The sequence below is a fragment of the Chaetodon trifascialis genome, chromosome 16 (assembly GCF_039877785.1).
Source record: "Chaetodon trifascialis isolate fChaTrf1 chromosome 16, fChaTrf1.hap1, whole genome shotgun sequence".
Taxonomy (NCBI): Eukaryota; Metazoa; Chordata; class Actinopteri; order Chaetodontiformes; family Chaetodontidae; genus Chaetodon; species Chaetodon trifascialis.
In genome coordinates this window covers 12743493-12815581 of record NC_092071.1, presented here as the reverse complement: position 1 = coordinate 12815581, position 72089 = coordinate 12743493, and positions in this window count along the sequence as shown.

Below are 72089 nucleotides of genomic sequence, written 5' to 3'. Positions count from 1 at the left end.
TAGTCAGAGGTGTTTGTTTAAGTACTGAAGTGCAACTACGACGCCTGCACACAGACTGTTAACTTGTGACTTGCTTGCATCACAAATAAAGAAACTGTCAGAGGAGTGACAGTCGAATGAAAGGATGTTTTGCTGCCATTTCATTTTTACTTGTTAGCAATAGCTAGCTACAGTATAGACTGGAGAGTTAATAACTCAAGTGAGCTGAAGCCAGCAAGCAAGACTAGCTATGTGTATGCAGCACAGGCCCTTCTTTCTCCACATCAGTGTCTAAGACTGTCATCGAAAGGTATTTGCCACCCTTGGCCAGACATGCGTTGAATTGTGCCACAGCACATTGGAACAATGTTTGGATCTGAGGTCATTATTTGCACAATAGCCACGCTGGATCCCCAGTGGCGCTGCGTGTAAAGAACTTAAAGAAGTGTGCAGAAAAGACAAATTCCTGAGCTGCATTTATGACAAAACATGGAGGCAACAGCTTTGAACTTTTAGGGGTGCTGCAGGGGCGTTCTGACAGTTCTTGCCAATGTTTAGACATGGAAAGCACTTGCCCAGGGCTTGCCTTGGATCATTTCTGATGATAATAAAATACATTCATTTTCAGTAACTTGTAGGTGACTTTATTTACTTATTCTGAAGTGCCTAATTTTTCTGCGGTTGATTTCTTATGTTTTAAAAATCTAACTTAGATGAGACAGAAGAAGCGGCATCGTTTCATTCTTTTTGTTTGTGTTTGCTGCTGCTTCTTTGGCGACTACTCAATTATCTCTCAGTAATTGCTGGTGCTATATTTTATATATGTCATGCGCTGCTAATTTGGATTGTACAGTTATCAGTGTCTTATGTACTGCTTGAGACTTTTTCTGAATTGAAACATGAGCACCATATTTACGTAACCTTAACAAAGTGTTGCAAGTGCCTGAACATAAGCACATATTGTAATAATGCTGTAGTCAGTGCGAATGGATATTGTATTGCAAAACCTCATATTTTCTCCAGAAGCAAATTAAATACTTTGTCAGTGAGCATTTTACTGATATGTTCAATATTAGCATTGTTTGGGACTTGCCAGATACCTTGAAGTGATAATCACAAAGATTTCTGGCATGGTTGACTAGTTGACAGCTGTCATTTCGTTGGTAAATGTGGTTTAATAGTAAAGGTTGCATAATTCTGCAGGCAGCAAAACAAGCTATTGTTGGCAATAATTGGCCTTTTTCAATCATTCAGTGAGCAACTGTGATCTGATTTTCTGCTGCACATGGCATGAATGTGCAAACAGCAGAGAAAGTTACCTTGCTAAGAAGTTGGAGTGCAAAGCTCACTGACAAACGCATCGCAGTTCCTGTGCTGCTTGATAATAAAAGTCAGCTCATGTTTTGCCAGTTAAATGTTTTTAAAGTGAAGCTGCCGCAGAAGGAAATGTTCAGTTTGAAGAAGAAGAAGAAGAAGAAGAATTGGAAGGACAATCCCCTTTATTGGTCACACAACACATCCACATGCACACACATGCCATGCACTGGTGAAATTTTTCCTCCGCCGTTAACCCATCCTGCTCGTCCTTCCTCCGCGGCAGACCAGGAGCGGTGGACTGCTATCCGACCGGCAACCGGGGACCCAGTTCTCTTTCGTCACCATTGGTCAGGTGGTGATCTTTTTGCATGTTTTTAGTGGGGGTATTTTATGGAGGATACCCCAGGTGAGCACGGGGAGAACATGCAAACTCCACACAGAAAGGCCCTTTTTCCTCGAGCAGCAGGCACTGAAGGCATGGTGGAGGACATGGCAACAGCGCCCACAGCGGGATTCAAACCAGGACCTTAATACAGCAGTGTCGAGACAAACACCAAGTTCGCATTGCTGTTTTTTCAATGGTGGCCAAAAGGCTCAATCACCATTGCATTACCTAATTGAGTGATAGACAGTGATTTAACAGACACTTAATTAAAGGGGCCAAATTATGCTTTTTGGGTTCCCTTTCCTTTATTGCTTATATACAGTAGATTGTTTTTTGTGTGTGTAAAATGTCTGCAAAACTCAGTTTCCAGGCCAAAAGGACGAAGTCTCTCCTACAGAAAACACCGCTCCTGAACTGCCTGAAATGCCTTGTCAGTAGTCAAGCCTTTTCTTCCATTACTTGTCTACATCACTATGTAACACAGCACCACCTCCAGCACAGTGACCATCTTCCGCCTAGATGATGTCCCATCCACACCGCCTGCCATTGTTATATGAAGATGCAGAAGGCAATGAGCAAAGCAAGCAATTTCTCCGTTGTTGACTGCAAGAAGGAACACAAAAGTCTTCATTTACACCATCCGAGAATAGATGTAGAGGATTAACTTTCTTTTTGATGGAAATGTCCCCACACAGACTTGAAAACTCTCATCTGTGCTAACCATTTTACTTCAGACTTCTTTGAGGCTCAGTACAAAGGTAAGAGCTAAGCAGAGGAACTGCTCTGTTGGCTCCAAGAACCAACACAAACGTCTTCATCTACTCCCACCATCTGAGGATGTAAAGACACAGTGGATTAACTTTATCTTTGGTGGAAATGTGACAGAAATGTTCCCACAAAAACTAGACAAACACATTTGTGCATTTTAAAGTTATTCCACTGGACTGCTTTGTCAACATGGCCCAGAAATGCTACAAGCTCAAGGATGGATCAATACCGGCTGTCTCCAAACCTGGAAGCTGTAAGTTTTGCCATGTTTTATGTTCTTTTGCTGTTTATTTGGTTAGCCTGCTTAACTTTGAGCTAGCATGTTGCATGGCTAACTCCCACAGACTGGGAGCGATGTTAGGCTACTTTTGTAAATAGTATTACTTTTGAGGGACAGTTAAGAGAAACTGTGTGAACATTAAGCCTCATTAAGGCCAACTAATTAACACAAGTAGTTGGTTTGATACTGGAACAGTTGTTCATGTTATTTTTTGCGTGTTTTTACTGTAGCACTGGCTCAGTGAGCCTTAGCTAATGTGGCAGCTCCCACAGACTGGGAACGCTGTTGTAGAGATGTAGAGAAACTGTGTGAACATCTCATTTGAAGCCTAAAATGAATAAAAATGTGTTTTTTGAAATAAATCCATGTCAACCTATTGTAGCAGACACCTAAAATTGAAGTACAAACGTGAAACAGAGCATAATATGGCCTCTTTAAATGAAAATCTTCAAGATTATGACTTTAATTAACATTTCCTCATTATGTTAATAGAAGACACAATCCAAGCAGCATTACTTTCTCTCCAAAGTGTATTATTACGTAATTTGTTGTGTATAAACATCATTTTCTAATCAATCCTGAAAGTCTAAACAATATTTAAAGGAATTTTACTGTACTTTTTTCCAATCACCTTGACACGGTCCTTTAGCTACAGTGAAACATGTGGGACAGAAGTATTTTACAGATATAAACAAAGATCAAAGTGTTGAAAGGATTAAAAAAACATGATGTACTGCAACAACAATGCTGCCATTACTGTGAATAAATGTGTCATGACCAGAATGTGATTGGACACGCATGACCATGAACTACATCAACAATGCAGGCTGTGGTGCGTGCGTGCTACCGTTCAATTTGATCCAACTACTGTCAGGTAGATGTTTTTTTTGTTTTTGTTTTTTGTACAGTATGATTGCTACGTAAATACAACACACAATTATCTGTGATTAGAGATGCTCTTTGTATGTTTCACCAAATACATAAGCAGAGACAAACATGCCACTTACTTGCAGCTGATCATCCTGCATTGCTTTTTCTGCCTGTCATCAGTGCTGTTAAGTGCTTACAGAAGCGTAAATTCATTGTTTTTCACAGTTGCATATTTTATGATAGTGTTCATGTGACATTTTACTGAAAAACAACCCCAAAAAATAACTGTCAGCCACACACAACAGCTTGCTTTTTTTTTTTTTTTCCACTTCTGACCATAAACATGTCCATGAGGTTTAGCGGTCTGATACAGATCCAAAACCAGCTCTTGGCCCTGTGAAGCCCTTTCAAAGCTCATTGGATACACAAACATGCACATGGTTCACGCTAAAAACCAATCTGTTTTTCCTAGTTGATGGAGAGTTTACATTTTTTCAGACACTTTGAGGTTTTCACTGGACAATGAGTAGTTTTGGAAAGTTTACGGAACGGTTTGACAAAGCTTTCCATCTGTCCTGCCAGACCCTGCATTAACGTGTTTATCAAACATCTGTGTGATGGCTGGGCATCAGATAAGGGAATCAGAAACAGTGTGGCTCCACTAACATGTTGGTACAACACAGTTTTAAGTCAGCAACCTTTGACATACAAGTAATCTCCTTGCTGGATCCTTCAACTTTACCGTCTCATCAAATCGCTTCTATTTTTTTTGGGCTGAGGTGTCGGTGAGCATGTCTACACCCAAATATACAATAAACCTTGGGTTTATGACGGAGGGCCAGATGATGATGGGCTTGAAGGGTTCCTGGGTGCTGACAAACCTTCTGGTCATCAGGCTCACTGAGTTTACAGGCCATCCCTGTACTATTAACACACACGCGTTCGTGCACACAGGCGCAGAGGGGGAGAAAACATCAAAATTTGTTTAGTGAGGAGCAGCTGCTGCTTTAATACAGCACAAGAATGAAAAAGACTTTGCTGGTAGCTGCAGTGCACACAAAAAGCTTTGGAACAGACTAAATGCCCTCAAATACCACACAATACTATTCAGAGCTTAGATTCAAGGACACAGTCATATTTCAATAAGAGTCTGAAGTTTATGTGTTAATTCTGAGCTTGATATGCATGAATACACTATTAAGTGGCATTTATTGTGGTCTGCCACAGGGTCAAATAGTTCACAAATTTGTGAAAAATTGTGAATTTTCCGATCCAAGTAACACTTTGGAGTTTTATTAATAAAGCAAGACCCCCCTCCCTTGTGTATTATTGCTCAGCCTCCTTTTGGAGTGTCATAATTAGCGAGGTTTGCAGTGTTTGACCCTGTAAGCAAAGGCAAATTCAGCCATTGGTAATCATAAACGAGCATGAAATCCGAGGTTGTTTACCTTTACTCTTCTTCAGGGAAGTGTATTATAGCTAGAATACCTGCGATTCAAAATCTAGTGTCTCAATTTACAAAAAAACTGATATCCTCTTTCTGCAAGTGCCTAACAGCAATTGCAAAGAAACACGTGGCCTATTAATAGCCTAGCATACTGCACGAAGGTGGAATACCATCTATTTTTGAAATGTTCTTTTGAACATTTTGTTCACAGAATTCTCAGACTATCTTTAGTCTCTTTGTCTGTTTGTGATTCATTTTGATATGGATGAGTTTAGGTCAATTTAAAACATAAACTACTTAGAAGATAATGTACTGCAACAGACTAGGGAAGAACATTGAGGTCTCTTTATTTTTGAATGTTGTGCATTTCAAAAGACTTGTATTATTCCAACTATGCAGGGCTGCAGTAAATCTATGTTGTTCTTTTGTTGGGGTGCACTAGACTAAAAAAAGGGCAAAAGGTTTAAAATAGCTCAAATTTGATGAGATGCAGTGTGGACAACCTGTTAAAATGCAAAGGTGAACCAATGTAAAGGGGTCTCAAAACAATCTGTATTCCCGCCTTTTTCATTGCAGGCTTTCACAACTCTCCTCAGTCACTGCAATGCCCCTTAACAGTAATGCCGGTGAACATGTTGTCAGGCAGCTAAGCCTCTGTGTCATTTCAGCTACGTATTGCAGCCTTTGTTTGAGCTTGAGTACCTGTGGATTGAAGATAGTTTGGAGGATGGGATTCTTATTCTGCTTTTATTTGGAAGGAGAGAGTGGAAATTGTATTGAAGAGTCTGAGGAACAGGCAGTAAGTGCACTCTTATTTTTCTCATAGCATAGGTTGCCCATAGTGAGTGTTGTAAAATCAAATCAGGATTTTCTTGTACAGTAGTATCCAACAGTGTGCCCAAATCCCCAAATGTCTTATCAGCTCAGTGATAACATTTTGAAACTTGGCTGTCAATGGAACTGAGTTTCATGACATCTGAAGTTGAGCTAGGAGAACAGATAATCTATCTTCCCATTACCATGGTATTTATTATCCAAAACTAATTCTGTTTTGGCTTGAAGTGAATTTCTGGGTGCAGAGGCAATGGTAGAACATTTTCAACTACAGTAATTTAATTATTTAAAAAGAAGGCGATGGGAAAATTTAGTGCAGTGATGGTTTCATGTGTGGAGGAACATAATAGCTAGGTTTTGGATTTTTCTGCATGACATAATAAAGTTATTTTAGATCCAATGCCAATGTTTTATAACATCTGTGCATGGCGACGATGGTGCGGTTGAATCTAGGGAAAGATAGTGGTAATGGTGAATACATTATGGTTAACTAAAGGTTAGGTACACTCTCAGGGTGAACTTAGGGTATGGTTAGGGTTTACAGAGTAGGGATTCCTGGTTCAACTTTACGTATGTAATGACCCAAAAAAATCAAGTCATACCAAGTCCAAAAATTCAACAATTCAAACTTGAGGTAGAAGCAGAACAAAAGGATGAGCCAGACAAAAACCAAAAACATCAGGTAAAAGACAAAAATGCGAACAAGCAACAACAGGAATAACATGGGCTGGCTCTCTAGTCTGCTGGAGGACATCTAACAAACTGGTAGTGGATCACTATAAATACTGGGGAACTAATAGGATCAATGAACTTAACTGCATTTCCCACTGTATTTTGTTGTAGCCTTCTAATGCATTTCTGTATGCTTACTTCCTGTCTTTGTTCTGTTTGCTATCATCATCGTGATCATCGTGATAGCAAACAGAACAAAGACAGGAAGTAAGCATACAGAAATGCATTAGAAGGCTACAACAAAATACAGTGGGAAATGCAGTTAAGTTCATGCTTGATGTCACAACTTACTTTAAAGGTCCATGAAGGAGACAACTAATCTGAGGAGGTCCAGTATAAAGAACTTTACTGTAAGAGCAGTGCATTTCAGGTTGTGGCCTTCATCATGGTATGGTTTGTGTTAGGTTGTGTAAGCATTTATGGTTATGGTTAGGTAGGCATCATTGTTAAATTTCATAAAAAGCAGAATGTTAATTGTAGGTCTGGTGCAAATCTGGACTGCAGCATGAAAGCTGAATGCACTCCACAACCCCGAAGTCCACACCGCACTGCACACAGAGTACAATTCCTGGCACTGAATGGTGGCACTGGAGATAAATTGTGACGCATAACTTATCCAATATGGACACACGTCGTATGGATACTGGGCTGAGAGGAACCTACCACAGAAAACCTGTCTCAGGGATAGGTGCTAGAGAACCACTGCATTTATAGAGATCATAGGTAAGGTGTTGCAAATGATAAGTTTCCCAAATATGATGTAGTTAATAATTCATAGACCATTGAATTGTCATTTGACATTATTGCATAACTTTATTGGTGTGTAGAACAAAATACTTTTCCTTTTTATGCTTTGTCTTCTTTGATCACCACTACAAGTCCTAAAGGACCGTATTGCTTGAGGCAGGCTGAGGGGAAATATGCCTTCCCTCTGCGAGAAAAAGGTCTCATTACTTTTCTACAGCTGTGACTTCTCAGTAAGAGCTGTGGCACCGTGTTGCTTCTTACCTTTACAGCCAGTCTTAATCACAGCAAACGATGGAAAACAAAGATGTAAGCACTTATTAGAACAATTCTGTGTGCATTTTACACTCCTACTAACAATACTGCACTCACAGCTGCTACTGATGCTACACCTATGGCCACCAACACACCAAATACTATTTTTTCTATTATTGTAGCCTCCACATACTGCAAATACCTCAGCAACAGCCACTACAACGACCAATGAACCAACAGCTTTTTATGTTATTTAGAATTTACACACCAGCCAAGTACACACATTTTACATTGACAGTAAACAAAAAGAATAAATTAAGAGCATTTTCTAAATTAAATGATATCTAATGATACTGATTCAGGAAAAATGCATGTGTTTGTGTGCCGTGTATTTTTAACCTGTTTCGGGTTATTAGATACCCAGTTGGTTCAGCTAAGTAACAGGATAGTGATGGTATTGATCCCAGTAATGGTGTACACTCGGAATAAAGTTATACAGTATGCTGTGAAATAACAACAGAAAGTCATGAGGTCCAAATCATACAGCATACTGTTTGTTACATGGTCGAGCTTTGGGGACTGGGATCCAAAAATAGATAAGATCATCATACCCCAGGATGGATGAAAGAAACAAAGAAATGAGATTCAAACAGAATAATGAGGTGGTAGAGTGGTTTGAACTGGAAACCAAAAAAAAAAAAAAAAAAAAAAGCAGAGATAGGAAGAGTGTGTTATACAAAGTAATGTCTGCTTCAGCGTTTAATGGCACAGTGAACAGAGATGTAATTGATTACTGTTATTGGTGGACAGGCAGTTACTGTAGCACAGATAAAGGCAGGCATAATACACTGCTCTGCAATATATGGTTAGACTGATGGGAACAGACTGATAGAAAACTCAGGAGTAACGGAAGAGAAAAGAGAGAAAGGAATGGGAGATTATAGTCTAAAATGAGTATTGAGACAAAGGCGAAGAGACAGAGACAGAGGAGAGCGATGAAGAGGTTCTAATAATATAATGGTGTGTTCATATATCAGTGTTGTCCTTTGGAGGGAGGTTTGATCTTTCCTCACATGCCTTCAGCCCACTCTGTTATCCATATTTCCTTCAACAGCGCACTCTCATCTTATGCCGTTTATTATCAATATCCACCTACTCCACCCATATGACACCCATTCATCTCTCCTCACCTATTCTTACCCTCTTCGCCCCATTTCACTCGTTGGCTCTCAGCGATCACCTGTTCCCACCCCTCCTAAATCAGATCTCCCTCATCTATCAAACCCCCTCTTCACTATCTTCACCCCTTTTAGTCTTCCTCATCCATTCTCCACTTTTCTGCCAAGGCCCTCCGTCTTGGGCTGAGCAGAAGAGATCAGAACAACGCTGTTGCTGCTGCTGTGGTCACTGCCTAATGACAAGAGGCTGTGAACAAGCCAAAAACCCATTAAGGGTACAGAAAGGAAGAGAGGATGATACTGCTTATAGGAGATATGCGTGTCCGTTCATACAGACTGAAATGGACACTTGTGCACGTGTACAAACCTTCTCTGCTATGCTCGTGGGGACAGGGGCAAGTATGCATGCGGCCACATGCACAAGGCCAGACAAACCTAGACAGAGGCACGCGCATAGAAGAGATACTGCAATATTTAATGTTCCTGTGTGACTCATGTCTCCTAAAAGCCCATGCCTTGACTATAAATTTTTCGACTTTTGCAGCTCTCCCTTTGGTTAGTGGTCACCTGGGAGCAAACGTGCATGCATGCACACACACACACACACACACACACACACACACACACACACACACACACACACACACGCTCACACTGCCTCATAAAGCTTTACTGTTATTATGATGGAAATCACACAAGCATGTGGAGTCATAGCAGTGGCTGAATTAGGATCTGTATTGTTGCAGCTCTGACTGCACTGACTTCTTACTTTTGTGTCCTCTTATTGTGGTGCATACTCTAACTTTAATGCATTCCATATGCATACTGCTAAATTCAAGGTTTTTGCCAGAAGTGGTTTTGCTTGATGCTTGGATGTCGATAGAAATCAAGACGACCTTGTATGTTACATAAACAAAACTGACTGGTGAGCTCCGTGTGACAGTGCTTATCCAGCTTTTGTCATAATATTCTACTTACAAACTGGTGTTAGTACAGATGAATAGACTTGAAAGGTCCTCCAAATCTACAGTGCCAAAGTAACACATCCTCATTGTTCGACAGTACTACAGGATGCCATCTCGGCCTCTGTATAACCACTTTAGGCATGCAACCCGTATTTGAAGTGTGACACTGAACATTTACATAAAGCAGAAGTTTTCATTGCCAAACCAAAGAATTCTACCTGACCTTGTAGAAATATTTAGTATTTACCACACAAAGCTGTAAGATTTTATACATTAAATTGTCAGATTAAACTACTATAAGGATATAGTATTCCTACAATGATTCTGCTATAACTTGCGATCCTATAGTTATCACAGAAACTGTGCTCACGCTTTCATATGAAGCAGACTGTTGTTAAGCTTGGTGGGAAAATGGTCACAACCTGTGCTGACTCATTCAGGCTGACATCAAATGTGCTTATGTCTTATCAGTGCAACAGAGTACATGTTAGCTGCTAGAGCCATGTTTACATGGCACAGTACATTTCAGCTCAACTTGACTTGCTTTTGCTACCAGGTTTCCTGCATTTTCCACTGCTGCTGGAACCCCCTCAACATAGACAGGATTCTTCAGCTGATTGTCATTGCGACGCCCACTGAAAATGCTCATCTTCAACATGACTGAAACACAAAGGAACAATGGAGGTATCCTTTCATCAGCAACCAAACAGATCAACGTCTGCACTTCACACTTGACCATGCCGTGGTTTTGTTGGCGGCCATTTTTTTAAAATCCAGGTCCAGTGAATAAAAAGAAAAATGTGGTTGGTGTACACGATGTCAGTGTTGCTGAAGTCACAATTCTCTGCAGTGTTGTCACTCTACTGTTTATTATCAGCTCAGCTAGCTTGGAACCTTGACTGAGGTGATACCAAATTACGTTTCAGGTAACAGGATTTCAGGATGCACCATTGTACCAAGATTGCATATCAGTTTGCATCCAACTAAACTAAACTAAACTTTCTCCTCACCCTCACCTACAGTGACCACTCCAAACACAAAAGGCCCTCTGAAAAGACAGTATTTGGTATTATTAAGACAGTATTTGGTTTATCTGTTCTTGGCTGCTGTAGAAACATGGTGGTGCAACATGGCAGACTCTTTCAGAGGTCATTCTCAAGTAACAAAAACACAATGATTCTTATTTTCAGGTGATTATACACCAGTGAAAACATAACTATGGATTTTATATTCCATTTTTGCCAAAAGATCCATTCAACATTATGAATTCCCTTATTGCTATGTGCAACTAAAACCTGGTCAACTTCAGATTACAATGCATGTAGGTTACATGAAAGTGTCACTGCTGCATAATGACAGAGCTCACAGCAGCCATCTGCTGCATAAACAGCTCCATTTAGACACACCTTAATGCCAGCCGTAGTCCAGCTGAGGTTTTATGGAACTAAGCAGTTTACAGGTGATGTTGATAGCCATTAATCGAAGCTCCCTGATGCCACGAATAAAGCAATAAACAGAATCTTCCAGCCCACTTGTGGTGAGCCACCCACCAATTAAGCAGTCTGTCAGCAAAAAAGTCTGCCTTCAAGTCTAGAAAATGCAGACATTCAGTGTGTGGTTTGACTGAGCAGGAGTTTACTTTTAATTTGGGAGAAAGAAAAGATGATGCCAGTGGTGAAAAAATGATACCCAGTGCTGCTGGTTTTTGTTGACTTATGTCCTAAAAACAAAAGTGAATGGAGGGAATGTGGTAAGATACCAAAGAGGCAGATTTAGTGTAGACTAATTTACACATTAACGGCTTACCAGAGTTATAAGTATAATCTTACGTAGGTAAAACTGGGATACTTGAATACAAACACAAAAATCCACGCAACAGCAGTTCCAGTGATGGTGCATGCGTAAAGAAAGAACAAACAGACAAATGGAAGGAGGAGCCACCAGAGCCTGGGCTGGCAGCTCATCACTTCACACACCTGGCTGCCATCCCAGCCTGTTAGAGGCACTACCAAAGACCCGCCACAATCAAATTACTAGGAACACACAGCAAGGTAACACAATCAGTCCCCCAGTGACTTCTACACCCTGTTTTCTGGAGATTCGAGCTGAGACAGACCCCCACCCCCACCACTGCACAGCTTGTGACAGAAGCTGAGCAAAACCTTCTTTCTGTTGCCATCCTCACAACTAGCCTTCTTTAATCTGCACACATTGGACCCTCCAGATGATCCACTCATTTGGTAAATGGAAATTAATTCGCTGGAATAGAATGAGAGTTTTCTTGTCACTGTAGTGCAGCCCATCTGTAGATTTGAAATAGTACAAGTTGTTTCAGCTCCAAGGTAACTTTAAGTGGTACTAATGAGAGAAAATATTGGGGGCAGTGATCAAAACAGTTAATACTGAGACACTCTCAGTGAGAAATCAAATAAGGACATGTTTTTTTTCCCCAATGTTTTGTTAACTGGTCTGGTATGATATTAGCACCCATGTGAATTATGATGAAACATTTACCTTTAGGTGCTGCCACTCCCTTTGATGATAAGTCACCTCAATGGATTGAATGAACAAGTATATTGAGTACCATGGTTGAACTGAAGACAAGCTCATATTGTAGTGACAGAGGTCTTTTTAGGCACCTCAGCAGCACAAACATGACAAGGTTTTTAAGTCAAGATCATAGAGCTCAGATTTTCTCATTTAGCACTTGGCAGTGATAAACAGGCAGTCATTTTCTCCACACCACACCGCTGGAATAATAATTGTACTCATTAAATTAAATACTCTTCTTTTTCAGATGGATTTGTAATAAAAAAAAAAAAAAAAGACAACTAATTTGTGACAAGCACAGTTTGCATTATCTGTTCTAGAGCATATCTAGGTATATAAGTTACATGTGTAATTTATACACATACAATTCGAATGCAAAGCCTTGGTTTGCCTAAATAGCTGAAACAGAAGAGAGAAAAATACAGGAAACCCAGAAAAGTAATCACTTGTGCAGATTGTTTTCTGGACATCTTAAGGGTAATGGTAAGAATTCTAATTAGATTTACCTTAACGATAAGGTCGGGATTAAGGTTCAGGACGTGAAGTGTGGGCACTGTAATTACCAATGTGCCTGTAAAATTAATGCTTGCCAATACAGTACCTTGACACATTTAAAAAGTGTTTATATAATGTGTATATGTGCATGTGTGCGTGTGTGTGTAGAATGAATTGCATTTTATAAATCACAGTGCCAGTCCAGCCTTTCTATACTGAGTGTGCTGAGCTTGTGTGCGTGTGTGTATGTGCAGCAGTTCCCAGCTGTCTTTTTGTGCAGGATTGACTCCATTGTGTGGTACTTTCCCAGCCATGCTTGAGGTAGCCTGAGCTAAGCTGGCTTGGTGTAAATTGATAGGAGAGCGGAAGAGAGGTTTACTAAATTTGTACAAGTAAACACTGCAATAATTTTCATGTATCACTTCAAACCAAAATGAACTGGGACTGCTGAAGATCATTAGGCTCTGCTCAGTCGTAGCTTGTGGATTGTGACAGCACATTCAACAAAACAAGCAGCGCAGAGATTGGTAAATACACAACCCAATGCTCCTGAGCACGGGATATGAAACCTATTTGGCTCAGAGTTTGGGGTATTTAATCGGCTTTCAGAACTTTTGCTACCTTACCCTCCTCTTGACTGACATTTTTTCCCCCAAAATTGCATATTGGTTATGCCGGTGGATGCTTGTTGACATACAAAATCTGTTGACATTAAGGGGCCGAAAGGAGACAGGAGGCATTGCAGAATGTGAAGCATGTGCGATGGTTTGGAGCGCTTGCTCTCTCTTAGTTGATACACCTGAAATGAGAGGTGGTTCATAATGTACGGGTGTGTTAATGCTGCACATTCATCCTTCACTTGCACTTTGTCAAGATGAACTATCACACTCAAATCTTCCTAGAAGACCTTAAAATATCGCTAATTATTGGAGCAATGTCCAGAAAACCTAATTTTTCATCAAAATCAAGTTCAATTCATTATCAGTCAAAACGTCACAGTCCCATAATTGAGATTAGACACTGACAAATATGGAATAATAAGAAACACACAATTGTGGTGACCTACAAGTTGAATACAACGTACATTATTCAGTGCTAAGGTATCAGATTTCAGCCTCTGTGCACATGTGCTTACACTGTCTTTCACTCATACACATTCTCTCTCTCTCTCTCTCTCTCTCTCTCTCTCTTTCTCACACACACACACACACACACACACACACACACACACACACACACACACACACACACACACACACACACACACACACACACATATCCATAGAGGTCAAAAGAGAAACACCAGCAGATCCGCTCAAAGAGAGCCTCAGGATGTGTTTTAGCTGACTGGAGCACTTATGGCTCATCATCAACTCTTGACTCCTCTGATCAACTTAAGAGAGAACTAAACACTATCTGCCAGCACAGTCTATTAATAGCAGGGACCAAGTTTAATTACAGAAAGTGTGGATGCAAAGGTGTAACTGCAAAAAGTGTGCAATATCGACAACTAATAAAAAAGAAACGTGACCACAGGTGATCCATTGGCTCCTTTAAATGACACATTAAATTTTTCTGGACCTCTGTTGTGCTGCATTAAGAGAGTGCAGCCTGTATGTGGACATGCAAGGTTTCATTGTTTTGGTGGTATCTGCAATATCCTAGAAATGGATGAATTCGTAACAAAGCACCTGAGTTTCAGATGGACAACTGGAACAAAAGTAAGGTCACCCACTAAATGTCTGAGTGGAATCTGGCATCGTTGCTCAAACCCAGACTTTTTACCCCCTCATCGTACCTGAGAGCCCTTGTTTAATAATTAATAACGCAGACATTTTCTCTTAGGATGAGTATTGTTAGTCTGACACTCAACCTGAATTAGCATTGCACTCTGCTTCATTATTCAGTGTGAAATGTTTGTAATGATGCCAAAGCAGAGGGCATTGTGTTCAAATTGAATTCAGTCCAGACCGGATTGGCCCTACCTAATTACAGATTCTTCGTCACTCTGTCCGTTGCTGATAAAAATCTGATTTCTAATCCCCAGCATGACTGATTATCATGTCTAAAAGGAGCCCAACCGCGAAAAGTCGAGAAAAATCAAATTCAATTAACATGAATTAGCCCAAACTGGGGAAAAAGTAAGTTAAAGTACTTAACGCTGTTAAGTACCCAGTTTATGTAAACCGTACACAATCATCAGCAAAGACTCTCCTTGTGGTTTTATCATATTCCAGTTGTCCATGTTATGAAGCTCTGCCCTGTACTCTAATTGAAATGCATGACTTAAGCATGCGTGCTGCCTCAGTCTAGCTTTGTTTGATCAAAGAATATCACTTTAATTATGCTTCATGTCATGTTGCCTGGGATGGAGAAGTCCTTGTTGTTTCTTTTGATGTAAAGAAACCAGGAGTGACACATCACTTGTTTACTGGATTTCACCTCCTTTGACCAAGTGCAGCTCAACTAACGCGAATCATATCAGGAAATCCTCAATTAACAGTGCAGTAATCCCCCTCTGAACACATTCATGCACAAACCATACCCAGCCTGTTGGAACGATATTTGGAATGATTCAGAATCACTCTGGCGATCCAATTTCGGAGAAACAAATGAAAAGGGTGGGATGGAGCCAGATAAAGTTGAATTCTTCCTTTTTATTAGTTTTATCTCAAGTGTAATAATGCATTCAGGGCCAAGTGGAGGCCGGCTGGGGGGGAAATTAGGAGCATCTGTCAAAGAGATCCACGTACAAAAATAGAGCCCTGAAGCCGACACACATCACACACACTTGGAGGACTTAATGGGCGTGCCAAAGTAAAACTCCACGCTGAGGTAGAAACTAGTATCCTTAATAAGTCACCATAACTGTTGAATGATGAATCTGCTTGTGTGTGTGCGTGTGTTTGAGTGTTGGTCCCTACTCACAGGCAGTATGGCATTTTTAAATTAGTTTAATCAGCGAGTACTTCACAACCTCAGGCATGCATTACAATGTCTCATCTACATACTGTTCTGGACATAAATTAATTTCAGCGCCTGGTAAACCATCACTTTTACACTCATAATTGGCACCCACATGAGCATTCTGACACACCTGCTGATGCACATGTGCATAAACAGGCCCACATACAGGGGATTCATAGAAAGACTTGAACCAAAAAAGCAAATATGTCGCCACATTATGTTTTGTCTCTCTCTCACAAATACGCAACTGTATGCACACGCACATGCTCCTACTTACACTCACGCCAAGACACACAAACTCAAGACATTACATAGAGTCAGGGAGGGATGGTGTTATAAATTACAAAATGCAACTCCTGCTTATCTCAACATTGATTAAAAGGGAAAACTGGCCCTGAATACCATCTAGAGCTCAAAATGGTTAGAAATGAATAAATCATAGCTCTTATCCCAAACAGCAGAAGGAGAAAATGAGCAATATCCTAGAAAGCTTTAATTTTTTTTCCCAGCATAAATATGAAGGGTTGTTTAGTGAATTCTAAGCAGATGCTTACCTGATTGGAATTTGATGCGCAGCAGCAAAGGTGGAGTTACGGGGAATCCAGTGAGAGGGGCACACATTAAAATACTGCCTCAACCACGAAGAGTGATTTGAAAATACTGTAGACAGTACATCTAAAAATAACTTGGCTGTGTAATTTGGCACATATTGTAGGATCAAAGCCCACATGAAGAAAAAGAGTGGAGGTAATGTTTGTTGCATGCATAAATATCGCACGTTTCAAGGTTTTCCGTGTTTTGCTCGTGCTCAAACTGATTAATAATGAGAGACCAGATACATTTTCCTCAAGGACTTTTTGTCAAGTTGATGCTATAGATATATCACAGTATTTTGAAATAGCAGGCTGCATATTTTGAAGAAGGCTAATTGAAATAGTTAATCAGCCCAGAATATAGATTGGTTTATTTTTATCTCAGTCATTTGCAGACATGAATTGAACAAATGGCTCTTTCTGTTTCTCTAAATGATGGAATGAATCGGCCTATTTAAAATGTAGGTTATAGCCATTGCTCTGATTAATGAATTCAAGAGAAAAAAAAAAAAAAACATAAATGCATGTACTCATCTCAAACCCACAGCTGAATCCCTTCCCCCTCCTGTTTCCTCCACATCGCCCCCTGGAAGCTCAGAGCTTTACCTTCTCAAATCTGAGGAGCTCGAATAAACAAGCACATCGCACAGCTTCACACTGGCTTACTTTGATTGCCATTTGTATTAGTTGTGCAGGGCATCTAATCTTTTGCACTGCTGCTCCTTTATCTCTCATGTCTGTACAATGAGCATGACCAACAAAGAGGAGTGATTGAATAAAGTGAGAAAAGAGGACGTACAGAGTCCTCTAATACAGATTCTGCTTAGCAATAATAAATAGATTATGTTTTATGATCAATATGGGGGAAGACTTTTTATGAGCAACATTTTCGCACTAAAAACGTCTGAAATCTAGCCAACCTTGGTTTTATTGTGAAGGTTTCAGCATCAACACATCCCAAACGGGACAATTGATCAGCTCTCATTTTTTCAGCACAAAAAATTCTCAATGACAGATGGTACAAAGAGACGACTGCAAAGCAGTTCTCAAAAAGCACAGCTGTTGTTTGATAAAATAAAGTGTCTTAGGTCTATGTCACGGCCGGTGAAAACGGGCAACACGGGAAGGACCCAAACAATCAGTTCAGTTCAGCAATATAATGGGGAAGTTGAAACTTACAACAAGGCAGGCAAGGGTCCAGGAAAGCAGTCCAGACAGCAGAGTTTACCAAAAGCATCAGGCAGAAAGTCGGGTAGGTTGCAGGTAACAGTTTTCCAGGAAAAAGGAAAAAAGGTAACACGTACAGAAGCTCAAAGGCAAGACGCAAAAACACAAAGACAACTTTGATCTGGTGAGGAGTGAGTGGAAAGGAGCTGGATAAGCACTGAAGGACAGTGGGAGCAGGTCAGCAGGTGGACGGGGAAGCTTCTGCCGTGTAGACTGAGTGTCTGGCTTGTGATGGTCGACCATGCGCCGGTACATCCTTTGTTCACATGAGGTGATTTTGTGCAATGACAAAAATGGTGCTGGTGCTAACCTTGCTAACAGGGTGCTTTGCACATTTACAAATAAATGCGCAGTTACTCTTCCACTTTTATCAAGGAAGAGAGGCGTCACGATATGCTACGATGGTCTTGCCGTGCTTTTGACACTACTTCAGTTTTCATATGCACAGAGATTTTTAAAAAAGCATGGGACTGGAGGTAAAAGGGTTACTGCAGGACAGGAGGGAGGGGCTGGATGTGGGAGTAACATGACTGGGAGGGGAGGAAAAAGTCAGGCGGAATCAGGTGGACACAAAGAGAATAGCAATGAATGGGTTTGGGAGTGGGACTGTGGCTGCAGGGAGCGACAGAGATGCAGGATGTGACTGGAATTTTGAGGGGACAACCTATATACACCCATATAATTATCACCTTCCAGCGAAAAGACGAGTCAAAGATTTAATGATGGCAAAAGTTTTTATTTTACCCAGTGTCACTCCTTTAAATGTCACACCGGGGAAATGATTATGCTGCTTGCACATTTCCCCCCAAAATATTCTCTAAATCCCCAGTATTTCCACTTTAAACCTAAAAGACAGAGAAACAGCTGGTGAGCCAGTGTTTTCACATGACTGTGCAAGATATTACCTGTGGCATTTCATGTGCACAAATATTTTGTTACTACAAAATTCCCTTTATTTTTCACGATCGTCGGTGCCAGACTCCACTCCATAGGATACAAAGGTAGCAATTTCCTTTCATCACCAGAATATGATCCAGAACGACTCCTCCTATTGCACACTGTGTTCTGCAGCTGCTGGAGGTTTTGCAATCCATTCTCTATGGCAACCCATCCATTTCTCAATCTGGTCAAAACTTCTTTCTCTCCCCTCCAGCTGGAATGTAATTTCCTTTGAGTCAAGACTGCAGTCCTCCATTTAGTTTTTATTCTTACTTTTTTTTTTTTTGTAGAAAGAGGATTTTGTCATTGTTGCAGAAGGCATTAGTTTGTCCTTTGAGTAAGAGCCTTAATAGTAGAGTTTTTAGGAACCTCACAATTTAATGAAACCTTGACAGTGCAGTTTTTAAAACAAAACCTATCGTCGATGGTACCTTTAAAGTGTAATCAACTGATTGTGCTATGGCGTTAAAGTGTATTCATTTTGCCAACTGTCGCAAAAGAAAAAGAAATCAGAAATGCTTTGCAGGAAGTAGAAACAGTGCTCAGACAGTACCTAAAGCCAAAGTGATTTGAATGAATGAAAATGAATCTGCAAAGTGCTGCTAGTTAGTTACCAAAACTTGGTAACTGCCACAAGCTGAACACCACTGTTAACCCCAGCAGGTAAGCGGTACATTTAAAATCAACATATCATTTTTACTTGTACTACGTGAGTGTTTCTCAATGGGGTCATGGTGTGCACTGATTAACTTCAGCGGTTTACACTGTGACAAACACAACCTCACGTGAATTTGTGCCAAATTGAATGTGATTGTGAAATTTAAAAGAAAACTGAAGAGCTGTTCTGATTTTCGCAAAAAAAAAAAAAAAAAAAAAATGCACAGCATTGAAGGCGTTTTGTGAAATAATTTTATGAAGCCATTTGCGACAGCCAGGAGCCTGGCTGGGAATGGGCCATTTAAATCACAGCTGTCTTCACACTGCATGCTCACAAGCTATTAACATGTGAGTTGCTTTGGTTTTTCTCTTAAAAAGAACAGTTAGTCATCTAAGAACAGTTCCTTACTTCATTTGTGGCATTCAGTTGGCTCATTGGGCATTGATGCACTATTAGGTCGATTTTTCTCTACTAGTACAGTGACGTCTTCATTCAATCTGCACATCCTCCAGCACAGGAACTGCCACAGAGGCCAAAGAGTCTGCAGGATTTAGTTCCAGCCGATGTCTACGCTGTGTGCTTCACTGTCTGATCGCATGTTTTCAACCAGAGAGCTGCAGCTACAAGTCTTTGGATGATTAGCAAATCAGAGAACACTCTCCCTAAGCTCTTTTAAGAGGTGTTCAGACAGCACACCAAGTGAATTTTAGAGGCAATGTGATTGCACACAAGGTCAATTGAAAAATGTGAGTGCACACAAGCAGAAAGGGAAGAAAGAAGAAAAAAAACAAAAAAGCCTGGAGAAAATTGATTTTAAAAGGAGCTGCGGTTCCCGGTGAGTTTTAAAATCAGTCCGAGCTGTACATAACAACCACATGCACACTTGAGTCTGTGCTAGCCAGCTGTCAGCCAGTCTGTACTGTCACATCCACCGTGGCTAATAAACAGAGATTACATTCATGTGAACAAAGTGCATAAATCTGTTTTAGTAGCTGCCTTTTGTCCCTCTATTTGTCTGACAGTTCATTTGCAGTCCAAAGATACGAGAGCATCTTTCCATGAAAATAAACACAAAGGTGTTTCCTGTGTGAGCTCCTGTGATTGATATCACAGGTGGTATCAGTTTAACGCAGCAGTTCATAAGTCTGGAGGACAAGGACATCAGGGATGTCTAGACCTGCTTCTTCTCTGCCTCCAACTCCAACTGTCTTTAACATTTAGCTGTGTGTATGGTTGTGAATATGCTTTTGTGCAGCTATGTGCGTGTGTATACAGATGTGAAGGCTTAGCAGGGTACTGACCACCCAGCGCTTGACTGGCATGTTTGTTGCGCAGCGGGTAGCGCGGGCTTGTCTCCAGAGGCATCATTACACAACCTTGTTCCTTTTTCATACTTTCTAAGATCACTCGCTACCTTCAGCTGCTTTATTTTTTTGATGGTTAAGGACATTATGTGAGAACAGAAAAGCCTAATGGCGACTTTCATCTGCGGTTTTTAGCTCACGTGTCAGGATGACCTGCAGGAACACGTTCATTATTACTGTTCATTAGGTTTTCTAACAACAAAAAGGTAAATAATGTACAAAAATGTGCATGAAATCTTTTTTTTTTTTTTTTCATTTAGACAGATAATGGTTAAAGTGAACATCATAGTAATTCTCATTCATTAGTTTCACTTGTGGTTGGGCCTAAAAGTCTGCCAATGGTGTATGTCCCACTGTGCGTGTGTGTGTGTCCTCGTGAGTGCGTGTGTGTGCGCGCTGTAAACCCTTGAGCCGTGAGAGCTTATAGCTTTGAGGGCCCAGCCCCTCCAATTATAACACACAAGGCAGAATTCTCTTTACTTCTCTCCGCAGGGATCCGAGAGAGAAGGCTTGTCTAGTTTCTCACTCTACCCAGAGTAATAATTACCTGAGATAATTACTTTCCTCTCTCAAGCAATTAATGCCAATTCCAGGGGCAATGGTTTGGGACTCAGGCAGGGACTGAGGTTATGCACAGGCTTAGAAATTAACAGCAGGGAGGCTTTTATTTTTTCTTACTGTCTTTATTAAACACTTTGAGACATGAAACCATGAGACATATGAGCCATGGCGTGCTGTAGTGAAGTGTAAAACAGACGAAAACATGGCAGGGAGAGGTAAATCCAAACAGAATGAAGGTAATTGGAACAGATGTCAGTGTAAGGGAGTTTGCTTTTCACCCTCTTTGAATATTGAATATCCGCTCCTATCCAGTTATCCATTCATTCCTGAGTCAAAGAACACCTGTATGTTCATGAGAAAGGTAAAAACACACCATAGCACTCACACACCTCCACAGGTATACAAAAAAAACCCCATCCATCTCCAATGATCATGCTTTCTGTGAATGACTAAAACAACCCTTGAGACAGTGCCACGTGGAGCAGCATTCAAGTGAGTGGGATCAGGATCAAAACCATACATGGCTGTGTGCACACGTGTGAATAAGCGAAGCTGATAGCCGTCACATGCAGCTGCCACCCTGGGCTGAGTGCTCATACGCCGGTGCCAGTGACTCATCATGGGGTATGCAAAACATTGCGAGAGGGTGACCCACACACACAACCATCCATTCTTTCTCTTAGAATTATGCAGCTCCAGAGACAGAAAGACACACAGCAGGGAAAGATGAACACTCATCCCATTGTACGGCATCCGATCTCACCCACTGATTAGTTATTCTCATGCTGCATTTTTATTCCCTTATGGGTTGTTAACAATGAGCAGGTATATGAGCAAAGCCATGTTTTGCCAGCTCTGCATAATCAATTGTGTTATGTTGCCTTTTGAAAGTGTGCACATGGCTTCCAGAGCAGGACCATGTGCACTGAGGAGTCTTTTGAGAGCATCATGCTATAACGCAGCACAAATAAGTAAAGACGGTTTCCCAAAGGACAGACACAATGCATATTTCTTGCCTTTTTATTTTCTACTTCAGCTGTATGTTTTACATTTATTCCATCGTCTGGGCACATCTAGAAATGGGGATTCACGTAAAGGTCACAATACATAAAGGTAGTTTTATTTACCCTGTTTGTTTCTTAATGTCACTTCTGATGATTAGGATATTTTTGTACGGTAAACTAGACCTTCATGACAGCAACGACTGTAAGATTTACAGAATATTAAGGAGCAGCCAAAGCGGTCTTTGTGCTCACCATACAAATACTGACCACTGACAAGCCACTGCATTCCCGTTCATTTGAAAATGACATTACCCCGGACAGAAAATTACATTCCTACAAATAACTGTCAGATTTCATTGAATCTCAAGAAACTCTATGTATGCAATGAAATGCACACTGATATAGATCACTCCTTAATCAGATCAGTAACCAACTAATCAACTCATACTGCCTTGAAAGTTCAACGCACTGCAGCTTATGAAAAAACAGAGAGAACCAATACAGAAATGCTGTATTTGGTTGTTTCCTCTCTCTCTCTTTTTAAAGGCTGCACATGTTGTCAAGCTGGTGAAGGTGTTTTTCTTCATTCGCTCGTGTTTGTATTTGCAATTCTCTCATGTTGCAGTGCACTGAGCTCTCAGGGCCACCGTATCATAGTCTTTAATGGCATAGTCCACAGCAATAATGCTCAAAGAGGGCGAACAGTAGGCAGTTTGATTGTAGTGACCCCTTTCCTGTTTTGCAACCATTAGGCCAAATTGTCCCTTGTAGATAGAGACATATCGAGATGTAATGGGAAATTGACTGAAGCATTTTCTGCTACCCAGAGGATATTTGTCCACTTTGGTCCTCACGTAACCTTGCGCCAAAAAACTCACTTGTCGATTAGACACAGTATAAAGTGTTAAGATACGTAACATGACCTTGACTCTGGTTTAATTAATGCTCCCAAAAGGAACAAGCATCCTGTCACCCTGAGGTCAAACTTTACAAATTCAGCCTCTCCTACCAGCATCTTTCTATCAGCCTGCTCATACCACACAATGCATGAGCAGGCAGGACAGTTCTGTCAGTTTTTAGGAGCTGCTCATAGCTTGTTGCTTACATATTTAAAGGACAGTACATTAAATATTGCTTAAATCGAGCTTTTCTGAGCTCATTAGGCTATTGTTGACTGAAGCACAGTGACTTGAGAATATGATAAAACTGAATGTTTATCTTTTGCTTTGGGTGAAAAATGCATTTTGATGGTTTTTACAATATTAGTGCCTACAATACAATATTGCCCCTCACCACTAAGCAATGAGCATAAGGCAAGAAGGGCCCAAAAATTGTTTACTCATTATTCTTAACTGGCCATATTATGAAATGCAATAGTGAATCAATAACTAATTATTTTACATATACAAGCAATTTTTAATCCACATATATTACACCTTTCAATGGTTTGTACTAAAATAATAAAAATGTATATACATATTAACAAATCATTATCTGTATCTTTGAATTTCTTGTGTTTGTACCTGTGATTTATGGGCACTGTTGTGTTTTCATTTGTCCAGTCGCCACTGTGATCAGCTGAACTCAGCAAACACGAAAACATGAAAATACTAGAAAAAAGGTTTCAACAGCACCATAAATAACTCAAGCTTCCAAACTTCCAGAGTTAATCAAGACCTCTCTGACACTTCAAATGTATTAAATGCCTGTTATAGAGCTACAAAAGTATCAGCTAACTGTGTCTCACAGAGTGGCGAGCCAGTGTCCGGTGTAATACATGCAATATTCATTCCTTTACCTCACACTCAGGTGTAATCAAAGTACTTTACAGCCGTAGTTGAAAAGAAAGACATGAAGCAAAAAGGAGGAAACCAAAAATAACAGGAGACAGTCTTTCATTTTAATACAGCGTGAGACACAAAAACACCTTCTGTGAGGAATCTACAAAGTACGAAAAGAGCATCATTATATTCATGTATGGCAGAGACAGAAAGAGAGACATGGGAAGTAAATGGGAGAGACAGCATCATAGAGGACGGTGGCATTTCAAATGTATAGCTGTTGTTTTGGTTGTTTGTATCCCATTACCATGGGAAACAAAATGACTCCATTGTGTCATCAATAGTGAGTAAATGACAGTGAGAGAAGGAGCGTCACCTTTAGAGTGAGCAACAAACAATACCTGTAATGGCTCATTGTGTCCATGATAAACACAATGAGCCCATCTTTTTTGGCTGTTTTTGGCTGCCAGGAACAGATAATGTGCTGGTTAAATATTCATCTAATTACTACAGATGAAGGGCCTTTCTTTTGCCGTGAGGTGACATTTCAAATGCCATTCCATAAATCCTCAAGTCTAACCTACTCCTTAACCCAGCTCTTATTTCAGGTTCAAATAGATCAGGTGAAAATTTAATGATCTGCAAAGTAAAGCCAGTGCAACAGCGAGGAGTAACATGCAAAGACTGGGAAAAAGATTTTAAAATGGAGCAGATGAGAAGTAGTTAGGATATAGCAAGTGTGAAAATGTTCAGAAAAGGATGAAAGTATGGCTGTATATGCTGTAGCAGCAGAATGACATGATGTCCTTCCACAGTTGCGGGAGTTTCTGATACATGTAAATGTAAGCTGTGTGCAACAAAGGTGAAGAATTATGAAATATCAATTAAAAAACAAACACAGCACACTTTTAGGTGATTTATGCTCCTGATTGTCAAGAGAAGCTGCTTTTAATTGAGCTTTTATGCCAAAATCTGCTTTATTTTCTTATGAACTATGACGAGAATAAGTGAATTTGAATCAGGTGAGGATCTACTGATCATTCCCCCCGATTGTCTTTCACACGAACGATGTGGTTTCTCAGTACAATGCATAATGAATCTCAAGCCAAGTCAAACGTAGCTTAAACTTATTGTTAGCTTTCCAGTCAATAAGTTAGTTAAGACACATAAGTGTACCTTTCTTTGTGGGTTTTACTGTGATGGATGACGCATGATGTTGTGGTGGTCGTGTCAAATTTACTTTGGAGTGTTTTTGAAGAACATTTCTGAAATTCACATTGCTCTGGTTCCCATTACATTACAGCATGAATCATCATATAGATAAACAGGAGACTAAATCAGGACGGCTTAGAAAAGGCTTTCCCAGGTGAAAAAATATGAGACTTAAATTATACTTTTAGAATATACTAAGTACACTTTGTGCTATTTTTGTCACCTTCAGGTATACTTAAGTGTACTCAAGTAGTCCTTGAGTGCCACTTGAGTGGTGCTTGCATGTACTTGAAGCACAAATATGCTAAATCTCCTTCCAGCTTGAGTAAAAATACGCACTTGTTACAACCTTTGTGTACTGTGTACTGAAAGACACCAGTGATTCATGATTTATGAGCACACAAAACACAACTGCAGTATAATTATATTATTTCACCAATGACTTGGAAATACACTTAAATAAATGGAAATTAAAGAGAAATTAAAGTACTTTGATTAAACATGCTAAACGTGTATCACAAAGGACATGAAAGTAAGCATACTTTTGAAAATAATTATTAAAAGTACACTTAAGTACAATTTATAACACACAATAAACTACACTTTTTTATCAGTATTTGAAATACCATTTTAAATATTGCAGAAGCAGTATGCGTATTTTTTAACACATTTAAGTAAAAAATAATGACATCTATTTAGAAGAACATTTTTTAAAGATATATATCATACTTGTAATGGCTTTTCTATAATTAAATTCTATTTCTAATACACTAAAGTATACTACTTTTTGACCTGACTTTACTGTGGAACAAAAGTGTACAATGGACCTTTTTAGAGGAAAAGGAACACAACATATCGTGTAAGATCAATTTGGGTGAGTAACCAGTTGTAAGTCGGCTTGACAGGTTATTTAAACTTGCTAACTGGTTAACTTTGTTTATTCGTACCTGACGTGGACCTTTTGTGGCCACTGGAACTGGGATTGTTGACTCTCAGAAAGCTGAACGTACTATGACATTATGTATAGCGCTGCAAGATCTCTTCAGTCGTGGTGGTGATAAAGAATATAGCTTGAAGTACTTATTGCTCTATTGTGTCTTTTACACACTACCCTCAAAACCCTGACAAAATGCCAACTTGTTTCTCTTTATTTAGTACAAATATAGTGTGCGATACAGTATATTTCATCCTTTATGGTACAATAAACTTCTTTATAGTGAAACTACACAGTTGCCAGTAGTCAGCAGACAAATACTTAATTTATAAAGAAGATCTAATAATGTGCTGCTTTTATGGAGTATAACTGCAAAACTGTATGTTTTTCTCATTCCCACAAACAACAACAACTTTAATGAGATTGAGGGACAGAGGATGAAAGATAAAAGATGAAAACTGCATGTGAGAATGACCGGAGACGTTTCTGCTTTCTGTTTTCATCATTTCAGTGGCAGGCCTGTCAGATCATTATTTGCGTTAGGTCACTCATTTAGCAGCAAGTGGGTTGTTATCAGCACTGCACCACCCAGTGGCTCAGAGTGGCCTCGGGCTTACAGCATGAAGCAGTCTCGTTATCCATTTCTGCTGTGTGATCACGGCGTTTTCTGTCAAGTAAACAACAACCATACTGGGAACCAAAATCACTTTGAAAAACTCGAGATTACTATGAAAATTCAGTAAGTTTCTCATTTACATTCAGCTCAGGTTCTGAGCTTCTGCAGTGTCTTTTAGACCCTGACATTTCTCTCAATGAATCACCGTGATTTTAAGTCCTGTGGTGTTGTTTCCGTTAGCTCGGTTCATCTGCATACGGTTAATAAATTGCCATCTTCACTGCACCCTGACTTTATGAAAGATTTGACATTCAGATAGGGTTCTTTCTCTTTAAAGAATATAGATGATCATTGGATTATTATTTTTCACCAGTCAGCACACGTGCATAAAAATAGTTTAAATGCCTCAAAGCACTTTTAAATTAGTCAGATGTAACAACACATACTATATGCTTGATAAAAAAAACCCAACACAAATACACACAGACACGTGCACCAACATGAACAGTTGTGCATCATTTTCAAATCAGCTCAGTGGCTTTAAGATTTGGATAATTCATCCCTTTCTCCAAAGCCCCATCTCTTTTCTTCTCTTTCTTTTCATAGGCGGAAAGTCATCTGGCACGCTAAAGTCATCTGTAACAGAGACTGATGGCTAACAATTGATGTGCCAATCCCGTCTAGACAGCAGCACTTCATCCAATTATGTTGTGAATACAAACATGATCGCAACAACAATAGCAGGATTACCAATGCCGTAAAGAGGAGAGGAAGACGTGGAGGAAGACAAGACGATGAAGATGAAATTAACAAAGGGAGATAGATGCCGACAAAACCGGACTGCGGAAGACACGATGCTATCAATAGTGGGAGATATGGATTTTATGTAGAGGCCAGAATAAATACAAATAAATGTGGCCGTGCCGTCGTGGTGCCATTGAGTGGGCATCAGTGAAGCGAAGGCTTGTGATCGAGTTCATGTGTGTAGCAAAGAAAATGTCAATATGAAGACGATAACACACAGTCTGTTGGTGTTGCACAACACAGGGAGGACTAGCAGAAGCCTGAGACTGAATTTTTTGTTTACTCAGAACTTCTAAAAGTAAACTTGGATCAACAGCATGATCATCTTTTGTCGTGTTAGCTTTGGCTATACCAGAGGCTTATCTCACCATTTTGCTTTGTGTCAAACTTTAAAAGAAGTCCTTATAGTGTTACATGAAAGGGATAAGATGCGAAAGTACAACAGCATGCTAAAGCGTAGCCTTCTTAAGGTTCTTTATGCTGTTTGTGATCGAACAGAGCGCTTTTAATTTAAATGAAAGTCGAACATATCAGTGCCTCCCAACAGCACATGAATGCATCATAACAGTCATGGTGAAAAAAACAAAAGATTTTTTTTTTTTTTTTTTTCTCATTCATGCTCTCATGAAAATACTGTACTGTACACAGCAGTCCTGAATTAGGTTATATTTCCAAGATATCTTCCCATTCATTTAATAATCCATGCCCTTTAGGATTTGCAGTAGAAATAATAAAATATTGATTTTTCATTTGACATTCTGTGATGCAATTAAAGCCGACCCCGGACCAAAATGTAAGAATGCTTGCCTGTGATGTCTAATGGTTGTGTGGAGATTTTATTTGGTGTGTGTGTGTGTGTGGGGGGGGCTAATAAAAGCTGACGTAATGTCTGATGACCAGCTCAACAAACAGACATCCCGCCAGACAGTTAAAGATGATATGTGGATAGATCAACCTCCTTTAAGAGGTTTGCATTGGCTCAAACCAGTCTGTAATTCTATTGCTCAGATGTTTGAATGTCAGGAGGAGCAGTGTGTGTGTGCTGGCACTTTTTTTATGTGTGTCTTCATTTTCTCCATGCTCTGCCTTATTTACTTATTCTTTCTGATGTATAGACTATCAACTCTGTCTAGCCTCGCTCGTTGTGTCAGCAGGTGTTGGCCACTTCTTCTCCTCATCCTTCCAGTGTTCCCGTTGGTATCACTTTGTGATCTACAGTACAGTATTAGCTTCCTTTCTTAATCTTTCCCTCAGTGAGTTGATGCGACCTCCTCCTCCTCCACACTTCAGTTCTGTTGATATTTCTGCAGTCTGCAGATGCGTTTGTTGATAAAGGTCAGTATGTTCTTAATGCTGTTCTGTTTTATCTGGAGCAGAAACCTAAAAATACAAAGCGCCCAACCTTTTATTTTTGAACTTGGCCTTTATTTTATCTGTGTCTGTGGTGACTTGTTTTTCAGTGGGTAATGTCTGTTCCTTAAGCACATTGGGTCTGTGTTCGCAAAGTCTTGGATACTTTAAATCTGATCATGCTGATTCTCAAACCTTACGTTAAGCTGGTTTCTATGGCTGTGAAATTAACAAGATCAGGGTTTTTTTTTTTTGCTGAGTACTGCCATTGACAGGGTGCAAGCACATGAACGCAAGTGGAAGACTACTGCAGCTTCGCTCTTCTGATGTGATACTATTTTGTCTCGATAACACTGAATTAACTGAATTTTGAGCTTCAGTCTAATTTTGACTTTGTGTTCTTTTGTTCTACCAGGTGTCAAAGTCTGGATGGGCTGAAATGTTCCATTGTTAATGCCACACTAAGTGTGACTGCATCACTTCTGCAGCTACAGCCACAAGACTCACAATCTGACAGGAGGGATCACGTCTATAAGTTTCTGGCTTTGTCACGCACCAGGACAGATCCTGAACAGTGGGTGTCAGTGGGAGCTGCAGCCGAGTCATAGATTCAGAGTATGTGGGATCATCAAGTTACCCTTTAGCGTATGTATGAGATGCACCAGGCTTTCAACTAATTCTAATGTAAACCTAAGCATGGATCAATATCAGACGCTCAAGCAAGGTGACGTAGTATAAAGAGCAAGAAAATCCCAAATCTAAACCTAACCAAACTTCCAACGTTTAACAGAATTGCCTATGTGTTATAAAGGTTTTCTGGCATGAAACTCATCCATGGCATTGCCACTAGGCATTGAATTTAGTTGAAAGCCCAGTGCACAAGGTAGCCTTGAGACGCAAAGAGACGTGACAAAGTGGCGGTATTTAATGCTCTCAGAATGAGAACGGGTTAGGATCACTAATAATTACCCTACTCTGCAACCTTGTAGTAAAGCAAAGATCATATAGCTAACATTAAGGATCATTGACCCGTTCTCACTGCCGGTTGTCAAAGGCCGGCAACATTTTGTGACAACCCTCTGCATCTCATACAATATGAGACGTTGGCATTTGACAACCTGGAAATGAGACCAATCTGTACTTATATGAGAATAAACGTAACAAATCAGCTGTGGAGTTTAAGATTCTGTTTAGATTTACTCACCAAAATACACTGTGTTTATCTCCTCCTCTTCCCTGTCTTTGTTGCCATATTGTTGCATTTTTTGGTGCATTATCCTCACTTGTAGGTCAGTGGCATCATGTCAGACTAATAGGAATGTGTATTATGTCACCTTCACAGAGAAAAGTATGATCTGCACAGGCTCTCTGCAACATTGAAATACTATACTGTGTCTAAACTTCATGACATTTAATGTGTCTTTCTATTTTATATGAATTTTCGTACCTTTGACACTAGAATTTGTGATGTCATCAATGAATGAAGACCCAAGAGAATCATCTTTGTCATGTAGAAACTGCTTTTTCTGGCTAATTGTGTAGTTTGAGCATATTTAGGACTTAAAAAGACCCAATATGAGCAATGTTTCTTTGTGATACAGTGCCTCCTTAAAGTCAGAAAGAGCCTAATGCATTTTGGTGTGTTCACACATGGTGCCAGTTATTATTATTATAAAACAGTAACAAGAGTAGTTCATTAACAAAGTCATGAACAAGATTTCATAAAGATGGAAGTCCCCCAAATTATGAAAATTACAGTAGAAAAAGGAGGAAAGTATTTATTTATTTTTCAGTCTTGTTAATAATGCAAGGTGTTGGTAAGGAGTCTCATCCTGGTTTGATGAGTTACACACATACTAAAGCAATGTGTGATTAAAATGAATGGTACACATCTAAAAAATGATAATTATTTCAGAATGTCCAGCCTCACAGTGTTCACATGGTTTCATCTTTTCTTAAATAATTGGTAGTAATTCACGATATTAATTAGGTGAAGTTTAGTAGTCGTGTGCGGAATTTGGTAAAAAAAAAAAAAAAAAGTCAGAGGACATCTACAAATTTTCGAGCACAATATCACGCTTTGCAGTGTTGATGACAAAGACTCAACTGAGCTCTGTGGTGATGTTAATATAATCTGATTTTGACATATCACTTGTCATTAACCAACTGCTGCATATTTTTCAGTAAAAAAAAAAAAAAAAAAAAAAAAAAAGGGCCTGCTGCTGCACAAGGGTAAAGGCATTAGAATTTCGGAGAGATCAGCATGCCAATAAAGTCTTTCTGCATTTTAATTAGGGCTGGATCATTAATGAGTCATCTGAAACTGCGCACTCTGAATGAACAACTCCTTTTTAAAATGTGGCATTGGCTGCCTCTGAGGCCAGTGTGCTAATAGAAAAGTTAATTACATCAGAGGCATTCATGTTAATGTATGTACTTTGACAGAAGCGATATAATAAAAGGTTAGAGGAGTGTGTTCCAGTCCCTTGATACCAGACACATATAATTGCTTTGTCTGGGGTCCCCCAGTCAGTCATCCTGACAATGTTGTAAAATACAGTTAATCATGAATGGCTTGTTAAGCTTTGTTAAAGCAGAAAGTGCAGTTTTGATAGACTTCATATGATGATTTGATGAGAATATTATATCTATTTGTGGATATATGTACAGAGAGGCTTGAAGCTATGACTTACAGCCATAAAACATAAAGACTGGCACAAAGAGACAAGACATAGATCAAGGAGTGATAATAGTGTCTCCCCACCTGCTACACTGAAGGGACTTAAAGCCTATAGGTGGATGGTGAAATGAGCTGATGCAGGTTGCTATATATTGTGTAATCATTGATTCTTACAGCTGTCAGGATTGGATGTTGTTTGGAGTCTGTACTGTAACAGATGGGATGTTGGCATAATTGGAGATGATTGGCAGCTTTTTTTTTATTTATTTGCAAAACACCACCCATTTGGTATTGCAACAACATCAATAATGCAAAGTTCCACTCAGAAAAAAAAAATTATATAATCTAGATGCTGGAATTAGAGAGAAAGAGAAAAGTATTCCAGCTGCAACTATATCACCAAGTTTGTCACAGCATACTGGAAGAAAATGAGACAGATATCGGTGTTTGTGGGAAATAACTAAGTAAATATGGCAAGTATAAAACCACCATCTTTTTCTGTCAACTCCACAACCCTCTAGTTTCAAAAATCTATGATCTGACCATTTTCAAAAAGCCCTTCACAATATAACTTTCTCAATAGCCATTATACTGTAACAAATCTACCATTCATAAGGCATTTGGGTCCAATAGAAAATCTCAAAGATGCATAGCCTTTTGTGAGGATTCCAAAACTCAAACCCTTAAAAATGTGAAAACAAAATGTAACTTGGTCTAATATATCATCTTGACTTGTACTTCAGCCTTTAAATAACCGACTTTCCTTGAAGAATGGTCTAATATTCTACTGCACACAGTTCTGAACTTGTATTAAAGAAACTGATTGTGAGGAGGACTGGAGGTGTTGTGAAGACAGCCCTTAAACTTATTAAATGCTATATATAAAGTAAGTGATGTGCCTTGGAAGATTCTCATGGTTCATATAATACTGGGGAAAATTCATGTGTTTCTCATGCAGCATCATTTAGGTCAAGTTTTTTGTAAGAAATGTGAATATTTTGAACTAAAGGCAGAACAGAATCATTTAACCTGCATCAGGATTATTGGTAATTTTCATCAGAACATCTACCGAGACATGTGGATTTCCACAGCTGAATTAATCTCACCTTTATACAGAGTTCTTTCTTGTATTTTAAGAGGGTTTTTAGACTTGACACGATTATTTGACTTGGTTTTAAGTCTCTTGAGGTTACAGAAGGTGTGAAGTCAAATTAAGATTAAAAATTGCTTTCTTTCAGAAACTGGAATATTCGGTTTTCAACTCTGTCAGTGTGTTTTTGTTTGCCTGAAGAATGTAAAATATTGGCCTTAGTTGTTCAGCGGTTTGTGGTTTGTTTCCAAAAGAAACATGTTGATATGAAATATGTGTAAATAGCGTTCAAAAACAAAGATGAAAGAACACCAACGGCAAGACGAGGGATTGTGCATCTGCAGGCGGAGCAGGGAGAAGGCCCTGACCGCTGCCCTACCACCCAGAGATGATCTGGGATTAAAGGGTGAACTTCAAGGAGGGCTGGCTTCCAGCTGAGGATCCGGACGCTGGCCTAAAGACACTGGTCATGCCATAGGTGTGACAAGGAGCGATGCCCATGGGCCTCAAGTCAACCCGTGCATACTCTGGAGGTTTTACATGGTAGATGGTTTGGGCAAATACCCAAGCTAAAATAATGTTCCAGTAATTCAATAATATATGAAACCTGGAAGCAGCCTTTCATTTCGCTGAGCATCCACACTGGTGTATATCTCTAATAACCCCAAGCTTAAGTGCGACTGGTCGGTTGGTAGACGGTTGATATGTTATGTGTGGTTGGTCGGGTGTTACTGGCTATTTGCTAATGTATTACGTGTGGTACCAAAACTGTGGAGGAGGAGTACGCTGGCAAGAGTGTTTCAGCACCTTGGAGTGAGACATAAAACAGACTGGGTTTGATGGTTTTGGCACCTTAGAGGGAGACAAACAGAGAGAGACACTAAATACTTGTACTGTTAATAATCTGAGGGGGCACAGACAGACAGAAAGACTGGATATGAATGTTTCAGCACCTTGGAGAGAGACAGTACAAGCACCAGATAGCACTAAACTGTTCTGACCTAATTAAGCATGACTGGTGTTGCAAAATCATGCAGAACTAGTTGTTTTGTGTGATTTTTACTATTTGCTCTCCACCATTGTATCTAAGAGAATGGCTAACTTTAACCCCAAAGACTATGATTAATGAGATCAGATTTAAATGCATCCATCCATGCTGGTCTTCATGTTCATATATTGCGAACACTGATTACGTTGAATGACATGTCTTAAATTAGCTTAAGGTTCAGTGTCAGAGCATCCACTGTTTCATTTTATGAACAATGCAAGCCTATGGGAGCAAGACACCAAACGTGAAGCTGGCTGGACACCAGTGCCCCAATGTCAACACACCAGCAGAGCTCACAGTAATGACAGTGTGCAGCACTGCGCTGTATGACATCTACCTGCTTAAAGGAACAATGTTCAACTGTTTTCTAAGCCTTTATGTTAGTGTGTGCAGCTCTGTCAATGATATTAGACTGGGCCGTAGTCGCAGCTGAAAGCCTTCACTGTTGAGCAGAGAGATAGACAGGAGGACAGATGGGCGGCTACAGTGGACAGACAGAGGGACATAAACCAGATTAATCATCTCATCATGTGTGATTAATTTGGAACTGGGCTCCATTGGCAGGGTAACACAATGAGCCAGACACCCCATTGACAGGTCAATATGTTTACACTGATGGATTTGCGCTCATACATACATGTGCGTGCACACACACACACATGCACTTTGTGTAAATATCACCAACTGCCCCCCCCCCCCCCCCCCCACACACACACACACACGCACACACACAGACAGATCCTGGATAAACAGAGTCTGCATCATAAAAAATGAGAAGTTGCAATGTCAAACAGCTCAACACTTCATTAAATGACACAAAGACTGTTTTGTTGAAGCAGGATGCATGTGCATGCTGAGGTCATCAAGCATTATCAAATCTCTCATTTCAAGCCTGTATTCATATGATACATCTTTTCGACATGAGTTGAAGCTTTTTGACTTGAGTTTCTGAGTGCTTTTGCCCAGCTGTCTGCTCATCATTTTAGTAGATGTCAGTGGGAAACACAATATGCACAAAGCTTCAGAAGGCCTGGAGATTGGTGCATGAATCCCTTGGCTGAAGGATCCACTGATTTGCTTTTGGAAGTTAACTGGATATTTTTATATTGCTTGTGGAATCCAGGTCATGTGTACTGTATGGCTAAGTCATATGTAAGCAAAATATTTAGCTTTTGATGATCTGGCACTGCCTTTTTACTTTGCCCTCTCACTGAGTTAATCGCACTCACATTTACACAGTTGAAAAGACAAATATTGGTTGGCTTTGACATGTAGACATCACAGGATATTAAACCTCAGGTGGTGGTTAAATGGCTAAAAACTTTAGCAACATGTTGGTTTCTATAAACTATAAAATTTGAAGGATGGATGAAAAGGACGTTGGCTTTTGCAGGTGTGCGACATCTTGGAGTCTCAAATACCATAAGCAGATCAATACTGAAGATCTGATACTTCTGATACTGATTTCTATGTGTTATATAATATTTAATGCTATTTTTATGATCTGATGATTATCAAGGGTAATTTTGAAATTATAGATAATCACAGTAATTGTGCAAATGGATTCATACTATGCAGCATTTGTCACATCAAATATGAGCCAAATTTAATTAAATGAAAAGATAGGTTGAAACATCTTGGCTCTTAGCTCATCAGTTATATTTCTGTTGTCCAGTAATGATTTTTTTTTTCCTATTTTTTAATTAGGGAAATCTGTTTAACATATTTAAGTCCCTCCATTCATAATGTCCGGTGAAAATAAATCCAGAGTGTGAAGTTACTCCTTTTCGTTGCTTCTCTGATGTCCACCCTCTCTCTCTTGCTCCTTTCCCAATTTAGTGAATTGAGTTTATTTCAACCAAACCAGAGCTAGTATTGATGCAACAGTGGGAAGATGAACCACGAAAGTTTTGGTTTTCTTTTTTCGATTGCGCTTGAATGAAGTGTGCTTTACGATGATAAAATGACTGTTTTTGTGAATGGAGTCTGGTAGCTTTGGTGAGAATGACATAACAGCTGTTACATCCAAAATCCTCCTATAATACTGTCAGACACTTTTAGTGGACATACATTGATGATGTACTTGTTTTGTGGCTGATGGCTGCAGTGTCTCATTCAATACAGAAAAAAAAAAAAAAAACCCTAAAACTTTTATTGTCTGTTAACCACTTGGACACAAAAATATGGGAAGATAGGGTTCATAATCAGATAATGTGTGTTCTCCCATTTGTCTGGGACATTGAAGTCTTCCAGAGCACGCAAACCGCCACCAATTGGACAGTGCACACAATGTCACTTGCAGGTCAAACTGAAGAGGAACAATTCAACAACACTGACAGACATTTTGCTTATTTTGTAATGTGCAGGTAGGGAGATCTTTTAAAGGCGTATTTATGTTGAAATAATTTAGTATGTCTCCTTGTATTGCTTTTCCCTCTTATGGACATAATATGCAAAAATCTGAACCTCTGTGGGGGTTTTCATTAACTGAATGTCATTTTTGCCGCACTGGATGTAAATCCTGCACACACCAAAATGCATACTACGTATTTTGCAAAAGTTTACTTGCATGAAGGACAGCACATCAGTAGAATGCCTTTCACAGTAGAGTGATGACCAGTACAGTGTCTAATGGCCTCTCTCATATAGTACTTCAATAGGCCCATCCTTTGTCTGGCAGGAATCAAAATGCACAGGGGAGGAATACGGGGAAAAAACAATGGCATGTCACCTCATGGCTGCAGAATAAAAAAGAGAGATGCTTTGTGTTGCTCTCTTTTTCAAACGCACAGGTGTTCTGGCAAACAACTCAAAGTGTGTGTGTGTGCGTGTGTGTGCATGTGCGTTTGTGTGTGCTCATCCGTTCACCTTTACTGTCCTCTTCTGAACTGCCCTTGATCACTGAAACGTACTGCGTCATCAAAAAACAGACACATCAAAACAGAGCGTGTTTGCAAAGTTGTGAGAAATGCTCTCTGGGGATCTGGTGACTTTTGTGTTGTTCAGGGTCCTGTGCAAAAAAAAAAAAAGGCATAGAGATGGCAGGAGTGCTCCACTGTCAGTCTCAAGGAGATAAAGGGAGGGTTTTATCACAGGAAGGCACTTCGCTATGACTGTCTGTATGTCACAGCATCCTGCACTCAAGGCATCTCTTACAGTTTCAGTATATGGTATATATTATATTCATATATGAGATGATTGTCTAGTGCAAGTCCTAACTTTACAGAAGGTCGCTGAACCGAAACCTCTTTCAAAATGCTCTAAATATGCTCCAAATTTAAAACATTTCTACAGCGAGATCCCAGTTTCTCTATTGGCTGTGCCATTATTAGCGATAACTGAACAACCTGATAATACGCTGTGTTTTCTCAACATGTTCTTCTGCTCAGCATCTTTAACTATATAAAGCAAGATCTCAGTAACTGCTGGATAGATTACAGTGAAGTCCTGCACAGACATCAGTGGTCCCCAGAGCATGAAGCCCCTGACTTTTCCTTTAGTGCCAACATAAGTTTTACACGGTTGTTTCTTAGTGAAGTCTCTTGACAACTGTTAGATTCATGCAGAGATAGTCAAAAGATGAAGGCTGAGTCCTAATGACTTTGGTGATCCTGTGACCTTTCTTCCATAGCACCACCATCACGTCAGTGTTTTCATGTATCCAGTTAAATATCTGCAATTCTAAGCTGATGTCGTGGTATTTTGTACACATATTCTTGTTTCCCAGAGAATGAATCCCACTAATTTCAGCACCACCATCAACCATGTTGTGTTTTTGAGTCAAACATTTCAACAAGTATTGTATGGACTGCCATGAACTTTGGTGCAGACATATGTTTAATTTTTAAGCCACCATCTTAATTTGTCCAGTATTTTAGTTTATGATCAAATACCTGCAACACTAACGACATTCCCTTCAGCCTCAGCTGTACTTTTTGTTTAGTGCTAGCAAATGTTAGCAAGCTAACACTCAACTAAGATGATGAATATAGAAAATATTACATAACATTATATACAGAACATGGAAGCATGCTGATGTTAGCGTTTAGCTCAAAAGAAGAAGAAGAAGAAGCTCATCAGTCCAGAAAGTTTATCTTTGTACAGAAACACTTGGCTTAGCACTTAGCATTAAGGAGAGCAGTTGAGTTTGTGTGTGTGTGTGTGTGTGTGTGTGTGTGTGTGTGTGTGTGTGTGTGTGTGTGTGTGTGTGTGTGGGAGAGAGTCTGTCTTTGTGCTTTTTTTTTTATCATCAGGTCTATGGTTATGGTTCATGACCAAGGTCTTACTTATCATTTACTTTAAAATATTTCATATAAATCTCATTTTTCTGTATTTGTCCTTTAAACCCAGCACATTCATTCACACATTTCTTTTCCTATTGTTGTGCTAAGAACACATAATGTCCTCAGTTTTGTGTGCTGGTAGAAGAACATATCCAAGGTCCTCCATGCATGCACATATACAGTGTGATTCTAAAAGGTGTCTCCCTTGTAGCAGTTGGTGTATGCCATGTACAGTACAATTAAAGACAAGTGTGTAGGATTTAGGGGCATCTAGAAGTGGAATATAACATTCATGTGTACGTTTTCATACATACATTCAAACACTGGCTCTAGAGCAGTGTTTCTTAATTCTGGTCCTCGGGCCCCAATGCCCTGCACGTTTTAGACGTTTCCTACTCCACCACACCTGATTCAAATGAGTGGCTCATTATCAGGCCACTGCAGAGCATGATGACGAGCTGATCATTTGAATCAGGTGTGTTGGAGCGGGGAACATCTAAAACATGCAGGGCATTGGGGCCCGAGGACCAGAATTGAGAAACACTGCTCTAGAGAGTGCCTTTTGCAATTTTATGTTTATGTGACGGCCACCATAGGGAGGTGTATTCAGTTAGCAAATTAAACCCACCCATCGGTACACCATGGTAACTTTTCCTAAGATCAGAGGTTTGTCATGTTGTTTTCATTTTCTCAAAGAAATGTAAATCTTTTTTCTCTCAGGAATGAAACTGTAACCTCCTGATCTACATCAATGATTCCCCTGGAAACTTTCATAAAAATGTTCATTTTTTTGCCGTGTGCTAAACAGAGTTACTCTCTTTGACAAACATATAAGGAACAAAGGTTTCTAGATTGAAAACATGCTATCCTAATTTCGGCGGAGATGCAGGGCAGGTTACACTCCTGAGCTCTATGCAGAATATCTATCTTGTGTGACAAAACCGGCTGACACTGGTGGGTAGGTTTTTGTTAAAATAATGTGGTAATAACAGTGGCTTGGTGGCATTTAGAGGAATCGACTGAGATGGAATTAACGTAGATTACTATCATTCAGGATTAACAAATGTGAGGAAATTGTGGGTTATTACTGAGCAAAATAGGCAAAAAGAATTCATTTATCAGCAGGAATCCTGATTTCTCAAAAAGCCCCATCATCAATAAAGTAGGTGTAAACCAACAATATTTATCTGTTGTGTGTCTCTACACGTGTATATTACTGTCTGAATGCCTGAATATGAACTGTATTCAGTTCTTTTTGAAAGGAATCCATCATTCACTGCTATCCTTGATCACAGAGGCGGAGATTTGAGGTACAAATCCGACATCCTGGATATGTCCTGCCTGACTTGCAGACTACAACCACTCACTAAATATAATGCAAATTTAAATTAATTTCCTCTAATTATCTCCATCACAAGTAGGTTACAGTAACTGGGGTAACAGGGATAGAAAAAAAAATCATGTGACTAGACAGTTTTATCTTACCCTATCTGATTAGCCAAAAATCAAAAAATCTGATGTGTAATCAGGGTTAACAGGCAAGCTGTAACCACGGTAACACAGTGTCAGTGCTTCAGCTTACATTAACTGTGTCGGGTCGAGCTTGGTTAGTACTCGCTTGAACACACACACACACACACACACACACACACACACACACACACACACACACACACACACACACACACACACACACACACACACCTCTATATTACCAACAGTGGATGATCACTATACATCAACCATGTGTGGACCTCTGTTTCTGGTCATTTTGAAAAGAAAAATGGAAGACTTTCTTAGTTTCTTTCAAAAGAAAAATGATTATTTACCTTTGTTATCAAGATTTACACATTTCTCTGCAACATAAATAATACACAACTACTCATGGCCACTTTAACTGAGAATAAATCATGTTTGAACTGCAAATCAGTGGTAACTTGGCTGCATGAACTACTATCGATGACTGCAGTATGAGCAACGATATTGACTTTAACTCGGCTTTAATTATATAAAATATATTCTTAAAGTTACATCTTAAAGATTGATTACACCAGTGGACTAATTCCAATTTCCTCTAAGGGGAATTCATATTGTTTTGTGTTGTTGTTAGTCATACATATGATCTGTGGGGGAGTATTTCATTTTAAAGATGGCTCCCACCATCCATATGAATTATATCTTAGTTTGTATTTGCTCTTAATAACTCAGATGAAGAGAAAAATACATTTCCCAATCTCAGGCAGGTTTCAAATCCTGCATCAGCTATACTTGTTGTGTCTATTTGCTGCCCACACACAGGTGGACTCATTTTCTGCTCCAGGCAGCAGAACTATTTTATGATGTCCATTAGATTACCTAGCTTTTTAAGTACCTTGTTACAGGTTATAAGGTTGTTCATTATCGTTAAATATGAAAACACATCACATCACAGTAAATAACTGGGTACATGTACTCAAGTACTGTACTTTAGTACAATTTTGAGGTACTTGCAGTCAACCCTGTATTGTATATATACTTCCTTGCTTCGCCAGATTGTCTTTGTTCATCCTTGTGTGTTCATCGCTTTCAAGCACTTCCTGTTAGTATCAATGGGTTTTGACTTAATTTAGTTTATTGGATTTTGGATTTTTGCCTACTCCCCACTTGGATTTATTTGCTGTATTCAGACTGACTTCCTGTGTATGACTGCCTGTTTTTTCAGTCAAAACTTGAGATATGAGTTTCTGTGTTACCCAGAATTATTACAAACAACAAAGCACAACCCACTTAATGAAAAACAATTGTGCAACCCGTAATGAAAATGCTCAAATCTGGCATGATATCCTCCCATAATACTGCAGCATGCCTTCCATAACACCAAAAAAGGTCAGAGTACATTGAACCATCGAGTGCTAGCATGAGATGAGAGAAAAGTTTGCACTGGGAGAACTCTGACAATGCCAACAAGGTCATTGTTTCCTTCAGGAAATGGCCTTGTGACTTTCTTCAACAAAATCTCCAAATACCCCAGCTGTAAACTAGTTTGGACAATGTACACCAACATCTTCACACTGCTAATGTGCTATTCATAACCCAGAGGTTTGAAATGCTTCATGCATTTTAGACGCAGTCCCACCATCACGCAGTCCCACCATCACAACAACCCCTTCAGAACAGACACCAGGAGTCAGTTTTAAGATATTTTACTTGTTACGTTTTCTAAATGACATTACACGATTTATACAGCAGTTAAATGCATGATTACACTGCACATTTGACGTAAAATGAGGGAGAGAAGTCAGATAACCTCCAGCTGCATGAGGGAAATGAAGCACCCGAGCCTCATTTCACTCAGTAGAAGCTGGGTAGAAAAATTTCTGATATAATGTTGGACAAATTTGTATGTTCATTAAAACTCTGAATATAATTATTCCTGTCTGTTTAATTTCAGAATATGTAAGCTGACATTTTTATGTTGAGGAGCCTTTATCAGTTCGATTTAAATGATTGTCTTGAGTTGATAATGACTGTAATGCTGAGTGTAATCATTAAAATTCATCATAGAAACATTATCCTTCACATTTTATGTCCTGTTAGATGGATTAGTTGATCAGTTTCACCTTACAAAATGCATCTGATCAAAAACACACATTATTAATTCACACTGTATAACATCTATTTTCTCATTCAAATCATTTTGCTTAATTGGTCGTTTATGCTTATTTTTAGTTTTATCTTTTGATGGCGTTTAAAGACTTCATTATTATACGTTAGTATTCTAACCACAGTTGATGGAGCTTTGAAGAAAAGCTAAAAAAAAAAAGAAAAGAAAAAAAAAGAAAAAATCACGAGGCTTTTCAGTGAAGGTAATAGTTTTTTTTTTTTTTTTTTTCCAGAGCTTCTGTAATTTCCATGTCAATAGCGTGCCTTTTAGCAAGGTGAGTCATCATACAAAGTAAAGAGGTTTAGAGTGCTTCAAGGTTGATGCTGAATTGGAACATATATTGCAGTATTTTAAAAGTCACTTGCATAAATGTTCCATCCCTGTGGATGCCCTAAAACAGTATGAGTTCAGGCTCTTTAAAGCCAGAAAGTACTTCAGAGGGTTTCTGTGCACAGGACATCAGAAATTCAGATTCTGGAAATAATGTATACTGGGTATATTGTACACTGGTTGACACTCTTCTTCTCACTGAGACCTGTTGTATTTAATATGAGATGCATGTGAGTGTTGAACATGAACCTTAGATCTTTTCGAGGTGCTTGAAATGGTAAATGGGCTGCATTACCACTTTCTAGTCTACCGACCATTCAAAGCACATTGCAACACATGTCACACTCACCCACTCATGCACACTGCGATGGCAGAGGATGCCATGCAAGGTGCCGACCTGCTCATCAGGAGTGATACATCCCTTTCTATCCAAAGTGCCCCATGACATTACTCTGCTCACTCATTCACACTCACACACCTATTGGCTTAGCCATAGGGAGCCATCTGGGGTTCTATACCTTGTCCAAGGACACATGCAGACATGCAGACTGGAGGACCTGGGGGAGCTGATCTTCTGATTTGCAGACAAAAGTTTGGCAGTCTTTTGGAAAAAGGACAATACTGTAATGAGTCAAAATTAGATTTGATCCATACCAGGACACTTATTGCCTGGTATTTAAGAGGCTGGTCTTTTTCACAGCGGCGTGTTTGTTGACCAGGGTTGCAGTGGTAAAAAAGTTAGGTTTAAAAAGTTGAGTAAAGTAAAAAAAGTTAGGTTTAAAAAGTTGAGTAAAGTAAAAGCAGCGGGGGCTGTGCTAGTTCTGACCTCCCAGCTCGCTGATAAGTGCTTTGCATTGAGGTGATATTTACAGCTTGAAGTACTCTGATGGTGATGAAAATTCCCGACTGTAGAAATTGCACAGAAAGGTGTTCAAATCAACTCTTCCATTTGGGTTTGTTTTAAATGGAAATTGTCTATTCACTGGGCCAAGCAATGTTATGTCATGAACTAGTGAGCTGCAGCTACTGTGGATGGTTGTATGTTCAATGACGAGTGCAGTAAAGGGGCATCATAGAGCATGACTCATTTGTGTCCTTTTTTTTTAACTTCTAGAATTAATTATTTAAATCAAAGAAACTGCTCTAACAATATCTTTATAGATACTCATTCAGACATGTCTGTAATAATAATAATTATGACCGTTATTATCTTTAATCTTTATTTTGTTGTCTAATCATTGGAAATGGACTGCCAAATGTAAATGTTTGCAATCAGATAGGTAGCCTAGATCACTTTAGCCAGATAACAGTTCCTTGTAATGAGTAGCCTGATTGAGCTCATCAAGCGTCACACTCGATAATCGTAACCAGTGTTGGGAATACAGCATGCTATGTTTTAAACCAACAAACAAGCAACCACTATTTACCATCTGCAAACTCTAGCCATGTTTTTGTTTTTGAAAGATGTCTGAAAAATTGACTGATGCCCATGCTGGTGGGTGAGCGTGCATGCCGCTGCACTTTGATTTCATTAGCCTGCAAGCGCTGAGGCCATGCTGTTTGCTAAGGAGAAGGCGAGAAGGCAAGGAGGGAGAGAGGAGCAGGGCGTGCCAGGTAACACTTAGGAGGAGGAGGAGGCAAGCTGAGGTACTGACATATGTGTCTCTCAGTAAACGATGCAGCTGAATTTCACTAAAATCTTAAAAATCGTACGATGGCAAATGAGTAAACCATCATAAACGGGTGAGTAAAAGCTATTCTGTATATTAAGATAATTTTTGCAGATAATTTTTTTCATAGTTGGCAAGATGCGCGTTTAATGTTTTAAGAGAAGGTCACAGATTCGTAAAGATGACAGAGGATACATTTGAGTTGCATCGACTTGCTTATTTGAGGATTAGCAGCATGGAAGCCCCACCCCCTTCTTTCTCCACATGGCATGTCGTTAATATCGCACTCTGCTTTCTCCGTCGTGTGTGTGTGACAGCACTACTCCTGCATGCATGCTTAGCACTGCAGCGCATGTTCAGCAGTTCTGAAGGACAGCGCACTTCAGCGCCCAGGGAAATAAGTAAGCCATTAGTTCAAGTGATGCTAAACTGGCCTTCCTGAATATAATCTGCTCCCAGAGATATGTTTCTGTGTGGCCATATTGTGTGTGTGAGTGTGTGCGAATTCATGTGTGTGGGCTTGTGTGTGTTTATGTGTTAGTGTGTGACTGATCTGATGATTTGGAGGGCAACCCAAGCAGACAGGGATGGCATTTGTTGCATGAGAGGGGGGTTGTTCTGCTTCTGTCAGCCACACTGTTGCGGCACGCACACACACACACACACACACAGACACACCTACACACACGCGCACTGACACACAAACAGCAGAATACCACACACAAATGCCACACACATAAACACATGCGCACAGACAGTATGCGAACTGCATTGCCTGTGGCTTTTCAGATGCCCCCCGGGCTTTTCCTGTCCATCTGTGGTGACAGAATGACCATTCTGCCCCCGACAACTTGAGCGGAGCCATGTAGAACCACACACATACAGGGGCACCATACAGTACCAGAAGCTCTACAGAAACCCGCCGCTTCCCTGCAGAAAAGCAGCATGAATCTTGTTTGTCTAATTTACAGCATTCCAGCCAACCAAACAAACAAGGCTTGTTGCAGTGAAGTCAGCGGCACATTTAGCTTGCAACACCTATGCCCCTCTGCATAACTGATGTGGAAACGTACAAAGCGAACTTTTTGTGAAGGGTAGTGCTGACAGCGAGCTTTGATATTCTCATGCTTTCACTTTTCATCAGTGCAACAGATGGAGTCATGAAAATGTGGTTTGTGTGCCTTGCTGATGAAGAAGGAGAAACAAAAGTCCAATAAAATCTGTTTAATGCAGTGTTTAAGGAGAGCTGCAAGATGCCGCTGCAGTGCTGCTCAGATTGCATAGGTTTGGGTGGATGTGGTTACTACCAACGAATGAAGTCAAAGTTAAAATCAGAAGTTATTCAGGGACTTAAAAAAAATCAAATTTCCCAGTTCTACAAGTATACTCACAAAAGCTGTCTGGTCTCAATTGCTTTCCACTTAACCTTTTCAATGGAAGTGCTACGATGATTCAACATTTTTACAAAATTTAATGTCAACAAAATGAAAAGCTTTGATGTCACGTCGCTTCACCAAGGGCAGAATCAAGGTCAACAGTTATTGTTGCACTGTGTGAATAATGTACGTTTCAGCTTTTAACAAGACAAAAAAGAAATGGCTGTCGATCTCCTTAATGCCTTGATAAACATGTGAATCACCTCAGTCATGCAAAGAGGTTGCACTTCCTACTTTTTTTATCACCAATTATCCTTGACACACTTACTAACAAGCAGTAATTTGTTAATTGCCATCTTGTTTGTGTGAATGAATAATAACTCAGAATGTCACCTTGGTTAATCGTGCTGCTGTAAAAGCAATTTTAGTGGGACTTTAAAGGCCCCGAACTTCTGGTTGAATGAACGTCACCAAGTAAATTAGCAGTTCCCTCACTCTCAGATACTTAGTGGCTCTAAGTACGGCGGCCCTGACAGCTCAGCACAGTGCAGCATAAGAAGACTCATGCAAATCAACAACAAGCAAGCAAATTAAGAAAACACCTTCACCGATTTGACGTAAGATGTGCAACACGTCTTTATCTTTTTGTGTGTTTCACATTTAGAAAAATGCTGCAAAGTGAGAAGAGACAGACAAATACAAAAATGCGCTGCAAATACACAAAACTCTACATGCTGCGCAACATCTGTTGTCAGTCCCGTGCAGATGTTTTCTAAATGTGCTTGTGTTTTGTGTATTTGCACGTGCTTTCTTAAGTTGGAGAGCGCTGAGCTCACACGGCGACTACAGTACCAGGTGCATGCCATAATGAATGGGAAGCCATCAAAAACAGACTACAACATAGAAGACAGCAAGTAAGAGGAAAAAAGAGACTAGTTATAAATTAGGGACTAGACCAAATCCACAGGGATTAATTTTAGTCATTAATGCCGTCACACAGCAGTTTGTTATCTGACGCAGCTGTTCAGACAGAATCACCTGTCTTACCGGGGGATCAATCTGAAATAGGATTACATTTAGGACAGACAGCTTGGCAAAGGTGTACATGTGTTCTGAATTGACTGATCAAACTGAAATCTAAAAACACGATTCGAAACGCTGCAATATACATGAGAATTAATTATTTATGCCGCTGTACAGCTTCAATCAAGGAAATGAGATGAGCAAAGCCCTGATCATTACGAAGATGGCTTACATCAAAGCCTCATAATTTGTGCCTGTGTGTGTGTGCGTGCGTGCGTGTGTATGTGTGAGTGTATGCGCGTGTGTCTTTTGCAAATTCACTCTTTGTATGTGATTGACCTAGAGATTACTGCAAAGAAAATTATGTGCTGGAGTTGTATGAAGCTAATGATAATGAAGGTGAAAGTATGTGTTATATGCGTGTCTGTTGATGACGCACACAACAGTGTTTGACTTGTTCTGTAAAATTAACACCTGCATTATCAGAGCCTCTGTGCCACTGCGCCGCACGAGAACTGGATGTCGTGATGACAGGCAATTGTTATCTACAATAACAGGGAACTGAAACGGTTTTCACTATATTGTAATATGAAATCGCATATCATGCATAGACTTATGTGATTTTCTGAATTTCTTTCACACTGAATTTAGTCAGACATTTCGCAGATGCATGGTAGCAATTCACAAAAGAGATGCCACAAAGGTTCGATGCCACTCTTGTTAAATGGGTGCTAGTTTTTGAAAGCGTAACCTTCAAACAAGTGATCACATTCAGTTAAATGGCATTCAAGCTACAGTTTTCGCACTTGGGTGCTAAGGCCTGTTTGAGGTCGAGAATGACATACAGCAGAAGCACTCTCTGATCTGATCTGATCTGATCTGATTTGTCTGAGCCTGCAAAAAGCATTTTCTGGTCAGTCACCACCATCGTTAGGGTAAAGAAACCATGGTTGACTTGAAATGGGAAGCAAACAGCAGTTTCCAGCGTTCAAATTCCAAATTCTGTCATTTTTCCTGTACTACACAAATATAAACTTTGCTGTTTTAACCCTCCAGTAATTCACCCACCATAACCTGCCCTCTGACCACAGCCACTTGCTCTCTTCTCGCTACCCGAACATGATGCTGGCACAACGTGAAATGCTGTGGGGCATAACTTGGGACATGTCCCTGCTCCTCCTGGTGCAAACACAGATGATTATATGCTGAGAGAGCAAGAGACACTGCCAAAGAGAGCCATGGGCCTGACTCTTCACAAACATCAGCAGCACTTTCAGAAGCATTTGGAGCTGTTAGCAGATGAGGAGAATAGACCTGTTATTGGGCACCAGAGTCAGAGTCAGCTGTTTCTACTTGAGAGCTGCTAAATCCATCCTTTCTGCCTCCCACTGCCTCTTTCGCTGGAAATAAGGTCATGCTCCTTTTGAATCCCTTCCAGAGTTGGCGTTCACTGTTTGCACAATACCTGATCTCATCGGAGGCATGTGAGCGCTTCAAAAACATTTCACCTCTGTTGCCGTCGCTGACATTGTGGGATGTTAAACAGTGTGTCGAGGGTTGAATCTTGATGTAGCACCTTCTGTGTATGGAAAAGCCTGAGCGCTGTTGTGAAACAAAAGGAAAAAGAATGAGGACTAATCAAGACAGAGCTGTTTATCAGTACTTCACTACTGCTGCATCCACGGGTCTGATCCACCATAATGAGGTGTGTAGGCAAATCAAATGAGGATTTTCTCGTTCTCCTCTTTTTACATCCTCTTTGCTGCTTTCTACTATCGTCTCCCTCCTATTATCTTCATATCCCTCCCCTCAGCTGTGTGAAGAGTCACATTAAATATAAATAGAGTGAAATGATGGGCAGAGGTATCTAATTGTTTATACACCATATTGAATTTTAGAGGTCTCTATTGAATTAATAGGATATGATTTCATCGTTAAAAATTCATGACGAGATTGTGAGGATGTTGGTTTTAATTCAGCGAGAACCGGTAGCCCGGTGGAGCTGGCGGAGGCACAGAAGGACAGGATAAAATAGTGTCACATGAAAAGCGATGAAACATTTCTGACCTTATTTAACTCCGCAACAAGTGCTCTCGAGGGACAATTGAAATAAAAACCAGTGCAGTTCAGGGGGTAATCAAAACCAATCCAGTCAATCACAATGGAAGTTCACTCTGAAGCGCTACTCTGTGCAAAGACAAGTGCCGCAACATGCATAAAAAATCAGTTTCCTGATCTTAAGGATGTACGTGCACGTCTGTGTACGAGTACACACACAAACCCACATCCACACTCATACGGACTCAGATGTAAGGGAGACTTGTACCCTTTCTTCTATCCCTTTAGGAAAGGATTGTAGGCAGCAGTTCCTATTTATCAGACTGCCAGCCATCTGAAATCAAATTTCCCCTGAAGACACCATGAAATTACAGATATTTTCTCTCCCAGTCCACCTCCCTGCCAAAGCCCACAGGATAAATATCACAACTCTAAGCCTTTCAAGCTGCTATAAGCTGGCACGCTGATGACATTTTGACCAGGCCTGTGTTTCTCCCCAAAGCCTCACTCTAAGTCACACATGCGCACACACACAAACACGCACATACACACACAAAGAGAAAGCGAGAGAGAGATCAAGTGTTTCCATCACTTCTGGGGACATTACATCGACTTACATTCATTTCCTGGAGAGTTGCCATAACCATAACCATGACCACTACTTGCCTAAACCTAACTTTACCCTAACTTTAACCCAAGCCTTCAAAATGTAATGATTTACCTTACGGGGAATTGTGTTCTTATCCCCATAAGGAATTCAAGTCTCCCACTATGTGACTCTTTAAACAGATTTATGTTCCCCCAGCGTAATACACGTCAACACCCACACGCACTCACACATACCCTCTGTCCAGACTTTCTCCCTCCTCTGTCTCCCTCTAGCCCCTCTACTAGTGACAGGCTTAGCAGTGCAGTGATCCATGGTACTAGGCGCCTGTTTATCCAGGCTAAGTGCTCTTTGCTGTGCCACTCCACTTTTCTCTGTTGTCTCAGACCTGTTTGATTGATAAATATTGCAGCCGGCAGGCAGAGGCAGCCTCTGACCTTAAGATAATGGAAATAGTTTGGGAAGTATAGGACAAAAGGCTAACCACTAAAATCTCCTCACCACCATGTTCAGTATGTTCCGGGGTAGACATGGCAGGTCAGATGGATGGAATGAGGGTAATTCACTGTTTAGCCTGGTCCACGCTGTGTGCTTAAATGCCTTAAATGTCCAAAGTTAAGCAATGGTGATTTACTGATGAACCGGAGAAAAATTTGTGTGCATGAGCATGTGCATGCATGCAAGCGGGCGTGTGTGCATGAGTGTGTGTGTCAATTGTGAATGCATGTTGGATTTTCAAACTAGCAATCCTGAGCAATCAGGAGCAGTTTACAGAAATGGCTTTTAAGATCTAAGTGTGAAAGCAGACAACACAAACACATAAATGGAATCCAATGAGAGACCATATCAGCATTATTGTGTGTTTTATTTAGACCGTTAATTAACATTTACCATGCCTTTGGCATGCTGTGCCGTTTTTTCGGTGTTTTCCATCCTTTCAGATGGTCCATTTCCAAGTTTATTTCTAAATGGTCTCCACGGTTTCTAAAAGCAGACACAATAATCACAGTGTGCAGAAAGTAATGGAAACCAATGGCACCTCGATGAGAACTCATTTTCAAAAACCTAACACACCAGTACATCTTGTGATGTGTAACAGACATTAGCATTAGTTAATATTGGAGTAATCAAGGCATGTAACTGCATCACAATGTTATCTTAACATAGCACGGCGTCCTAATGTGCCGCCAAACTGCACAACTAAAGAGAAAGAGAAGAAGAGAAACGGAAATATGAATGATCATAATTGGTGCATTGTGTTTTGTGTCATCTGAAGCCTTGAATGTAGATCGAGCGCCTCAAGATTACAGTAACTCTTGTACATCATTGCGGCAACGTCACTCAGACTATTACTGCTGCCTAAAGATGATGCATGTGGTTTTTCGGCTGAGAGTCTAATGCACAAATGTGGGACATTTCACATGGAACCACAATGTCAGCCTCTTCACGGCATTGGACGAAAAGAGAATCACATACGCATTCGGCGTCTGGCAACCATCCACGTTTATACCAAATTCCAGAAAGTGGATGGTGAGATATTTAACTGGATGAGTGAAAACGTTTATCTTCTTGTGGCTCCACAGGAAAGGTCAGAGAATCACCAAAGTCATTCGGATTCATCATCTTGGCACCACGAATATCTGTGGCAAATGTAATGGAAATCCAATAGTTGTCAAGATGTTTCACTAAAACTAAGCCATCAGGAGAATATTGTATCTTTAATGGCATATAATGGTCTCCAGCTGATTCCCTCAAAGGTTTTTCTGCTGGAATATCCCACACATCCAAACCACATCCTGCCAAGAAAGACACACCAGAGATTCAACGGGGTGTGAGAGTGAAAATGTCCTTTCAGTAGAGTAAGTCAGCCATGCAAATAATGACATAGGCATGTCTGTGGGTTCTTCAGAATTTACAGACCACTAACAACCACTCAGATATGACAGAAAGACAGGACCTTGGCTCTTTAAACAGTCCGAACTCCTGGCTGCAAAGATCAAGGAGCTGTGAGACAATAGTTAAGGTGTAACATTTGCTGCCGTATGAGACATAGAAAAAGCCCCTCAGTGCACCCTACGCGCTTTGTGTGCGAGACAACCTGAAAGAAACAAAGAAAATCCAAGTTGAGGGAGCCTAGACTGACACAACAGGAGCCTGCAGTTACATACTGAGTGATGGAAAGACTTTAGATGCTTCCCAACTGTCCCGGCTAGCACAGACCTTCACTCTGCCAGCTGAAGAACAAGAGGCTCGTGGGGCCCACTGCAATCGACAGTGGAGGAGATGTGCAGCGATGCTGGGCTTGATTCTGAGACAAGGCTGATTTTGATCATCAGGAAGGTGAATGAGGTGTTTAAGAGGTGTTTGCTGCCACATTGCCATATATCTTTAACATTTATAACATATGTTCTATGCACTGACAGGCCCCCATATCAGAGGAAAGCAGGAGCAAGTACAATGCATTGTGTTCTTACCATCTATTACAACTTCAGGCTAAACGTTACGAGTGGAAAACAATTTCTATACAGATTTCTTAACAGACAGGACAAGAAATTATAAGCAGCCACAAATGGAAGCATAACAGTAATCTCTTTCAAACCCTACTAGTGCAGTTTAGCATTCCATTTAATGCATGACATCCATTTTGCCTTAAGCTCTCCATAAAACATTACTTTTTGGAATGCAATTTATTGATAAGGCCCCTTTGTATTAAAAAGTGAAATGATTTTTGCTTGTCAACATGTGAAAACAAAGATATAGATCAAGACATGACGGCCATTTATTTGTCTTCAATAACGCCCCCAATTCCATACTCAAATATCTTGTTGCTGTATTGCATTATGGTGCACTGAGGCTGCTGTCAGTGCGGATATTCAATTAGTATCTGTTTCTACTTTACCTTGGAGTCTTAAGGAATGACACCCAACCCTTATGTGTATACTTATTTTATATTACTGAAAAAGTTTTATTCATTGCTGCACCAGAAAACATGTGATATATGAACATGAATAAGTGCTTGGCTCCTTTGCTTCTTATACAATAAGAAAACAGGAACACAGAAGGAAACAATGCCTGTGAGCCGGATCAGGCGCACAATTCGAGGTCGCTACTGCTCCCACATGACATACTCTATTCACTGCAAGGCACTCTGCAATATGGTGGTGTCATTGGTGCTCACTGCCTTACAGGATCTGCTTCATCAGGCCTAACCCTGAAGGCCTAAACAAGACTGTTTGACTATTATCATTGTATGATTATCAATTATTACATGATAGCAATTATCTATGTTAAACGGGATACTTATATTCTTAGAATTATACTTTTCAGCCACTGCATTTCTGCTTTAGCTAATTTCAGCACAGCCACACAGTATTAAAATTGCATCAATGCCTATCTTTGTGTGTATTTCATCCACTGTTGGTCTTCTCCCTGAGTCATCAAAATAACCACTGAAATAAGTTCACCAAGTGGAGGTAGAAAGGTGAACCTGTTCTATCATATTTCCCCCACAGGAGAGATGGGCCTGACTTCCAGTTATATAGGACACATTTGATCTGCAATCTCATCCCATATTCTGTTATATAATATCTCTGAGAGACACACCAAGCTTCATCTCAGTAACTGGTTCCTCTGCTCTCCAGTCTCTTGTCCATTTATTTCACTGTCTCCTTTCTTCCAGCTGAGCCCACAGGGGCAGTGACCTCATCTAAACCCAAGCTGTGACCGCTGGGCTTCCTGTGCGTCTGAGAGGAGATGAGAGTGCCAGACACCTCTCTTATTAAACCTCTGTGTGGCTATCAAGCCAGGGGGGTACAAGGCAGAGACGGGTGGGCTGGACCAAACTGAGTCTCTTTTGTCATCTCTAACATTACACTCTAATTGGCTCCCATAGGTCTTGAGCCTACTGAAAAAAGAATGGGCGCACACATGCACATAAACACACACGCGTGCGCGCACACACACAGTAATGATTTTATGAAAAGATGCTCAAATCTAGCAAAAATATTTTATATCATTTGAGTAATGAAAGTTTCTAACTTTACAGCATATTTGTCAAAAGTTTCCAAGTGTGTTGAATATTAATACAAGAAGCTCATTAACTTTAAGTTTCAACAAAAACTTGGTCATTAAGTACAGCACAACACAGCTTTGCCTCTTGGTTGGCTACATTCATGTCTATCTTTGTGACAGACTATGCTGCATAATTGGCCTCCTGCCAGGTATCCTAACAAGCATCCTAATAGTATTTGTGAAATTACCAAATGTGGCTATGTGTGGCCCAGTCTCATCGTAAAAGTTTGTGAGCGCAACCATGTGGAAGAGGCATCCAAGAATAAGCAGCAGTCTGTTGGTAAAGGTACTCTGTGGAGTTTTTGGCCACTGGTGGTGCCATGAGGCAGACCAGTCTCGTGCCATTCACAAAGGAGACCAGGATTTGATTCCTGTGTGACACCAATAGACAATGTTGTTTTCCTATTGGTTTTCAATTATTTCAGGCCAAAACGTGAGCTTTTCCAAAACCTAACCAAGTGGTTTAGCTGCCTAAACCTAGCCAAACTGCAACCATCACCACAAATGTTTCTCAGGAAGCTTTATTTTGAAAGTCATATTTATCTATTACTAACTTAACCGCTGAATGAGACGACATTGTTTACATGGGTTGTCGTAATAGCGGGTTGTTTGCTGAGAAGGTCCCCTCAGGATCGCTCACTGTGTGTCATCTGTCAAAATCATCTTGCTATCACTCCCCCGCTCGTTACCTTCATCATGTTGTCTTGCATTCTGCGTCTTAACCCTAAACTCAAAGGGTTGGTTCACATTTTTTGAAGCCTCTCTTAAAACATTGCTCACAAATTAATATGTGCACTGAAATAGTGTCTGATCATTGTAAATGTTGCTTGTGTCCATGCTGGCCATAATTCCAAAGCAATTCCAACGTAAGAGATGGGGGACAAAATCCACAATCCCGATCCCTGTTCTGTGTAATAATACATTTTAAAATTCAAGTCACGCTAATGTGATACCTCTGGAGCCTGTTTTAGTCAAACCGATATCTTCTAGTCTTTCTTGTACAAAACATCATCTTTATGCAGCCATGCAAGCAAACGCTGTCTGAGAAATTTTGCACTAAAGACTAACTTATTCATCATATCCTCCTGATTCTGCTAACTGAGACTGTTTAGCCTTGGTTAAACTTTAATATACATTCTTGCACAAAACTAGGACTGTGGATTTTGTCCCCTATCACTCGGAATAACTTTAGGAAATGATCTAATCACAACCTGTTTGGAGAGTAGGAGGACCTTTAACAGAGTCAACACAGTGTTATGTATTGTCTCTTAAGCTCATATTTAAGGTGCATGATCATTAAAAAAAAAATAAAGCAGGTATCATCATTTGTGGGTGATGGCAGTGGTCCTATGACATGGTGTATGTCCAGCTCCACTGCGAATCAAGCTCACAGCCAGGCCCAAGCCCTGGAGCCAACATAACTATTTCCACCAAGGTTATACCAGTGTCCCAGTGACAGGGAACTACTTTCCATCACAGCAAGTAACGCAGAGACTCTGAAACACCTGCAGCCGTGACCACGTGCCTTTGTTTTCTCTGTTCTCTGTGACTTTCTTTGTTCCATCATGTTCATCGTGACTTTCTTTGTTCCATCAATATGACACTCATCCCTGAAAAATGAATAAAGTGGCATCATTTAGGGACCTTGCAAATTATACTCCATTTCTGCTCACCGTCGACCGAGTCCCCCAGGTTTTATATGGCCAGCCTCGTCAGCTAAATCATCCTCTCTCTAACACAGCCTGCCATCAACCGTATCCTGATGGCACATTCACAGACTATAGATTAATTCACTTTCTCATATAACAATGTTTAATTACACAGCCTTCAGAGCAGCACCATCACAGGCGGAGATTTATGTGTGTTTGTCTGCAGATATGAAGTCTATATAACAGTACGCTGTCATATTCATCATCCCAATAGATGAAACTGGGTTTAATTCCTCCCTCTGTTGGGATGTAATTACAGAGGTTTACTGAGATGGAGAAGAATTCTGTCAGAAATACACACACTTACGCTCGAAAATAGGCATGCCCCACGCGCACACACACACACACACATTCACACAGATGAGAATTTTGCTCTCTGTTGCAGCGTACTCATACTACCAAAAAATTTGCACCCAAAATAAGTCCCTACCTCTCATGCACATTCCCATCAGAATACATTGTTGTAATTGTGACTCGGGAAACAGAGATTTGTATCTGGCTAATCCTATTTACATCACTGCAAGTCTTTCTTTTGGACTATTTTGGGCTCAAGTGTCAGATTAGTGCAAATAAACAGCTAATATAGATGGAAATGGCCCTGAAAGTCTCTCACAAGCCCTTTTGGAAGAAATGATAATTCCAGTTATTAATTATCTTGCTGCTGCCAATCTTTAATGGCCATCTGAACCCTTAGTGGTGTTTGAGAACACTCTCCTGCAGCTCCAGCCTCTTCCTTGGGCTTGGGTAATTGGTGTAAGTGTTGCCACTGATTGTAGATGAGAGGCCGCTGTTTATATCTAGACACAAAGGAGAAGATTTTCCTCTGTAATTGGTTAGGCTGAAGAGGGTGGAGAGCAGAGACTGGGCACTGATGGACAGAGAGGGACTGTATTTTGTATTAAGTCATTGTGTGTCTTCTCTCTCTCTGCTCTCTGTGCGTGTGTGTGTGATTGTGTGTATGGGTCAGCAGGGAGGTCAGTGAATAGATAGTCCTGCAGTACTTCATGCTGTGACTATACCCCCCCCCCACCGCCAACCTGTCATAGATATTGGTTACGTTTTTATGCCTATCAATCACCCGTTCTCCCCATGCCAATCAATCCTCACCTGTCTCCGGATGTCTGTCAATACGGCACCCCCCCCCCCCCCCCCCCCTTTTCTCTCACAATGGTCTCTTCTTCCTTGTAAATCCTACACCAGGTCACTGTCTGTCCCTATAATGTCCCATCTCAGTCCCCAACTCAGACGTGAGCAAACAAACACACGGGTGCCTATTGGTAATAGTCTGCCTGTTTCAGCAAGAGTCTGTCATCACATTGTTAAAATTGCATGTGCAGAAGGGTTTCAGGTGAAAACTGTGTGAAAAAATGATGATCGTTACTCAGCATGTCTCGAAAATACAGCTCGTCTTGTTCAGCTGTGTCACGGAGAGTTAAAAAAGAAGTATTTTTAAGACAAATGCATTTAATGTAACCGTAAAGCCGTAGAAGGAGCGTAATTACGCATTTATCACATGTAGGTGCAAGACGCCTGCAAGAAGTTTCTGATGAAAAGAGTCTCCAAAACACGAATACGCTGAAATGGACAAGAGCTCAATCTCAGTCCGATCCTCATCTCATCAGGATTAAATTAAAAATAGTTAAAACACCCGTATATAACAGGCTGATTGACTCTGTGATGACAGGTGTGGTTAACCATCCAAACCAGCCAGGGTGATAAACATCTCAAAACAACAATTCAACAGTGACAACTCCATTAAAAATACATAAAGCAAGAGTGTATCAAAAATATCCTAAATAGTTGCTAAGTTACATGAAAAGAGAATTAAGGCTGTATTTCACATAAACGTCTCCACTCATATGCATCCTTTCTCTCCACTGACAACTATCCAAATGTGAAATGTCCCAAAAATCAAAGTGCCATGTTTGCTTATCCGTCTCATACATGATGTTATTGGTCACTTCCTGTTCAGCTTACAGGGGAGGGGACAAAGTGGGCACCTTCATTTGGAATGTGACCATGCTGCCTCAGTGAACTTCAGCATCATGTCAGGCCCGAGATGATAAACGCTAGCTACCACCATCAATGAGTGGCCTCTGTCAAGACGTTGATTAGTATAGAAAGGACAGCCATGAGGCAACAGGTGGATGTATGTCTCACACAACATCTCGCCAGAGGGGACAGAAGACAAGACCTTTTCATCCATGCCGAGCAGAACGGAAATGCCCACTTTTCAAGACACGTTCATCAAAGGTTAAAGGGCAGCCTTTGGGAGACTCATTACATCCACGGGTGCCCATGAAGTTCCATGTGAGGGGAGTGTGAAAACAGTTTCACCACTGTGGAGGCTTAGCAGCAGTTGTTGCAGTCCGGTGGGCTCTAGATGCTTGCTGCTGCCCACTCATCAGCAGCCGAACTGAGCAGACGAAGTTGGCACAGTTTCTCGAAAATAGCTACGTTGTCATCCACAGTGGATAAGAAATAGGTTGATCACTGAGCTTTAATAGGGGCAGGCCCCATAGGGTGGAAGAGGCACACTTTGATTGTCTAAACATGTATATGCAAACTTTCAGTGCACTCATTTTCAAAGACAAACAGCTATGCCTGTGGAGCCCTGTTAGAGTGCGACGCCTGCATGAATGGGACTCTTCATCTGCTAATCATTTGTGATTGCTGCCAAAAGTGATTGGCTTGTATACATGTGTCAAAGTGGGCACGCACGCACACACACACACACGCATAAGCACAGGGAGCTGGAAACAGGGAGAGTTGGCTGATGGTTGTGCTTGCTCCTTTGTGAGCAGTAGAGTCTGATGGATGTGAGAAAGAGAAGGATTTTCATTTATTTCCTGCTATGGGTTTGGAGGGCTACTGTGCATTTATGTGTGTGTGTCTGCATATGGGGGGTGGGGTGGGGTGGGGGGGTTATTGGCGAGTGGTGGAGAACTGGAAAGCTGAAGGCGTTCATTAGCTTCCCAGTGAGTCAGATCCAGCATAACAAAAGGTTTAGGTATCTAAGAAAAGACACTGTTACGTTGCTTGCTTGCTTGTTTGTGATTGTGGTTTCATCAGGCATGGGGGATACTAAAGATCAGCTACAAAGCTACAGTCATCAACGTCTAAGGCATTTAAGGCCATTTATGACCCCACCGCTAAACAATACAAGGCCCCTTCTTGCAGTAAAGCCCTTGTGGAGAGGTGATAGCTCTTTTAAACGTTTTACCCATATCCCCTTAAATCGCACAAGTGTGTGTGAACATACAAGAGTTAAAAGCACCTTAATACCAGCTCAGTCTACCCAGCTTCTGAAACGAAAAAGTTTTCTCATTTTTTCCCTCATGATCTGCAGTTGGATGAAACCTGCCCTCTGAGTTCCAGCATCACCCCATAACAGCTGGTACAGTATACGTGACCTAGAACATCGCTATCTTCCATTTGACACTCAAGAAAGAAAAGTCTCTTGCGCCCAGATACAGTATGTGTCACAGGGAGATGAAAAGTTCAAATTTAGAGCATTAGAGGAACAGCAGTCGTTTGATTGCAAGGCATTGATTCAAATCTGTAATTTAAGTCCTTATTTAAGTTTCGACTGTATTCAAATGAAGTTTGATATGTTACACAGTTTCTGGTGCGGTCGACGCCTGCACCATTCTTTTTACATGACTTCTATTGAGGGTTTGGAGAGACTTGCTTCTCACAGAAATAGAAACTTGGCAGAGCCGACGGGATGCGTTGTCTTTGCTTCTCTGCCTGGTGGAGAGAGCCACTAACTGCAAATGTCGCAGCTCTCTCACGAGAGCCATTTAATTGATTTGTATTGGAAGGCACCTTTGTAGTGTCTGTCTAAAAGGGCAAGAAGTGTGTGTGTGTGTGTTCATATGTGTGTGCATGTGTGTATATGCATGTATGAACTAGCAAAAAAAGAGAGAAAAGAAAGCTATTCATCATTACCATGACACTCTCTCCTGATTAGCAGCAGGTGCTATTTTAAAACTCCTTACTTACTAAGTGTGTCTGTTTGTTTTGAGACATACTCTGCTGATGGCAGCGTGTGGTGTGTGCTGTTTTTTTATTTATTTTTTTTTTTGTTAAAGGTATACTCTCTAAGATCAATGTCTGTTTGTTTGCCTGGTGAATTATTAATTACTTGCAAGGCAAGTGAAGCATTCTTCTTTGAAGCCGTGCTATCCAACCTTGCAGATTCCCTCTAATGATATAAGCAGAGCCTCAACCCTTCAAAGACCCTTGCAGTCTTGGTACTTTCCATGTGGTTATAACCAAACCAAGCCTGAACGGATTGTGGCATGGCGTTACATTATTACAGCTTTTAAAACTGAGAGATGAACTTCTACTTAAAGGGAAAGTCTATGCTTAAGAGTCTTTCAGACAGCATACATAGCTGACCCTTCGTTGAATAATGGAAGAGCAGTCCTTGGATGAAGTCTGCTCAATGCATAGCTTATCTTTAAGAGTCAATATTCCTCTCTAGTCCGTCTCTCAAAGCAAGCATAAGTATCATGCTGAAGAGAAGCTGCTTTTGTCTCTCAAGGACATTTAGCATTTGTGCACCAGCAAGCTGCAAGCGTGAATACAAGGGGAAGAAGTGTGTCTGGACCAATATTAGGATGTTGAATGTAAACCAAGAGGAGAGACAAAGGTTGTGGCGATTTTAATGATATAAAAAGTCTTCCGGTTGGACTCCAGTTTGGCATGTGATTGAAGCACGAGGGACATCTGACAGTACACTGAGCAGCGGATGATCCTATCCAAACTCACACCCTGCATGGAGAGAAGTCCCACCGTGCAGACCTGTGCTAGACGAGAGACAACAGAAGGTGGATAGGTTGAAGCGAGGACAAAATGAGGTCTTAACATCGTAGGCAGTAGGGCAGGAAATCTAGAGGACAGCAAGCTCGTGGGATGTGACTGTTTGTGTGTCAGTGTGTGTGTGTGTATGTGTGTGTGCGTATGGATGGATGCATATGATCGGTGATAGCACACTCTGTCTACCATCTGGACACTGAGCAGCTCCAAGCCTGAGCACCAGGGCACCAGAGGGGGGACACTGTGGTCCTTCACCCAGACAGAGGGCTCGTAGGCTAGGGAGCCATCTGTAAAAGATGACCTGTAGAATTGCGGTTCAGACATTCACAGTGTGATGGCGGAAAACAGACGGAAACGCTCAATGGTTTCTTCCTATACAACCCGCACACATGCACATGTGCTAAAACAAACTGTGAGCACTGAAACACAAAGACACACACATCCTAATGTCCATGTCTGTCATCCCGCCGCTGAGCACGACAGCACAGTTGCTACATAGTGAGAGAATTTATTTGCCTTGATTTTCCTGTGGCTCCAGAATGGAGGCGTGTACATTCAGCTGAAAATCATCTGGAAACTTTGCTCAGACAAATGTTTGAAAATGAGGGATGTGTCTATATGTGTGTGAGCAGCAAACAGTGTAGAAGACAGAACTGGCACACGCAAACAAACACACACACAGAGCAGACGGCTTGTAAGGCACATTATTTATCTTGCATATGCCCATCTAACAGTTTATCAGCTTAGATGGAATACCTGTCTTCCTGTTTACTGTACAATAGATATATGTGCACCACCTGCCACTGCCAGAAAGATTGTGACAAAACTGTGAACCCTTTATTTCTTTACCATCAAACTAGTATTAAGAATGAAAGCCAGTGCCAGCTTGACAAACTGTAATCTATTACTCGTAATATTATTCATTGCTCTACTTTCGTTCAAGCTTCCTCCCAAACATCACCTAACGTGAAGAAACAGAAAACAAGCCATCGTTTAAGATGCAGGTGGCTTACATTTTGAGGTATGAACTGACCGTCAAAAGCTAGCTTAATGTTACTGCACACAACCGGGTTAGGGTCCTCACAGTGAAGCCGTCAGGTTGGGATTTATGAACATAAGCAGTGCTGCAGCTATGTGGAACAGGAAACGGACCCAATTTAAAGCCCTGTGGGATGCCTTTAGCACATGTGTGCAGAATTTCCCATCCTGAATAAAATTTGATATTTTTTCTCTACTTGTGACTTTGATTTTTTCATGCAGAAGCCAAAGCTTTCTAACTATGCTTCTTGTGTGAGCACAAATGCTCCCTATCTCTCAAACATCTGCCTCAATTCGTGCATTAACGCGATCACATTTCGTACAAGCACGTCACAGTGGAGCAAGGCTGCAGGAAGCATGTAACAATGACTACGACCATGATGGCTGCACAAGCGTGTCATTATGCCTGTAGACATACTTACGCAAGTTATGATTCACATGAGCAAAATGCCAACCAAATTATCAATTGCAGACTGCGGGAGAGAAAGAGCCTTGATGGCTTAAATACAATAATTTTTGAGCCTATTCACTCAGATGATACGGTTGTTTGAGTAGCAATAATGAGTGTAATTATCTTTGTCAATGAAAAGGATTTTATCTTGAATTTATGTAAATTAATCATTTGGTTGTGAAAGAAGCTAACTGGCCTTATCAATGGACCCCCACTCTCTCTGACACAAAATGATTGTTTACTGCCTATAAGGTTTAGCACTGAATACAGTCCTTGATCAGGAGATGACGCTCTACAACTTGCCACTAAATTGCAAAATGAGAGAGGATAAGGAAAGGACGAGGGCTGAAGAATCTTTCTGGCCTCTGAACCAATGGCCATTTTGAATAGTTTGTTTGTGTGTGTGCAAGTTTTTAGAGAGAGAGAGGATGGGAGGTTCTTCTGTGTCTTTTTCCTTTTGCTCAGATGAATTCTTCACTGAAAATAAATCATCCATATTTCATATTACATATGTCTTGTTTTACAATGATTTAACAGTAAAACGATTGATGTACCTATGACATACATGCATACAGATCTCCCCACTAAACATTCCCTGTTACCTCCTGGTAAAAGAAGGAACAAAAATGCATTCAACAAGTGATGAGACTGTGGTTTATGGCCCCAATGACAGCACTTCACTGTCAGAATTACACTTCTTGGAGGACAATCTTACAAGTCTATTATACCATTTCATTATACCCCTACATCGTACATTCAAACGTATATAGGATAACCCAAGTGACCCATTTGTAAATTTAAATGATATTAAAATGCTAATGTAATTCCGAACAAGTATTTTTTTTTGCTGTCACCTCACACTCCTTTTCTGCAAACAGAATACACAAACGTCAAAGACATGCATAGAGCAACCAGTAGGAGTCATTAGCACTGTGACAAGGATGTGATCAGAGGCAGTAGGTGGCTGCTTTTTACTATGCACCACCAAGGCCTTAAAGCTATTAGAAATTATTTTGTACTTTTATGGTGGATATGCACCCGGGGCCCATTATGTGTGTGAAAGTGTTCTCTGGCATTGGAGGATGGAACGCTAACCTTTTTTTCTAAGACTTGGGTTCGTTTTTCAGAATGAAAATATCCAGCCAATCAGTATATCAGAGAAAACATTCATCTTTGACATATCTGCGAAATGAAACAGAAAATAAACATTAGAGGCTGAGAAAGTTTTATTTCACTGTTTGGTGAGTATTTTACTGTATTTTACTTACACTGGTTTTTATAAGACAGTTGACAGCAGTCTCATTTGGAAATATATATACCACTGGGGGATGTGAGGAACACATGCTTTTATTTCATAACAACCTTTTCAACATTCATAAAGATGCACGCACTCACACCTGAACTACCCAGGAGACCTACAGTGTTCAGGATGTGGGCTGAGCAGCTGGAGGTGATGTTCTCAAGGCCATCTTAACAGTACAGTAGCTGTTAAGGTGTTAGTCATTCAGACAAAGCATCTGTACCAACAACCTTAAAGTTGAGATGAAATGAAAAAAGGATTTTTAACCCTTTCAGATCACTTCACTGATCACACTGTGTACTGTTTTAACAATATATGCGAAAGAAATCAATTTCTTTATATTCTTAAATCAAAATCCAATCATGTCCTTCCTGTAAAATGAAATATGATGTGTGCATACTGTATGTAGGGGTGAATTTGGCCAATTTCAACTAATAATATCATGATATCCAACCATTAGTCAAACTTTAACTTTTAGTTGCACAGACCTTAGACTCATCAGCTAGCCAGGTTAACAGCATGGTGCATCAGTGTGTCTTTGGATGTTCGCCACCTGAAACCCTGTCGCGTTTCCCCAAAATACCATGGCCCGCTGGTTCAGATGCATTCACAGGAAAGTATGTATGACAGCTGTGCAGTTTGAGGAGTGGGTCTGCATGCTTCAGTAACTGGGGTGACAAAGGTGCTGAAGAAGGAGAGTCATCCTCCACGATTGAATGGAAACTAGCATCCAGCTCTCAGGCCGCATTTGTAAAGACATGTCCACTTTTCAACTTTCAGATCAAACTCCTCCCGACATTATGTCCAGCCTGGCTATCCTGATGGAAAACACATCACAATATGAGAAAATTAGATTCTCTCAAATGCCATTTCATATGGACTTCAAGGACAGAAGTAGCCTTTTCTCAGAGCTTCTTACACCACGACTATAAAAAGCACTGTTGCACAGTATAGTCCAGAAACAACTAATGAATCATGCTATAGCTCTCAAAACATCCATGGAAATTTCATAAACCACTCACGCAGTATCACCGAGTTCTCTGCTGTTTCTATACTGTGTGCTCAGTCTGTTTCAAACTTATGATTGGAAAATGGATTTCGAGTAATTATTACATTAAATATGAGACTAATGGTTTAGTACAGGCTGTGTTGCTGTCCTTTCTCAACAACTTAACAATCTTGTGTTTACATAAACCTGCATTTAAAGTTAAGGTGCTCCATGCACCCGCCTACACAAACACCACTACCAACAACTGTGTCCCCTGACCTAGATGTTACAATTGAGCACATAAGTAATTATTAGGGTACCTTAAAATAACAGTGTAAATCTCTACTGCAGAAACAACATAACATTCACAGTTATTCATGAGGGACTCTGGCTAGATAAGGGGGGATCAGACCATGGCCAGAGCTATTCTCATTATGCCCTCATTTCAAGGTTTGGGAGCACAAAATTAGCCACATGCACCAGCAATATTACTCCATTTAGTCTCTATTTTCTATTTCATCTAAGTCCTAAAGCTTGACCAACCATGTGTTTCGCTGTCTTTGTCGTACCATTAAATTACAACATGGCGATATCGACTGGTAAATCAATAGAGTTCGTCATCAAAGAAGTGTTAGCATTAAATCTATGTATAAATAGATGCATCCCTCAAGACTGTGCCTCTTCTACCAGTGCAACATGCGCTCACAAATGTGCTCAGCTCCTGCTTCTGTAAAAGGGTACATTAGGAGACAGCAGTGGAGAATATCATCCTCTTTGAGGAGTGTGAATAAATGCTGGTGAGCCAGAAGGGGTTAATAAATATTCAACAGGGCATTTAGGCTCTTTAAACCAGTGAGGAGGCTCAGTTTTTTTTCGCACAATGTGCTCCCGTCTGCACTGCTCTCTTATTGTGTGTAAATAGAAGTGGGGCATGGAGATGTGAAGAAACAAGCGTGATTGCAGGTGTTTGTGCATGTGTGATCATGCATGTGTGTTTAGCGTACCTAACCGGAGGACTAATTATGTCAAAATGCTGCTCTTCACGTTGAACATAAGATGTCTGTGTGCTCATGGATCCCTCCACTCTCTCTGAGTAATACTTCAGAGGCCAAGACTGTATGATGATAACTATCTCAACGGTAACCGTTATTCAAGACTTTGTCCTTCCCCTTTAAAGCCCCTGTATTATATCATGTGAATATTATCATCATGTCTCTCCTTCACCTCTGCCATTTCAACAGCCCCTTCACTGCGTGTGAGTGCAAGCATTTGTAAAACAGTCCAGAATGATGGATATAACTATGCAGGGGTTTAACCCAGACACATCATCATTCCCTGACTGTTGCTACAAGGTGGAAGATTACAGTCACCTTCCACACTTACAGGACAAAAGGAGGGAGCGACAGACCAGCAGAGGCACAATGGAGGTAGAAGTATATGTCTATCTATGTGAGTATAAGCCTTTTTATTAAACTGCTTCATATTTCTCTTTCTATGCCACATGGGACACAAACTACCCACTCAACTCCCAAATCAGCACGGGCGCACACACACAGACACAGACTCACATAATTTTTTCTTTTGTGATACCAACTAGATCAATAACCTTCATGAAATTTAATTAGTGCAGGCTTGTAGTACAGTAACAATAATAATGTTGCAGCCAGCAGGAGAGAATTTAGGATTGTAGAAAAAACAAACAAACAAAACAAAACAACAACAAAAAAAAACCATCAGGCTGTCAACAATAAATATATCATATTTGCAGATTCTCCATATGAACCTGTTTACTGAAGTTGGCCAATTTTAAAATTTGTATGACAGTTGTTGTAATAATACAATGGGAAAATAGCAAGAGGTAAAAAAAAAAAAAAAAAAAAGCCAATTAGTAGAGAAGATTGTCCAAAAACAAATCAAATTATATTACTATAAATGTTTTCCAGACGAACACAGGTTTTGTGAGTAACAATTAGTAATTAATTATCATAGATTATTCGCATTAAATACAAGGCAAATATCCACCTCGGAGTTTTAAAAAAATATGGGCACTATGTTTTTTATCATGAACAGCTGTGGTTTGGTGACAACTCCATTTCTACGTTTTGCTTTCAGACTCGGCTGCAGCAAATGTGATACGCCACTGCCGCTGAAGCTGTACCTAATTATGGCAGGAGACTGGCCCGGATCTCAAAATTTTAAGTAAGGTGACACGACAGGATGTGAAAATGTGCTTCATCAGCAAGTTCTTTGTCCAGTGGCTGTTTTGCCTTACTGCTACGTAATTAATAACGACTTTGGTTTAGCTTAAAGTTACCTGTCATTTTAGGTGGCAATTAAATAACACCATAGTTAAAGAATGAGGTAGCATGTTGTACCTATAGATCTTCTAATTTCTGTAGATATACAGAAATACACATTTGAATCTATCTAATCTGTCTAATTAAGTTACAATAAAACACAGCTTTGCTGCTTTGATACATTCCTGATCATCACATTCAAACAGATCTAATTGTGCTGTGCTTTGAACACACCATTCAGTCTAGCTGAGTCAGGCTTAATCCCTGTAACCAGCAGACGTGTCTTAGTTACTGATAGCATTAAACTGCATTTGCTGAGATGTGGAAATACAAAGGTCACATCATCTAACCCCATTTAACACCCACTCTAAAACCATTTTAACAGCAGAAATACATTTACATAAATTGTTTTGCTGCTGCTCCGGTTACAGTTCTGCTATCAAACTTTTAGTTGTCATATTGTATACGGCTATCACAGAAATGTTAAAGCATTTATCCACATGGAAGTGTTGACCTTGTAAAACTTTCAGCATCCATTAAAATCGTAGATAGCCTTAATAACCTGTCAACCTGTACATCTGCTCTCGGTCTACATGAGGTTACCAGGGAACCTTTTATGTAAAGCTGACATTCATGCAGGCAGTTTATTAGCCTGTAACTGCTAAATTAGCATTTTAACTGGAAAAATCAGACACTTGCCACTTAGCTGTGCCTTGTCTAGTCGCTGCCTATATCCGTGCAATTTTGAATGCAGGTGGAAAACTTCGATTGTGGTTAATAACAAGTACTGTTTTAATGCATCCCTATGTACATTTGTCACCTGTTTGCAAAGTTTCACAAAGCTGCCTCTTTTATTTTGAAATATCATTGTTTATCCATGATAAATATGTATGAAAATGTGTGATCCATTTTCTAAAGCTTCCTGTCTGCTCCTTTCTCTCCCCCCTGGCCTGCTTGTTTTGCCTTTGGCACACTATAGACAGTGCCAAGATTTATGCCACACGTTTCATTTAATTTCCTACTCTGTAACACCGAGTTGAAAATATATGGCGAATGCACTCTTTCATCTTCAAGTCTTTTACACAGTGATATATCTGCTTTGATATTTCATTTAATTTTATTTTCAAGAGAGGATAAAAAAGGTCCATTGGGTAGCTACGCTTTTGCAGTCAAATTCCCAGTCTTATCTAAGCTTTCATGGTGAAATTAAAGGACTTTACTGTGTCAGTATGGATAAATAGGTACGTACAGTACTATACAGCACCTGTAGTGTAGTCAGGTTAATTATGTTGCACAGAACATCAGTGAGTAAAGTACAAGCTGTCATGTTATAACGAACAAGAACTAAACAGTGTAAATGATTTATAGCTTTTTGCAGCAGATTGCATTCTTTGTCAGATTTTTGAGCCGAGTGTTCAATTACAAATTCAATCCAAAATAATCTCAACTCACTGGGCTCTAACCAATGACGAGTGTCACAAAGGCAATAATAAAAGAATGACAGAAGTGGGAACTGATCAACATGACATGATTCAGCTAACAAAATAATAAAGCACAACAGAGGATTGGAAAAAAACAAAAAAATGTGATGAGATTTGTAAAGATTAACAAGGCTGGTGAATATTTTCAAATTATATTATGTTATTCACATTATAGTAAGACTCTGCCTTATCCTCTCTTTTTCATAAAATGTGCTAAGTGCTCCATCTTGAGCAACAGCCCCTCAAGTATGTGAAGTCAGCGAGTGTTTTCTGATTTTCATGATGGAGAGAACAATCAAGAGTAGGTCCTCCACAGCCACTTCCCAAGAGGATATCATTCTGGTGTAAACTGTGTGTAAGTGGACATAACGGGACCTTAAATGTGGAAGAGATGCATTAATACATTATCTTGCTGTGTTGATCAGCATAAGAAATAGGGAATTTCCTTTAATTCTGCTAAAATTTATGGATGAACTTCCCTACTCGAAAAAAAAAAAAGTGACACAAAGAGAAAATAAACTTAGGCTGAACTTTACCTGGCACTTATTTCACTCTGGGTTCTTACAGAAGCCTTGCTGCACAACCAACACCATGCCAACTGCTATACGGCATGTCTCCAGGTGCTTCAGGTATTAGTTTGTTGCTTTTCACTTCATCTTTATAAGCTGATCAGTCTCCTTTTTTTGGATTGTTAAGGACACACCTTTTAAACACAGCCTGCTCAAGGCACCACTTTAGTGTAAATGACCCAATGAATTTGATGCTTCTGATTCACACTCACACAAAATTAGACAGGCAGAGATAAATAAAGAAGCTGGACCATTTTCCAATGTGTCAATCCCTGCATTATTGAGGCACTGAAAAATAACATTTGAAAACTTCAATATTGTCCCAGTCCTTCCAGATAAGATCTCACTGTTTGCCAAATGTACAAAATTGTTTTCAGTTCAATATTCTGTATAAAAATACCCATATAAAATTATACAGCCACTCCTGTAGCATAATCCACCTCTCCACTGTTGATCCACACACTCAGAAGTGTCAATGCCACAGCTGCCAGCAGGGACATGGTTCAGATCATTTAGGAGTGGGGAAAATGTATTCTTTTTAAGTGAAAGACAAGCCAGTATGCATACGCTTCTCTGAGCGGACGCGCTCACAGTAATGAAAGATGGCTAATCTCGATCATGGACAAACGCGCTTGGATCAAGCTGACGCTGTTCAGGAGAGTTTGGTTTCCCAACGAGCAGCATCAGGCTGCATAACACTGTCTTTGTACAAAAACAAGTTTTGTGGTGAGCGAGCTAAAAGTTGCTTCTGCTGCTGTAGAGCTGCTCATGCTGGACAACGTAAAATTGTTCCAAACTTTCGGTATGTCTGGAATAATTCATAGAGATGAAGGAAAACCTGACGTGGAAGCTCAGCGTCTGTGTGCTTTGGTCTTCACGGTGGACGTTAAGTAGCTCTCAGGGCTGAACCTCAAACTGCAGCCTGCTTCTCACCTCTCTGCTTTCAAATGTGAAATCATCTGAAGTGCAACAGGAAAGAGGAAACACTGTGCATTTTCCTACCGTGCAAAAACAAAGCAGCTATGTCATGATGCAAAGCAATAATCTAATGCCGTGAGCAGCTTTTTTCAAAATAGATCAGGCCCAGTTCTGCTCGAGACTGACTGACCCAAACCTGGAAAAATGTCTGCGAGGAGCATCAACATCATTTCTACCATCTGACATCCGACGCCTCGCCAAAGAGAGGAAGTTCTAGCCATCGCAGAGTTCAATAATTTAGCATAGCCGGGGGGCTGCTAGGGGCAGACCAGGGGGGCAAAGGCCACCGTGATAGCCCCCAAATGAGCACTCCCCTATCACATATGCATAATAAGCCCCTCAGGTTCTGCCCAATCACCAGTGACAACTCACCCTAAAGAGTACTTAATGGCATGCCAGAGTGACAAATACAATGCAAATGATGCAGTTTTCAGTCAGTCAACCAGTCACTTCTACTGTGGCTAAAGTCTCTCGAAACACTAGAACGGAGAGAGGCTGACCAGTGTATGCAGACAACAAACAAATTGCTTGACCAGCCAGAGGAGGAGATTGTAGAGTTGGCTGTTGACTCACAGGAGCAGCTTACTGTTGACCTTTCCACAGCATTGGATGAGAAGTTGTGTAACACTGAATGAATACTGAGCAGCAGGGCTTTATAAAACATTCAGTTTCTTGGAAGTGCATTGAGTGATAACTTATAAATATCAATTTATATTTAAGATATTATTTCAGCGATAATGTTTGATTAGTTATTCCTGCAGCAGTGCACCATGCACACACCATCATGCATTGATTGCATTTTCAGTTCTGTGTTACAATAAGGGGTCTGTTCACACAAATCACCTGGGCTTACAGCTCACTGTTTTTTTATTTCTCTTGTTTAAAATTGACATTTCAAATGTTCCATGGCAATAGGAATTTTTACTGTTTTTATCAATTATTATTCTTGATAATCCACAGACGTTTGTTGTAGCACCACAAGTGAAATTCCACTCACCCCCATTGTATTGAGGTGGTGGCAGGATCTCAGTAGTGCCTGTCTTAAAGTAAAACTAGAACTCTGCATGGCTAGGTATATAAACATAACACAGCGAGTTAGCCATGCATGAAAGCAGTTCACAGCTGAAGTGCTTGTGGTGGAGACCAGAGTTCAGTGGCAGACTGCTTCTTGTTTGAATGCTGTGTAATCATAGAATCTTGATACTGTATGTCAACTGTGCAGTTTTGTTGGCACTTCTGGCCTTTCAGTTTCGCCTACGGCTGCATAGTCTGTCTTGCAGGACCATGAATTAGAGCACCATTTCTTGAGAGCTGCTGAGATAAAAACTTTGGGACAGCCACCCCATATCCCAGTTCAGACAGAAGATGACAGACCAAAGGTCACCAAGATGAAAATAGGTTTCATTGCACATTCAAAGCATGCACAGCTGAAAGTAACTGCTTGGTGTGGTGGTTTTGTGATTTTCCAACAAGCACCTTTGTTTTGGGGGTACGCAGAGGCCTGAGTGCTAAAGCTACAGTATATTGTTACATATGGTGTGTTAACGATTTCAAGTTGAAATGAATGTGCCAAAACACAAGCTGAACAACCCATAGATGATGAGATGTCCTTCCTCAGCAGCTGCTGCTCGCTCAGCAGGTGAAACAGGTAAGCCTGTCAGCTCAATTCTTCATTGAAATCAGTGCGCTTCGCTGTAACTTAGGAAACCATAAACGTGAACATGCTCTCATATTTTTCATTTTCATCTTTTTCTCATTTGTGCTTCAAACATGTCACCGTTTTCTTCACACAGATGCTTTCAAAGCCTTCCGATTTTTATTGCCTGTCTTGCTGCATGAATAATATCCCATTAAATCTGCAGTGACAGTTGAACTAAATCGTGGCCTGGTTTTAAGGAAGCCATTGACAAGGAAGAAAGCTAAGTCCTTACAATTTTCTTGGGCCAGATGGGGGCCGATGGAGTGTGAAGCACTTAAGAAGCTAAACATGGTGCCCTTTTACCTTTTACTGTAATTCAAAGTGGTCTTTTTGAGAGCGTTTCACACATACTCAGCCAGTCTCTCATCAGTTGCAGGATATATATGAGAAAAAACAGACTCTATGCAGAACTGGAAAGTGTTGATATTCAGCAATCTCGTACCCTTTAAAGTCAGTCTAATAAGGCTAACTCAGCCATATCATAAGGACAAATCACAGATTCACTGATTTGGATATGCTGTCCTTTCTTTATTTACTAGTTGCACAGCAAATAGCAGCTTCAGTCTCAAATTACCTTGCTGGCACAGACAACCTTAATCCAGGGTGTTTGAGATTGGGATATTTATTGCCCTAGTTAAACAATCTATAGCGCATGGTCTAAAGTCCAACTCCACTTTTGCTCCTTAAACGTTACATAATCTGGGTGCAAAGAAAAGCACAAACGGGTTGTATTTAGTCTCTCATTAATCATAGGTGTGCTTTAGGCGTCACATGAATTAAACCAATCAGTGTCATCTCCCAATCTCTTTAAAAACCAGGTGCACTTTTCAGCTGGTGCACTGCTATTTAAATGGCGGATTTGTGCAGTTGCAGAAGAGAACCGTTTTCTGCTGAGGAAACAGATCTGCTCATGCGCAAAGTGTTCGAGCAGACCATCTACAGGGGCAGCCTGTAGCTCCCTGAGATGAAGCAAGCATGGAGGGATCTTAATGCGCCTTTAAATAGCAGGAAAATGCTGCACAATGACCAGGTTTATCTTTCTTTGTTTATTTGTGGTCAATGATGCAATCACTTCCAGCTGCCTCAAGATAGCAAACACATCTCATTTTAGGTGCAAATGCTATTTACAGAGTGTGGGTGTTGGACGTGAAAATGACAACTACATCTGTGGGAAACTAGCAATGACTCTTGCGCTGCATTGTTTTTACATTGTAAGCCTACTCAAGCCCCCTTTATTCAGGCTCATTATCCATTTTTTAAAAGGACTCAACAACAACAAAAACTGGTGGCTCCAGTACAGACAAGCAATCTTCATCGAACTGGCGCCTCCCAGCTCCCTCAACATTGTTTTTACAGTTCTGACAGCCATAAGACAGGTGCACGGCCTCTGGAAGATTCAGGGAGCTCAGGAGTCCTGTGATATGCCAGCGATTATAGATAATTATTGTTTGAGTGCCCCAAGTTACATTTAGTCAGGGGGCCCACAATTTGCACAAAGTACCCCTGCCTCTGAGTTGAAGTCTTACTGCTCACTACCTCATGTCTTTCTGCCATCACTACAATATCATACCAAACAGAAGGTATTACATAAATGGACCACTTCATACTTTTTACTTTATGACCAGGCTCCCAGTGCTCCATCCCTCATGTGCACTGACCAGTGGAGTGTGCCTCTTAGCAATCCAGCAAGGGAGGAAATGGTCTAGATAGATTCTCTCTCGTGCACACACACACACACACACACACACACACACACACACACACACACACACACACACACAAGATTGCACAGCTACCCTTGTTAGACGTTGCATTGACTTCCATTCATTGTGGACGACCGAACCAAACCCCTGGGCATAACCTTAAAAATAACCAATTCATGCCGAACACAATCCTTAACCAGGACCACAAAAACACACAGATATACAATTTTAATGACCAAGGAGGACTAATTGGAAAGCATGACCACAGTTTTGACTCACAGTATGAATAATCTCTGTGCTGCTTCGTGACTGAAAGGGAATTCAGATTGAATACAAATCCAGATTGTCTTGAGTCATATGATGT